We start from the raw sequence: 51,183 nt of genomic DNA, 5'->3' as shown, positions 1-51,183 counted from the left end.
GACAGCACCTAACAACAACAACAGTAGAAGAAAATGGCCTTTCTTGAATTTCCTTTGTTTATAGCTGAGGCTAATTTCCAATAACCACTAAAACTTACATAGAAACTTGAAAGCTTATGGACTTGAAAATCCAGAGGTTAGAGTTGGGAGCAAATATAGCAAAGGAAATCAAGAGAAAAATACTAGAAAGAAAGATATTTAAGCTTTTCACAGAGTAAAGACATCTTAAAATATTTGTTAAAACAAAATATCTGGCTACCTCTAAAACTGCACCATATGTATGCAGAGTTGAACAGAACTGCCTAATATTAAAAACTAACACTCCAAAGAAACAACGAAATTGAACCTCTCTATAGTCTGGACTGCCAAAAGAACAAACAGATGATATATATGGCAAAAAATTTCAGCCAGAGTGCTCCTTGGAGGCAAAGATAGCAAAACTTTATCTCTTCTACTTTGGGCATGTTCCATATTCCTTGGAAAGGGCTATCATGCTTGGAAAGGTGGAGGGACAGCAAAAGACCCTCACCAGATGGACTGACACAGTCACTGCAACAATGGGCTTGAGTGTTTCAGAAATTGTGAAAATGGCACTGGATAGGTCAGGGTTCAAAGCTTATTGTTTATAGGGTCACTCTGAGCTGTGCTCAATTTGACAGCACCTACCAACAATAGCATGGGCTACTGAAAGAACAAGCAAATCTGTCTTGAATGAAGTACAGCCAGAGTGCTCACCCCAGGCAAGGATGGTGAAATTTTATTTCTCATACTTTGGGTATGTTGTCAGGAGGGACCAGTCTTTGGAAAAAGATATCATACTGGACAAGGTGGAAGGTCAAGGAAAGGCTTCAATAAGGTGGACTGATACAGTGATTCTAAAATGGTCTTGAGCATGTCAGAGATTGTGAAGAAAGGACAAGGTTCAGGTCTGTTGTTCATAAGGTTGCTTTGAGTCATAGCTGATCCAATGACATATAACAACACGGCACATCATTATATTCATGATAGAACCTAAAATTACTAAGTATATATAGAAAATATGACTCGAAAGTCAGTCAGTGGAGCCCATTAGCCTCAAAATGATCTAGATAGTGGAATTAGAGACTAAGATTTTAAAGCAGCTGTCAAAAGTATATTCACAGACTTGAAATATAATTCATGAAAACAGGAAGTCTCAGAAGTAAAAAAATATAAAAAGAGCTGAAAAGTACAGTATCTAAGATATGACTAGCTAGGTTTAGAGTGGAAAAAGCAGAAGCAAGTGGGTGAACTTGAATGAATAAAAAATTAATTCAATATAAAGATGCAAGAGCAAAAATAGTAAACAGAACCTATATGACCTATATGACAATACCAAAAAACCTTAACATATACAATCCACTGCTCTGAATTGATTTTTACTCTTACATATACTAAAGGACTGGGTAGAACTGTCTCATTGAGTTTGCAGAGCTGTGAATCTTTCTCCTGTGGATTCGCCAACGGTTCCATTATCTGCCAGACACTTTAACCACTGTGCTATCAGGGCTCCTTTGAAGATTCTAGATTCTTAGAGACTCAGTTATACCCAATTAGGAGGTATGTGTATTAGTATATATAATGAAAATCACATTTAGATGTAGAACAGAGTCAAATTGCTGAAAATCAAAGAGCAAAATCTTAAAAGTAGCCAAGGGATATTATATGAGCAATACTACTGACCTAATCAGAACCAAGAAAATGGTAGCTTAAGTGCTGAAAGATTTTTTTTTAAAAAAAATTTAAGTCGCTCAGAATTCTCTACATGAAAATATCCTTCAAGATGAAATAAAGTATCTTTTAAGAATAAAGGTAATGTAAAGATAGTCACTGAAAAAAATCATAAGGTAAATTCTCAACAGCTGAGCAATACTATAAAAAATAATTTCTTTAGGCAGAAAGAAAATAATAGAAAATGGAAAGTTACGGTTTTTTTAGGAAGGAATAAACACTAGAAAGATAAATAAGTGGGTAAATAGAAAAAGCTTCCCTCACCTTTTTGTTTCTTTTTCATTGCGTGACTGCAGAAGCAAAATCTTTTTAAAGTGCTATTTATAACATGTAGGGGTAGAACATATGACAACTCTATGGCATATGTGACTAGGTAGAGATGCAAAGGTTTTGCATCTTATGTAAAGTTACACAAATAATTCCTTTTTTATATAAAACAGAAATTATTTTATTTATTCATTTTTTAACATGAAGTAAGTTTTATTCTACAAGTATTTCCTTCCAAATGAAAAATAACATACAGGCTTAGAAAATGTTTGATTTTCTTAGGTGCTCTGTGAGTCAGCTCTAATTTGTGGCAAATATATGTACAACACAATAAAACTCTGTCCTGTTTAAATCATTTCTTTTACAATGATTAGTCAAAGGTTAGTTCTTGTACAGGTAAGCTCTGATGGCCTAATGGGTAAAGAGTTTTGCTGCCACCTCAAAGACAGGTGGTTCCAATCCACCAACTTCTCCAAAGGACAAAGACTATCTCCCATGCGATTTATAGTCTATGAAAATCTGCTGGAGGGGGAGGGTCAACTATGGCTTGGTTCTGACTTCATTGCACATAGCCAAAACAACAGATCTTATAAGGCAAAGAAGGTCAACAATGTTCTAAATGTTTAAACCACAAGCACCACATCATCTCTGGCATCAGTTATTCCTCTTTCAGTCTTCCCACTCCCATCTATGTCTTTCAGTTCTATAATTCATTGGAAGATTTTACAGAAGCTCAAAAAAGCCATTAGTGAAAAGGCTCACATGATTGTGTATAATGTAGGTCAATGTATGTGATTGCAGAGTTTGCTTGGCTTCCACAATCAACATGCTCAGAAATCAGCAGCCAGGAATCAAAGACGAATTGGGAAAATCTGCTGGGAGGAACCTTTCCAGAGTACTGAAGAGCAACTATGTCAGTCTGGAAACCAAGGTATGCCAAATCCAGGCCATGATTTTCATAATTATGTGCTATGCCTCAGAAAGCTGGACAATGACTAGGTATGATAGAAGGAGAATGGATGCTTTTGAGCTGTGGTGCTGGAGAAGAGTATTGAATATACCACAGACTGTGAATAGAACAAACAGGTTCATCCTGGAGAAGGTGAAGCAAGGCTGCTCCTTGGAGGCAAGGATTCTGAAGCTCTGTCCAACATATTTTGGACATGTTACAAGGAGGGAACAGTCCATACAGAGAGATGTTATGCTTGGGATGGTGGAGGGACAGCACAAGAGAGGAAGACCCTGGACGTGGTAGATTGGGGTAAAAGGGCTAAGTGTGTCAGAGACAAGAAGGTTGGCTCAGGGTAGAGCAGGTTTAAGAGCTGTTGTACATAGGGTCGCTATAAGTCAAAGGCAACTTGATAGCACATAACAGTGACAACAAACCAAACCAGTTACCTTGTAGTCCATTTCAAGTCATAGTGGCTTCATGTGCCTAACAAATAAGATCGCAGCTTATCCTCCTCAAAAAAGAAAAGGGGAAACAAACAATAGAACAACACAATTTCACATCTACCCTATTCACTCCATATTTTGCACCATTAACCCAGCAAAGTAAAAGAGGTGAACATCTTAATCACTGTATTAAAATTCCTTCTTTAGAATGAGACATTCCTTCCAATTTTCTAATGGGCAGATTATCAGTGCTATAATTGAATAGGTGATCCATAAGGAGAGATTGGAGGACAGGAAGTAATTCTGTATAGAGATGTTAACACCATCATCTACCATCTTTCTCTCATCCCTCCAACACCACGATCCATCACACACTAGCACTTATCCATGATCAAATTATCAATGACTTATCTATGTATTATACATTGAGAATGGACTCACCTGAACACTATGCTTTTAAGTTCTGCAGTGCAGAGTTGAAGAAGTCAAATGAAAATTCTCTCATGGGATTTTATTTTCTTCAGTTTCAACTTTAATTTTCCTGTGGTGATTTGTTCTACTGTCAGCCCCTAAGCTTGTTTTGATGGACGACATTCTGCTTCTCCATCATCTCTTTCCACAGACGTAGTAAATTTGATTCCAGTTTATTCAATCAAGCAAGTTTCTTATGTGTAGTTAGTGCACATTTATGCTCTTGAAAAAAGAAGGTATTTGCAATGATTAGGTTATTGGTCAAGTGGTGTCTTAGTGGTAAGGAGTTGTGCAGCCAACACAAAGTTCAAATTCACCAGTAACTTTACTGAAGAAAGATGGACAATCTTCTCCCGTATGATTTATAACCTCTTAAAACCTTCTGGAGTTTCAGCTCAGCTATGAGTCAGTTCTGATTGGAACGTACGAAGCAATAAGTTACTGGTCTTACAATATTCTGTCAAGCAACTCCTCTATTATTTCTGTCCCCAAGGCCATATTTTCCAACTACAGATCCTGCTTTGTTTCTAAATTTTGCATTCAAATCTCCAGTAATTATTAGTGCATCTAAATTACATATTTGATAAATTTGGGACTGCAGATGTTGGCAAAAATATTCAACTTCATCTTTGGTTTTAGTGGTTGGTATGTAATTTGAATTGCAGTCCTATTTGCTTGTCAATAGCATTATACTACATGGAAGATTTTAAATGTTCCTTTTGACAATGAGGATGGTGCCATTCATTTTGTCATTCCCAGCATACTTATTGTTGTTATATAACTTTGAGTTGAAACTGGTCCACAGTTGGTGGTCTAGCAGGTTTTCAGAGGCAGTAAATAACACAGGAGGAGATTACCCGTATTTCTCCCATGGAGCATCTGGTGAATTCAAACAGCATGCCTTCAAGTTGGCAGTACAGCTCCTTACCACTAGGACATCAGCACAATCTATTTCTGCTTGCTAATGCAGTCAGGAGATCAAAAGACAAGTTGCTTTTGAGAAAGTCTGCTGTCAGGAACCTCTCCAGAATGCTAAGGAGCAATGATGTCAGTCTAGAGACTAAAGTGTGACCGACCCAAGCCATGATCTTTGCAATTCCTTACTATGCATCTGCGTACTGGACAGTGAGTAAGAATGACAGAAGAAGAATAGATGCCTTTGAGCTGTGGTGCTGGAGAAGAGTATTGAACATATCGTGAATTGTCAAGAGAACAAACAATTCAGTCCTGGAGAGGGTGAATCCAGGTTTCTCCTTGCAGGCAAAGATTGTGAAGCCCCATCTCACATACTTTGGGCATGTTGGAGGGACCAGTCCTTGGAGAAGGACATTATACTTGGAAGACTGAGGAATAGCACAGGAGAGGAAAACCCTGAATGAGGTGGATTGATACCGTGACTGTAGCAATTTTTTCATTTATGTTGGAGATAGTGAGGAAGGCACAGAATAGGACAGGATTCGGATCTATTGTTCATAGGGTTGCTATGAGTTGTACTCCATGGTAACTAACACCAACAATATGTAGAATATTGAACACTTGGTGCTCCATTGTCTACTTCCTGACCAACTTCTCTTGCCTTAGTCTACATGACCAACTATCAGAGTGATTCCTTCCAGCCACCTAACCAGTACCCCTCTGTCTGGAATGATAAGATATGTTTTCATCATAGTGTTTTTCAGTTTTACATAATTGGCTGGCACTGAGAATATCCAGTCTGAATCATGCCACTTTGCCTGTAACCTCTCTGATTCAAAGCAAACATACGTAGTTCTTTTTAGGAGGCACCTTCTGGTAATTTGGAACACAGCGTAACTACTTAGCTGTCTGTTCTTTCCAAACACAGCTGACATGATATTTCTTCTAGACTTCCCAGCATCTTGACACAAAATTCTTATTAGAAGTGATCAAAGATCATAGCTCAAAACTCAGTGTGCCAGATGTGGGCGAATACTGCAGTTACTTTATCTGTTGTCCATGGTTCTCCTATCATTCTTTGAGTTAATGGTCGGAAAAACCAGCAGCGTAAGACAGAGAAGCCAGAGGGTGTTCATGCTTTTATTTTTTAATGATTTTTAAATGTTTGTTGTTGTGTACCCTCAAGTGTGCACCAACCCATAGCTGACCTCCAGTGGGTTTTCAGTCAGTAAAGGAGGAGATTGCCCATCTTTTCCCACAAAGCACCTGGGAGTCAATCTTATCTTTGTGTTGGTAGTGCAGTTCTTTACTACGAAGCCACCAGAACTCTCTGCACCAGAGCCCCTGAACCCACTGTCCATGTTTTTTCTGTCATTCTTTGGGCTGATGATTGAAAAAAAAAATTAAACAGCAGTTTAAGAAACAGAAGCCAGATGGCATTCATGCTTTTTTTTTCCTCTGTGAATTATTCTGAATATATTTTTAAGTTCTAACTAAATCTGTATTGAGTTGCACTGCTAACTCAAAAGCTGCCAGACTGTATGTCTCTGAATCCACTTGTGGCTTGGGAGGAAGATGGGCAGTGTGCCCCATTGTGATTTACAGCCTCAGAAGCCCAATGAAAGGTTGCTGATTTGGAACTGACTCAACTGTAGTGAGTTTGAGGGGTTTTTAGTTTAAATCCATAGGAGAAGTAATAACTACATATATAAAAGTAATACCTGCTTTTTATTCCACATATCTTATGGTTCTTGTTTGTTTTGTTATGTGCCATCAACCCATAGCGACCCTGTGTACAGCAGCTCTGAAGCCTGCCCTATCCTGAGCCAGTCTCAATGACCCCGACACACCTACCCCCATTGCCCACCAAACTCACCGTCTCTGGTACACTTGGGCCCCTGGCTGTAGTCACTGTGTAAACCCATCTTGATGGGGGTCTTCCTCTCTTTTATTAACCCTTCACCCTTCCAAGCATTTTGACCTCTTTCTCTTGGTTGATGAACAATGGAAATGAAAAGATTGTATAAAACACAATGTACATGAATGAAACAAAACATAAAGTTATTATATGAAAACCAATACAGTTATTCTAAACAAATGTACATAAATCCTTGTCTGGCTAGCTCTGCGATGTGCATCAAGAGCAGTAGATTACAAGACTCGACATCCTGTGGAAGAGAACTTTAGGCATCAGGTCTACCTCAAAAATGTCCAGGCCTTGGCCAGCTAGCTACATTGCTAGCCACCAACACTTTAAAATTATCTTCTCAGAAACCTTTCAGTGTCATTTTTCCTTGTGACTATACAATGTCTTCATGTAAACACTGGACATTCTGCTTTATATGCATATCCTTAGCTATTATGGTTATATTAATTTGGTTTCATAGAAAATATTTCTTCCTTCAGATCCTTTACAAACTTGAAGGACTTCTCCAGTAACTTGTGGTGACTGAGATCAATGGCACTGGATGGCCTGCTTTTTGAATCATTTTCCCAAAAATGCCAACCTGTTTCTATCTGGATTTCATATTTAGGAAGACCCTCAACCAGGTGGATTGACACAGTGACTTCAACAATGGCTCTAGTGTGGCAGAGATGATAAGGGTGGCACAGGATAGGACAAGGTTCAGATCTGCTCTTCATAGGGTCACTATGAATTATACTTGATGACACCTAGTAACAACAATATCATCATCATCATCATCATCATCCTCTTTTTCCCCTCTCAGAAGTCCTCTGCATTCAAGAAAATGAAAAATTACTTTGAGGCTCTTTACTCCGAAAATTCCTAGTATATGAGCAAAAGTTTCAAGGGTCTGGTTGATTTTTGCTTTGGCCCTTCTATTCCTGGTCCTGTTGTTGTTATGAGCCATGGAGTCAACCATGACTCATAGCGACCCTATGAACAAAGGCTCTGAACCTTGCCCTAGCCTGAGCCAACCTCACTACCTCTGACTCAACCCCATTTCTACAGTCACTGTATCAATTCATCTTGTCTAGGGACTTCCTCTCTTGTACTGACCCTCCACTTTTCCAAGCATAATGTCTTTATCCAAGGACTGGCCTCTCCTGATAACATGCCCAGTGTATATGAGACAGAGTTTCACATTCTGGCCTCCAAGGCAGTGCCTTATTTTCATTTCTCCAGAACAGACCTGTTCTTGTCTTCCTGGCTTTAGCTACTGCAAAAGAACATTGTTGTTGTTGTTGTTATGTGCCGTCGAGTCGCCTGCGACTCATAGCAACCCTATGCACAACAGCCCTAAACTCTGCTTTGTCCTGTGCCAATCGCACTGTCTCCGACACTCCCATCCCAATTATCCCAGTCACTGAATCAATCCACCTCATAGAGGACCTTCCTCTCCTGTGCCGTCCCTCCACCCTCCCAAGCATGATGTCCCTCTCTAAGGCCCGGTCTCTCCTCACAACATGTCCAAAGTATGTTATACGGAGCCTCAGAATCCTTGCCTCCAAGGAGCCACCCGGTTTAACTCTTTCCAGGACAAATCTGTTTGTTTTCCTAGCAGTCCATGGTATTCTCAATACTCTTCTCCAGCACTACATCTCAAAGGCATCAATTCTCCTTCTCTCCTCCCTGGCCATTGTCCAACTCTCTGATGCATAACAAGTGATTGTGAATACCATGGCCTGTATCAGACGCACCTTAGTCTCCAGAGAGACACCATTGCTCCTCAGTACTTTGGAGAGGTCCCTAACAGCAGACTTTCCCATGGCAATGCGCCTTTTAATTTCCTGGCTGCTCTGGTGGCCTAGTGGCAAGAAGCTGCACTGCAATCCCAGAGGTGCGTGGTTCTAATCCACCAGATGCTCTGCTGGAAAAGGAGGAACAACCTCCTCCTGTACCAGTCAGATCAGATTTGATAGTACACACACACACACACAAAAAATAAAATAAAATAAAAGATGAAGCTTCGCCATCCCTGCCTCCAAGGAACTGTAGCAAAAGAACATAGTAAGTGTAATATTGAGAACTCGTTGTTTCAACTCACATAATCTTCATAGTGTAGGAGCTCTAGTGGCCTAGTGTCAAGAAGCTGCACTGTAATCCTGAGGGCATGTGGTTCAAGGCCACCATTCTTCTGCAGGAGAAGAATGGGCAGTCTCCTGTGTACTTAACTGCCTCTGAAAACCCACAAGAGGGTCAGCTACAGGGAGTTTCCACTCTGTGGTGCACAGCGACAACAGTCTTTGCATTCCTTTGTAATTTCCGGCTATTATAACTAGATTCTCTAATTTCTCTGGCATCCAAAGATTGAACTGACTCCTGGTCAGAAACTATTTAAGGGCCAGGGTCTTGATCATCTTCTTGATACAAGTTTTTACCTCTGATGAGGAAATTCAGTGTCAGTTGAGCCTTCTCTCACAATGACATTCACTTCTTTAGTCAAGTCTACCTCATACAGATCTTGGATCCTGAGGCTTCTTAGATCTGGTGACAAGTCTTTTGGAAGCAGTATTTCGCTAAGTAGAATTTTCACTGGAAGAAACAGACATGACTCAACAGGAAAGATGCACAACTTGTGACAGTTGGCACTCAGGGACTGTTTATTACTTTTTGGTCTGAATTAAATCTTGTCTACTAATCAGATCTCAACCCCTGCTTTCTTTTTGTGGACAGTTCATTTTTGGTCATCATTTTAATGGTACTTGATATGTGCAAAGTGCTGCTATGAGCACTCTGCTCATATTACACCTCATTTAATTATTTTTTAAATTTTTATTAACAGGCTTTTGTTTTTCCTATTATTTTCACACTTTTCCCGTTCCCACCCCCCACAAACCTTGGACACTTTCAACCTAGAGATTAATTTTCCCCATATATAACTTATGAGAGAGCTCTGGTGGCCTAGTGGTAAGGAATTGCATTGACAACCCAAAGGCAGGCTGTTCAAATCTATCAGCTGTTCCATGGGAGGGGACAGTTTTTTCCTGTGCAATTTACAGCCTCCACAAACCCACTGCAGAGTCAGCTATGAGCTGAAAGCAACCTGAAGGGACACAACAACAGCGCATAATTTGTTAGGGAACTCCAGTGGTGCAGTCTATAGGGAGTTAGTCTGCTGACCCGAAGACTTTGCCTCTTGGGTGATTCTAATCTCAAGTGAATTACTGCCTAGACAGCTCAGGGTGTGGTCAGCTATGAATTGGTTCAATTCCACAGCAGTGAGTTTAAGAGTAGAATTTATAAAGGGTTTGTGGGGATTAACATTTCCTGAGGTTTTGGATTTTTAAAATGGTCTATTTTAAGTTGTTTTTAATCATGTGCCTACATGAAATTCTTGATCTACATTTTCTTCATAGTATCTTCCAATGTTGCATGTTGATGTGAAGAGGTCTGAGATTACCTTTAGGGTTTTTTCACCCTTTTTTCTTTCCAAATGGCTTGATAATTTTGCCTGGATGTGGACAGAAAGTTTAATTGGCTTTTAATCTTTAAGTCCAATACCTTTACCAAGATATCTCTCTCCATTTATTAGTTATATTTTTATTACTTTAATTTTGTAAATAGACATAGAGGTTTTATGGTGGCTTAGTGGGCTAGGAAACGAACAGGTTCATCCAGGAGAGGGTTAAACCGGGCTGCTCCTTGGAGGCAAGGATTTTAAAGCTTCGTCTGACATACTTTGGACATGTTGCAAGGAGGGACGGGTCCTTGGAGAGGAGTGTCATGCTTGGGAGGGTGGAGGGACAGCACAGGAGAGGAAGACCCTCTATGAGGTGGACTGATTCAGTGACTGGGGTAGTGGGGGTAGGTGTGTCAGAGACAGTGAGATTGACACAGGACAGAGCAGGGTTTATGGCTGTTATACATAGGATCATGTGAGCCACAGGCAACTCGACGGCACATAACAACAACAGCAGTGGATTAGAAGTTGTGCTGCTAACCCAAAGTTACACAGTTTGAATACACCAACTACTTCTCACCTGAAAGATGAGCAGTCTTCTCCTATGTGATTTACAGCCTCTACAAACTCACTGGAGGATCAGATATACATACAGACAGAGATACAGTAATGTTACTGTTATTGTTAGATGCTATTGGACTGACAATTCATAGTGACCCTATGAAAAACAGATCTGTGTCTTACCCTACCCACCCCAACCATTCTCACCATCTCTGACACTGTTACAGTCACTGTGTCAATCCCATTTTGAGAGTCTACCTACATATAGACAAATATTTAGTATTATAGGTCAGTTTTCCTTGGAATGCTGTATGCCTTTTAATATATTGACTCAAGTTGGGGTTTTTTTCTTATTGTGGTGAAAAACACACACCAAAATATTCACCAATTTAAAAACTTCCACATCTACAATTCAATTTAACTGATTACATTTTTAATGTTGTGCCATCATAGGGGTTTTGGGACCACCATTGTCACTATAAATTCCCAAAATATTGTTCCACCATTAACATAAACTCAATGTCCCCAAACAAAAACTCCTTCTTTAAATCTTTCTCTCAGTCCTGGCAGCAACCATTAATATTTTTGTCTATCTATCTATCTATCTATCTATCTATCTATCTATCTATCTTGTTGTTGTTAGATGCTATCAGAAGATCTGAACCCTGTTCTGTCCTGTGCCATCCTCACACTTCCTGACAAACAAGAGCTCATTGCATCAGTCACCATGTCATTTCACCTGGTCTAGGGTCCTCCTCTCCTTCTCCAACCCTCCACCATTCCCAGCATCATGTCCGTCTCCAAATAATAGCTCCTCCTAGCAACATGTGAAAGTGGGAAACAGTGAGGAAAGAATAGTAGTTGGAAAATATGGGCTTGGTGTTAGAAATGAGGCTGGAAATAGAATGACTGAATCTTGTATTTATAATAGTTTATTCATTGCAAATACCTTTTTTAAAGACACAAATGACAACTTTACACATAGATTTCATCTGATGGACTACATGGGAATCAGATTGACTACATTTGTGGAAGAAATTGTTGGAGAAGCTTAATATCAGCAGTCAAAATTAGTATTATCTATATATATGATTATTTCTTGTATGGGAGCATCTACAATATTTGTCAACTTCTTTTTTAGTTCTTTGGCTGAGTACAGTGCACTTTATTGATGGTACATGACAAGATGGGCTCGCCAAGCCCCTCCCCTTTCTCAGGGGGATTTGATGGAAACTTGTGTCAAGAAGGTGAGATTCTCAGTGTGTGGGAAGATCGAGTTGGGGCAAGGACTCCCCAGAAGCTGAGGGTCCCTCTCTCTCTCTTCTAATGCTATTGCTGGGGCTGGTGGTCCAGCGGGCTCTTATTCTTTGGAGGCCATGTGAACTATCAGGTTGACCACCCGGTTGCTGTAGCCAAATTCATTGTCATACCAGGAAATGAGTTTGACAAAGTGGTCGTTCAGGGCAATGCCAGCCTCAGCATCAAAGGTGGAAGAGTGAGTGTCACTATTAAAGTCACAGGAGACAACCTGGTCTTCAGTGTATCCCAGGATGCCCTGGAGGGGCCCTTCTGGTGCCTGCTTTACTACTTTCTTGATGTCATCATGTTTGGCAGCTTTCTCTAGATGGCAGGTTAAGTCCACAACTGACATAATGGGGGTGGGGACACAGAAAGCCATGGTGATAAGTTTCCCATTCAGTTCAGGGATGACCTTGCCCACAACCTTGGCAGCGCCAGTAGATGCAGGGGTGATGTTCTGGGCAGCTCCACGGCCATCATGCCACAGTTTTCCAGAGGGGCCATGCACAGTCTTATGGGCGGCAGTGATGGCATGGAGAGTGGTCATGAGTCCCTCTACAATGCCGAAGTTGTCATGGATGACCTTGGCCAGGGGAGCCAAGCAGTTGGTGGTGCAGGAGGCATTGCTGACAGTCTTGAGAGAGTTGTCATACTTTTCATGGTTCATGTCCATCACAAACATGGGGGCATTAGCAAAAGGAGCAGACCTGATTACCCATTTGGCACCACCCTTCAAGTGAGCCCCATCCTTCTCCAAGGTTGTGAAGACACCAGTGGACTCTACAACATACTCAGCACCGGCATCACCCCACTTGATGTTGGCGGGATCTTGCTCCTGAAAGATAGTAATGGCTTTTCCATTGATGACCAGCTTCCCATTCTCAGCCTTGACAGCTGTTGAACTTGCCATGGGTGGAATCGTATTGGAACATAGACCATGTAGTTGAGGTCAATGAAGGGATCATTGATGGTGACAACATCCACTTTGCCAGAGCTAAAAGCAGCCCTGGTGACCAGGTGCCCAATGTTGCCAAATCTGTTTACTCCATCCTTCACCATCATGTCTCAGGGATGCATCAGAGGCTGCATAAGAAGAGAGGGCAATCTGGATCGACGAGGAGCAGAGAGCCAGTATTTGTCAACTTTTTTGACAGGCAGGAGAGGAAGGCCCTCTATGACGTGGATTGATTCAGTGACTGGGATAATTGGGATGGGAATGTCTGAGACAGTGCGATTGGCACAGGACAGAGCGGAGTTTAGGGCTGTTGTACATAGGGTCTCTATGAGTCACAGGCGACTCGACGGCACATAACAACAACGTATCACTTAGCACAATGTTTTCAAGGTTTGTGCATGGTTTGGTACAGCAGAACTTCATTTCTCTTAACAACTGCATACTATTACACATTTTGTTACCTATACATGTATTGATGGACACCTTGGGTGTTTTCAGAATTTTTGAGTTTTGTACACATATGTAGAAATCTGTTTCACTGTTGGAAGAAGTGCAACAGTGAACATTGGTGTGGAAGTTTCTGTTTACAATCCTGCCTTCACTTCTTCTGGGTTGGGGTTGCTGGGTCAAATGGTAGTTCTCTTTGCAAGATCACCAAACCATTTTCTACACTGGCATCATTTTATGTTATCACCAGTGATAGATGTTCTGCTACTGACCAAAGAGTTACTTCTCTGATTTAAATCCATCAACTGCTCCACAGGAAATCTCATGGGCTTGCTGGCCATTTGAAAGTCTTCTTTGATGACCCATCTATTTAGGTCTCCTACTAATTTTTTAAAAAACTTGAGTTGTCTTTTTGTTATTAAATTCTAGAAATTTTATATATTTTGGACATCGGGACTTTAGGATTCACCATCATTTTCTACCTATATGTATATTGCGTTTTCACTTAATTTGTAAAGTCCTTTGATGAACAAAATTATTTCACTTTTATGAAATCCCACATATCTGTCTTTTGCTGCTAGCACTTTTATTGTCATATCTGAAAATCTAATGCCTAATGCTAGGTCTCACACAGCCCTACCTCTATAGTTCTTCTAATAATTTTATAGTTTAAATTTTCACATTTAGGTCCTTGACCCATGTTTAGTTGGTTTTGTTTTGATGGGTATTTTTATATTTTACATTTTATTTTCAAAAAATGACATTTTGTTTTCACAAAGAGATATTCCATCCTCTCAAACATAGAAGCTATCTTTAGCTTTCAGGGGTAGCTGTAGGAGTACATCCAACCTGTCCAAAGGGAGCTGCTTCTGAGGTCCCACAACAATAACTAAAGCAGCAAAAATAGAAAATTATAAAACAAAACTAGTACAACCCATACAACATGTACTGAAGGAGTCTATTAAGTACCTTTAAGCAGTTAGCTCTGTGAGTATTGATGGTGCTTCGGGCACAGGGGCAGCGTGGCTGGCCAACATCAACGGCTCATGAAGACAGAGAACATGCTAACTCAGATTGTTTCACGTGATTTCTCCAGAGGATATTCAGAACAGCTCAAATCATGTCCAAAGAGACTCCTCCAGACCAATCCCAAGCCCCTGTTGCCTGACCGCCTTTCAAATGCCCTAAAGCTTGGTCTTCAGGACAGTCACTTTGCTTTTTGTTCCTTAGCAAGGATAATTCCTCCATCTCTCACTTCTGAGCTCAGGTTATTTACCATTTAACTAATGCAGTTGTCCAGAATAAGAGAGTGAGTTTTGGATGTGATGTCTTTCTGACAAATAAGACACTCCTTTTTCTACTTCAGCCATTCACTGATCCAGAAAGAGCAGAAGCTTGGCTCAAGGTGACAGCGTCAGTGAAGTATTCTGAGCAAATAGTATACTGGAGCCCCTTCTCTAGCACGTCATTCATGTGGTTAAGAGCTAACAGAAAAAAAGAAAAAAAAAAAAGAAAGAACTAATAGCAAAAGTTAACAGAACAGTAAACAACAAATGCTTTCAAGATTGCAGAGAAAGTGGAAGATGCGAATCAAAACAACTATGAGGTATCATCTCACCCCAGTTAAAATAGCAAAATTCAACAGAACCGCAAACAACAAATGCTGGCAAGGTTGCAGAGAAACTGGAACTCTTATTCACTTGTTGGTGGGAATGTAAAATGATGCAACCACTGTGGAAGGCAGTATGGCACTTTCTCAAAAAGTTGGAAATAGGAATACCATTTGACCCAGCAATTCCACTACTGGGAATATACCCTAAAGAGACTACAACTGCCACCCATGGCAGATATATGCACTCTCATGTTTATTGTTGCTTTGTTCACAATAGCAAAGAGTTGGAAACAACCCAAGTGCCCATCAACAAACGAATGGATAGAGAAGTTGTGGTATAGTAACACAATGGAATATTATGCAGCGCTGAGAAACAAAGAACTCATGAAATAATACAAAATGGGTGACCCTGGAGGACATTATGCTGAGTGAAATATCTCAGTCACACAAGGACAAATACTGCATAGTGCCACTGTTGTAAAGCGGGATTGACATTGGGGTTGAGGTGAAACTGCGAAGGAGGGGATAAATAACGTATACTGCATTGAAACAGATGAGGGAGAGAACTGTTTAGGAGGAATATATGGTTAGGTATTATTGTCATGACAGGAGTACAGAATTAAAGCTGCATAGTGGAGTGGACTGGCAGGGGCAGGGGGGCGTTGTATAACAATGAAAGTTGTTTTTTTTTTAACTTTTGAAAGAGAAAAGCTCACTGGGGGGAGGGGTGGACAGGGAGGAAAATATGCAACTATGAATGAATGGAAATCCAAAGTCTCTGTAACTTTCATTAAAATAAATTTTAAAAAGTACTTCGTCTTTGTATGCTTGTACCTTCTGCTTCTCTTCCTTGATCTGCTCCAGTTCTTTATTCTTGGCTTGAAGGATTGCTTCAGTGTTCTTGTTGCCATTTAGCTCTTCTGTTAGAGTGTGATGATCCTGTAGAGCCTGGACCAGCTCTTGCTTCAGGTCCTCTTTTCCTTGATCTTTCTCCAAACCCTGCAGAAACTCTTCCTCTTCCTGGAATGTCATCTGTGGTTGCTCCACTCCTGCTTGCTGCTGGGCCTACTCTACACATAGCTGGGATTGTAAATCCTGCAACTCCTGCTCCATTTTCACAAGTTTTGTTTGTTTGGTTGGCTTTTTGTTTTTAGTTTTCATTTTGGTTCTGCTTTTTTCACATTCAGAACAGCTACCGGCTTATCTTAAACCGCTGTTTTCAGCTTTAGAATCCTAGACATGGTTACCTGAACAGCTCTAAGCTGCTCTGAGATGCAGAAATATTTGTGCCTGTCTTCTTCTAATGAGGAGTTGGGGTTTAGGTATGATGTAAAGGGCTGTTGTTGTTAAGTGCCATTTGGTTGAGTACAATTCATTTGATCCTTTCACAACAAATCTGAACCTTGTCTCATCCTGTACCATCATCATCATCATCTCTGATAGACTTGAGCCCATTGCTGGAGTCACCTTGTCAGTCCATCTTAGTGAAAATTTTCCTCTCTTTTGCTGACCCTCCACCTTTCCAACCATGATGTCTTTTTCCAAGGAATAGCCTCTCCTAACATATCCAAAATATGAGTAAGTTCCAACTCAACAGTAAAAAACAACATAGATGTGTAAAGGAGCTCTGGTGATGTAGTTTGTTATAGTGCCAACCAAAAGATAAGGGGTTTGAATATACCAACTGCTCTGTGAGAGAAAGGCCATCTTTTCCCATAATGATTTAAAGTCATTTAAAGCTTTCAAGTCCATACTGACTAGATTCTCGTTTGTATGTCTATTATTATATCAGGACCTGTTGTGTTATTAGGTACCATCGAGTCAAATACAAGTCATAGTGACCCTAGAAACAGCAGCTCTGAACCCAGTCCTATCTTGTACCATCTTCATAATTTCTGACATATTTGAGGCCATTGATGCAATCACTGTGTCAGTCCATCTGGTTGAGGGCCTTCCTCTTTTTCCCCAACACTCCACCTTTACAATCATGATGCCCCTTTCAAGGAGTCCCCTCGCTTAACAATATGCCCTAAATATGTTAGACAAAGCCATCATCTTTGCCTTCAAGAGCATTCTGGATGCACTTTCCGCACAACATATCTATTTGTTCTTTTGGCAGTCCATGGGATATTCCGCACTCTTATCCAATACAACAGTTCAAAGGCATCAGTTATTCTTCTATCATTCTTATTCATTGTCCAACTCTCAGATGCGTAACAGATGATTGGAAAGATTATTGCTTAAAACAGACACACCTTAATCTTCAAACTGACATAATTACTCCCCAATAATTTGGGAGTTGTATTGATTTAAATTTATGGGATATATGTATAATTCTTGTTGATTTAAGTTTATAGGGTATTGATATTTCTTCTATGTAGTAATGTTAAGATACATTATCAAACCAAATTCTGGGTAATGTAGATTTACTAAGTGTGTAATTGTCACCTTCAGCTTACTATCTATTAATTATACCCAAAGGGGAAAATTGCCCTGTAAAATGATTGTTTGGTTTTGGGGTTTTTAAAATTATTTTTCATGAAATTGTACAGAGGCTTAGGGTTTCCAGTCATTGATTGTTGCATTTTTCTCCCTGTCCATCCCCTCGCCCCAATTCACTCTTCTCCTTGAAAAGTCCCCCCAAGTCCACTCCACTGTGCAGCCTTCATTTTGGGTTCCTATCATGACAATAATACCCAATCATATATCCCTTTGAAACAGTTCTCTTCCTCATCTGCTTCAGTGCAGTATACATCATTTCTCCCTTCCTTGTCTGTCTTCCCTCAACCCCAATGTCAGTCTCATTTTATATCAGTGGCCTCATGCAATATTTGTCCTTTTGTGGCTGAGATATTTCACTCAGCATAATGTCCTCCAGGGTCACCCATTTTGCAAAATATTTCATGCGTTCCCTATTTTTCAGTGCTACATATAAAATGATTGTTTAAGTTAGTAGAATTTGGTAGAGGGCCAGGACTTAGCCTGGGAGAGGATTAAGTTCTATACAATTCTCTTAAGAGAGTTGCATTTGAATGGATTTATAGACTCTCCTTGGACTTTTGATTGAAGAGATGTATATTTGAAAGTAAAAGAGAGAAAGAGACTTGGACTTTTTAAACTGCAACACACAATTTGGCTTCTGAGACAGGGTAGAGTTGGTACTCATCAGAGCCCCTTTCTATGACTTGAAGTTAGAGGGGACTGTTGAGTATGCTCACTTGTGACCACCTAGATCCACTGGAGTGGGATTAGGAGGCGTGGAACAATGAAGAGACCATCTGAACTTGGACATGTTCCATTAGCACTGTTGATCTAGCATGCATAGATGTAAAGATAAGCACAGAAGAGTTGCTGGCTTGTGGAGCAGGGAGTCCTGAGGACCCCCATCTTGTTGGGTTGGCTCAATGTAGGGCCTAAAGCTGAGTGAAGGGACCTGTTATTCTGGAATGCAGGAAGAAGTATGGACTCCTGAGTTTGCAGCTGATGCCCAGTCTGGAACACAGGAAGAAGTGTGGATTCCTGAGTTTGTAACTGATGCCCATTTGGATATAACCTCAAAAGGCTGGAGATAAGTTGACCAGAACCCAAGCAGATGAAGATATTATGTTCCACTCTGTGAATTAGTGTTTACTAGTGCAACCTGATGGTTTGCTCTAGACTGTACTTTGCTATGGATGCAGATGCTCAAAGTTTCCAAATGAAACAGAAGATCCTTCAGAGAAAGAAATATACTAGTTTCCTCAGAGAACTGGTTTGACAGGGATGGGAAAATTAGAAATTGAGACTGCTACTCCATGAGGAACTAGAATGAAGAGCCCTTGCCAAATTTTGTTGAAGGACTGAGGAGTATGAAGAACCATAATTGGCAGGACTGAGAGCATTATAACACTGGCCTATAGCCACAAGGTTCAAGGCTGAGGTGCCTATAAGCATGAAATTCTCCTGACTATATCTTGCTGTCAACCTGAATTATAGCCTTCCGGCTTCCCTAATACTGTATGAGGAGGGATGTTGCATCAGGATTGGAGAAAGACTCATCAATAACCTAAATTATACCGATGATACAATCTTGCTTGTTGAAACTGAAAAATACCTGAAGCACTTGCTGCAGAACATCAAGGACTGTAGTCTTCAATATGGATTGAAGCTCAATGTCAAATAAAGATTCTCATCACTGGGCTGATTGGCAGAATCATGATAGATGGTGAAGGGATTAAGATTGTTGACAGCTTCAGTTTGCTTGGCTCTACAGTCAACACTCTTGGTACCAGCAGTCAGGAAATGAAAAGACAAATTGCATTGGGTAAGTCTGCTGTCAAGGACCTCTCCAGAGTATTGAAAAGCAATGATGCCAGTCTAGAGATTAAAGTGTACCTAATCCAGGCCATGGTCTTCCCAATTACTTGCTATGCATTAGAAAGCTGGACAATGACTAAGAATGACAGAAGAAGAATTGATGCCTTTAAGTTGTGGTGCTGGAGAAGACTCTTGAACATACACCATGGACTGCCAAGAGAAAAAAGACTGTCTTGGAGAGGGTGAAATCAGCTTTCTCTTTGGAGGCTAGGATTTTGAAAATCTATCTCACACAATTTGGCACATGGTCAGGATAGACCAGTTCTTGGAGAACTGCTTGGAATGGTAGAGGGACAGCTCAGGAGAGATAGACCCCAGATGAGATGGATTGATACAGTAACTGGGGCAATGGCAGTCAGTGTGTCAGAATTAGTGAGATTGGTTCAGGACAGGGCAGGGGTTAGAGTTTCTGTACGTAGGGTGGCAGGCGACTCAAAGACACATAACAAGTAGTTGTGGGATTAATTTTTCTAGAAATGCTTGGCAGAATTCTCCAGTGATGTCATCTGGTCCAGAACTTTGTTGTTAGGATTATTTTAGTTACTAATTAAACCTTTTACTTTTTATGGGTCTGTTGAGATCCACTATTTCTTCTGGAGTTAATGGACATTTATGCATTTAAGGAAATGTTAACTATTTCTTCTATGTTATCTAATTTGTTGGTGTAAAACTGTTTATTGTTAATCCAGCTGTGACTCATGACAAACTCATGAACTAACTGATCAGAACTTTGCCATGCACACAGAACTGTGCCATCCTCACAGGCTCCGAGCTGGTCAAGCCCACTAGGTCGGTCCATTTAATTGAAGGTCTTCCTCTCTTTTACTGAGCCTCTACTTTTCTAAGCATAATGTATTTGCCAGAGACTGGCACCTTCTGACAACATGCCTAAAGTGTGTGAGACCAAGTGTCATTACCTCTAGGGGGCACTCTGGTTGTACTTTTCCCAAGACAAATTTGTTTGCTCTTTTGGCAGTCTGTAGTACATTCAATCCTCTTCACCAACGCCACAATTCTAAGGCATCAGTTCTTCTTTGGTATTCTTTATTCATTGTCCAATGTTCAGAGGTGTGGGGAGGAATAAAAAAATACTATAGTTTGAGTGAGGTGCACCTTGGTCTTTAAACCAACATCTTTGTTCTTTAGCATTTTTTTCCTCATTGAGATGTTAATGAAAGTTTATAGAGAACTTGTATTTCATTCATTCATTGCTGCACATTTTCCTCCCTGCCCACCCCAAGCCCAGTTTGCTTTTCTCTTTGAAAAAAGAAAATTCTTTCACTCTCTTTAGCACTTTAAAGAGGCCATTGACAGTGGACTTGCTCACTCTAATACCTCCATGGGTATTGATTGTGGATCCAAGTAAATGAAGTTATTGACAACTTCAATCTTTTTTTTTTCCTATTTATAATGATGTTGCTTATGGACTAGTTGTAAAAATTTTGTGTAATCTTTACCAAAACTATAATCTCTGATGATTGAATTCCAGTGTGGGCTCTACCTCTACTATTATAACTATCCTTGTTCCTCTATTGCTCTTAGGGTTTTCAGAGGCCTGATATTTAAGAAGTGGATAGTCAATCCTCTTCCTGTTGTTATTGTTGTTTTATGTGCCATTGAGTCATTTGTGACATATAATGACCCTATGCACAATAGCTCTGAAACTTCCTTATATTGAGCCAGTCTCACTGCCTCTGGCATACCAATCTCCATTACTCTAGTTACTGTGTCGATCTATCTCATTCAGGGTCTTCCTGTGCTGTCCCTCCACCCTTCCAAGAATGATGTCCTTCTCCAAGGTTTGGTTACTCCTAGCAACATGCCCAAAGTATATGAGATGGAGCCTCAAAATCCTTGCCTCCAAGGAGCAACTTGGTTTCACCTTGTCCAGAACAGACTTGTTTGTAGTCTATATTAATCTGGGAACTCTACTACAACCTTTATACCATTGGTGACTCCACTGGCATTTGACACACTAATGGCACAGCTTTCACAGTATACACAAGTTACCTCAATATTGCAAACTGATACACAAATGCTGTACTAATTACTAATAAGCAATGAAGGATACAGATACTCAAGTTATAATTAGCAATATTCAGGTCCTTCCCCCAGTACAACAAACTGCCAGATAAACAAGTCAGAATATAAATACCCAATCTAGAAAGTAATTAACAATATGCAAATACTATGCAAATAAGGAAAACTGGCTGGAAGAGATCAATATTTGTTCCCAATTCCAAGCATTGTGATCCAATAGAATGTGGATATTATTGAACATTATTATTACTATAACATGCAAACAAACTACTGCTCAAGAGTGTTAAAAAATGGCTACAACAGTAAGTACATAGATATTTCCAAAAGTTCAAGTTGGGTTTAGATGGGGCCATGGCACCAGCAGTATCTTTGCTGATATCAGATAAATCCTGGCTGAAAACAAAGAACACTAGAAAAATGTCTGTCTATGCTTTATTGACTATGCAAAGGCGTTTGACTGTGTGGATCATAACAAATTATGGCTAATATTGAGAAGAATAGGAATCTCGGAATAATTAATTGTGCTCATTTGAATTATATACCTAGACAAAGAAGCTGTTGCCCAAACAGAGCAAGAGAACACAATATGGTTTAAAATCAGTAAATGTGTGTATCAGGGTTGTATTCTTTCTTTATGCCTGTTCAATCTGTACACTTAGCAAATCATTTGACAGGCGAGATTTTTGTGAAGAGAAATCTGGCATTAAGATCAGAAGCAACAACCTGAGTTATGGAGATGGCACAACCTTGATTGTTGAAAGCAAGAAGGACTTAAAATACTTGATGCAGAGGATCAAAGAATACAGCCTTCAATATGGTTTAAATCTCAGCATCAAGAATACAAAAATTCTCTCCACTGGACCAATGGGCAACATCATGATAGATGTAGAAAAGATTGAAACTGTCAATTTTATCTTACTTGAAAACACAATCAATACACTAAATACCAGCAGTTAGGAGATGTATTGCTTTGGGAAAATCTGCAGTCAGGGGTCTCCTAATTTTTGAGGAGCAATAATGTTAGTTTGAGGACTGAGGTGCACCTGATTTAGGCTAGGGACTTTTCAGTCACTTGCTATGCTTCCAAAAACTGAACAATGAATAAGGATGACAAAAGAATTGATACCTTTGACTTGTGGTACTGGAGAAGAGTATGAAATATTCCTTGGACAACCAAAAGAACAAACAGGTATGTCTTGAGAAGGCGCAGTCAGAGTGCTTCTTGGAGACAAAAAGATAAATCTTTGTCTCACATACTTTGGGCATGTTGTTAGGAGAGGCTATTCCTTGGAGAGACACATCATGCTTAGGTAGGTAGAGGGATGGTGAAAGAGAGGAAGCCCTTCAACCAAATGTATTGACACGGTAACTAGAAGCAATGAGCTTAGTGTGTCAGAGATTGTGAAGATGGCACATGATAAGACAGAGTTCCTGCCTATTGTTTACAGGGTTACCAAATCGCACTCAACAGCACCAAACAACATAATCTCTGTACATCATAAGTACTTGAAGTTCTCTTCACTTTCCATGATCATGGTAGTGTCATCTGCATAATGTCATTTGCTGATGAGTCCTCCTTCAATCCTGAGAATCATAGGCAACTACATTGACTGCCTTAACAATCACACAGCTTCTTCCACGAGATTTCATAGCATTGATAGGTACATTGTTCCAGTCGATTAAAACAGAGTTTTTTGGTTTAGGTTTTGTTTTTTCAATTTTGCCTCATGGCATACACTTCACTTTAATAACTGCCTTTCCTGGCTTTTTTGGATGCTAGTAGTGATGATTTTTCTCCATATCTTTCTGTTCTATTCTCAGCCCTGATTGATCTGTCCTGCTTTTCATATTCTTTCATGGTCTTGCATTGTAGCTGTTTCTTAGTCACACATCCTGCTCCACTGGATCTACAAACATGGATGACTTATTTTTTGTTTCTCATTTTTCTTGATGCAATTTGGATAATTTCCTAGTAGCATTATATTCTAATCTCATACTCTAAATGCCAAACATCAGAAATTAGTATATAATAAAATTTTATACATAATATACAATTAATATTTGTTTCCAGTGTATACACATCTATGTAAGTGCCAACTCCTGTGCAATTTACTGCCTCTGAAAACCTGCTGAAAGGTCAGCTGTTGGTCAGTACCGATGCCACAACACACAATAACAACTTGGGATGAAGGACAGACAACTAGAAAGATTCTCAACAACATAACCAAACAATTTGACCTTAGATCACAAGTAAACTGACAGTATCCTGCTTAAAAAAAAACTATAGGGAACTGAAGAACTAAAATATAAAGAAATTCCTAGAAGCAAATAAGGATAAATATTAAACACACCAAAAGCAGTACTCTGGGGCCAATTTGCAACAATAAACTTATATACAAAAGAGAACAAAAAATTTCAACATCTTCACATAATTCTGGTAAATAGAAAAAAAGCCTAGTTTTCAGGATTAACAGAAATAATAAATATTGTTGTTGTTATGTGCCATCAAGTCGCCTGCGACTCATAGCGACCCTATGTACAACAGCCCAAAACCCTGCTTTACCCTGAGCCAACCTTATTGTCTCTGACACACCTACCCCTGTTACTCCAGTTACTGAGTTAATCCCTCTCATCAAGGGTCTTCTTTTGCGCTGTCCCTCCACCCTCCCAAGCATGATGTCCCTCTCCAAGGACTGGACCCACCTTGCAACATGCCCAAAGTATGTCAGACAAAGCCTTAGAATCCTTGCCTCCAAAGAGCTGTCTGACTTCACCCTCTCCAGGACAAACCTATTTGTTCTCCTAGCAGTCCATGTTATATTCAACACTCTTCTCCAGCGCCACAGCTCGAATTCATCAATTCTCCTTCTATCATTCCTAGTCATTGTCCATCTTTCTGGCGCATAAAAAGTAATTGTGAAGATCATGGCCTGGACCAGGCACACCTTCGTCTCCAGACTGGCATTGTTTCTCTTCTGTATTCTGGAGAGGTGCCTGACAGCTGAAATAAATTAAATAGCAAAATAATATAAAGAATTAAAAAGCCTAGAAGTTGGTTCTTTAAAAAGATTAACAAAATTGAAAAACTACTGGCAAAGTGAACAAAGGAAAAGAAAAAGAAGATGCAGAAAAAGAATTTAATCATGCAACATCACAACAAAATCACCCAAAAGAAAAAGAATAATTCTAGAATACCATGAGGAACTGAATACTATGAAGAACTTCACCCCATGAAATTCAGAAACCTAGAAGAAATTAATAAATTTCCAGAAACACATGATCTACCTAAACCAACACTGACTGAGGTAAAAAACAAACAACCAACCCATTAATAGAATGATAAACTGAACATCCACTCATTGCTATCCAGTCAGAACAACACAACACAAATCATCAAAACACCATGAACAATCAAAAATTCCCAAGAGGGAAAAAAAGTCTTGGCCCAAATAATTTCACTGGGATTTACAGAACTGAAATAAGTTCTATTCAAACTGTTCCAGAGCATAGAAAAGGCTGGACTTCTAAATTTCTTCTATAAAGTGAGTATAACCTTGATACCAATGCCTGACAACCAAAACCCAAACCAAATCACAGCCATATGAGTATATTCTGACTCTTAGTGACTCTAAGTTTAGTGACTGTTAGTTTCTGAGGTTGTCAGTCTCCTTTGGAATAACTGGTGGATTCAAACTACCAACCTTTCCATAAGCAGACAGATATGTTAGACACTATGTCACCTTAATGTTAAACCATTAAAAAGAATTTTGGACCAAGACTCCTCATGAACATTGATGAAAAAATTCAACAATAAAATTCTAGCCAACAGATTCCAATACCATTTAAAAAATCATAAGGAATGACCAAATGGAATTAATATGGGAAAGCAAAAACTCTTAGAGGCAAAGATAGTGAAACTTCATCTCACTTTCTTTGGCCATGTTGTCAGGGGGACCATTTCTTGGAAATAGACATCATGCTAGGAAAGATAGAGGGTCAAAGAGAGGAAGACTCTCAACAAAACAGATTGACAGAGTGACTATAAAAATGTGTTTGACATATCAGAGATTGTGAGGATGACTGATTCAGGATAGGGCAAGGTTCAGATCTGCAGGTCAAAGAATCACTGTAAGTCATAGTTGACTTGATAGCACTTAACAACAACATGCAAAAATCAGGAAAAGTGTCATCAGAGTTGTGTCCTTTCTGTTAAATCTATGTGCTGGGCAAATCATTCAAGAAGTTGAATATATGAAGAATGTAGCATCAAGATTGGAGGAAGATTCACCAACAACCCGTGTTAGGCAGATGACACAACTTTACTTGCAGAAAGTGAAGAAGCCTTGAAGCAATTAACTAAAGAAGATTAAGGGACTGCAGCTTTCAATCATCAGTAAAGCAAAACTCCTCACCACTGGACCAATAGGCAGCATAATTATAGTTGGGGAAAAGACTTAAATTGTCAATATTTTCATTTAACTGGGATACATAATCTACACCCATGATAGCAGCAGTCAAGAAAACAAAAGCTGCACTGATTAAACCTGTTGTTAAAGATTTCTCCAAGGTGCTAAAGAGCAAAAATGTCATCTTAAAGATTAAAGTGTGTTTGATCCAAGGCACAGTATTTTTTTTAATTTATTTTAAAATTCTTTTTTTTTTAATTGGGAAAAACATATTGGGGGTACAAGGAGGTGAGGGTTGGGGGCAGAAGGGTGAGGATGGGCCTGGATGCAGTTGCAGAGCTGCACAGTTTGGTCGGTGGGGGGAGCAGGTGAAGGAGATGATGAGGGTCCAGTGGGGACCAGATGCTACAGAGGAATGACAAGCATTTTCCAATGGTAATTAAACCAACTGTCTTATTGATTTGGGAATTGGATGCCAACTCTCTGGCTTCTTCATGCTGAACAGGGGCGTAGATGTAAAGGGGGGGAAGGGAGGACGCTTTATCACCTTACTGGTGGTCTTGGGTTACAGCTGCTTGCCTTCTTGGTCTGCTGGAAGAAATTTTCCTGTCATTTGCTCCCCTCTGGACTGCAAAGTGTTTTCCCAGATGGATCCAGTGGGGATGGCTGGTTGAACCCAGAGGCTCCATCCTCCTTTGCTTCCTTAGCTGTCAGTTGTATTTCCTTTTTGTCACTGGCACTGGGTTCAGGGTCAATTCTGGAGTAAAACTCAGAGTTAAGGTTACCTATAGGAAAGGGAGCAAACCTAGAGAGAACAAACTTGTGAGTTACAAATAGAAGGGCTTTGAGGGTGTTGCTTTCAGGTTTACTGGGGGAGAGGGTGGCAGAAGGTGGCCTAGGTAACACTGGATACCCTAGGCATTCTTTTTTTTTTCCTCCTTCCCCACCCAGGAGTCAGATGGCACAATCTGGGGACTGAGGAGCTCACCCTGAGGGCCGCGATGGCTCGCCCCGAGCTGGGGGCCAAGGGCACCTCCCAGGAGCTGGCTGGTATACTCCCCCTCCAATTGCCCCTACCCCAGTCTGGTCCCCTCGCTTGACTGAGGACTCTGTGGTCAGGGATAGTGTTTCCAATTCCAGCACTGCCACTTTTACCCCCCCCCCCCATAAGTGGTCATACTATATTTTGAAGTAGGTGTCACTGCCCTCCCCCTTTATATATGATAAAGGGAACCTGGGAATTGTGAACAGACTCCCCCCAGGTCTAACCATCTTTTGGCAGAAGCATTCAACAGAACAAAATATGTGGTGCATTTAGGATGTGGGTCCTCTTGTGCATGCTGCCACTGTTAAGGTCATCAGACTCACAGTGACTTTCAGCAATCCATTGCATAGGTAATCGTCTTCTCTGGCCTGTCCAATGCATAGGTAATCATCTTCTTTGGCCTGTCCAAGGAAACCCAAACCTGCAGATGGCGGGCATGCATCCCATCCCCCACCTCCTATGCAGGTGGCCAGTGGGGCACGTCCCCCCAGCATGGGAGGCCTGCGGGAGGCACGCAGCCCCCCCAGCGTCGGCAGCCATTGGGGGTGCACCCCCCCACCCCGCCGCACAGGTGCTCGGCAGGTGCGTGGCCCCTCTTGTGCGGGCAGCCGGAGGGTGCCCGCTTCCCCCACAGCTGCCATCCTGGCTCCAACAATTCTCTCTAGACCAAGTCCACCTTGCGGCAGTGTGGTGGCTTCACTGTACCAGTCTTGAGGAGGGCCTGTGCCCAGCATCCACCCTGGGTGAGGGAGTCCATTTATTCCAGCGTTGGAAACCTCATGGAGCTGCAGCGGCTGTGCAGCACGGTGTGGGTTCTGTGGGGGGGTGGGGGGAGCCACGAGACTCACCCATTTCTCCTTGGGAATCCTTGAATTCCTGTTGTTGAGCCTTGAACTTCACTCAGGGCCAGTCATCAACTGTTTAAGTGTTCAATTATCAATAAGCTGAAGTCTGTGGAAGGCCATAATGGCCCTGCTTTAAGTGGTTCGCTGCTCCCGCAGCTCACCACACTGTCTCTGCCTCCGCCGTCATCTTGGTTCTCTGGCACAGTATTTTTAATTACTTCCCATGCATCTGAAATTTGGACAGTGAATAAGGATAAGAATTGATGACTTTAAATTTTTGGTATTGATGGGGGAAAAAATAAAACCCTAACAAATCTGTCTCCAGAGGAAGTGCAATGAGGCTGCTCCCCAGATCAGGGAAAATTGGTGTAACTTCCTTTCACAAAATTGAGACATGTCAAAAGGGGTCAGTCCTTGGAGAAAGACAGTACACTGGAAAAGGTACAGGGTCAGTAAAACAGAGTGAACTATAAGGAGATGGATTGATGGTGATTGTAACAATGGGCTAGCTGTTACTAGGTGCCAGAGTTAAAACTTGCTACAGATCGAAGACTACAGCTTTCATTATGGACTATATCTCAACATCAGGAAAACAAAAATCCTCATCACTGGGCCAATAGACAATCTTATGATGGATAGATAAAAGACTGAAGTCAGGATTTTATCTTACTTGGATCCACAAACACCAACTTTGTTACCCTTCTTGTTGTTGTTGTAGTTACATGCCGTCGAGTCACCTGCAACTCATTGCAACCCTATCTACAACAGCCCAAAACCCTGCTCTATTCCTTGCCAATCCCACTGTTTCTGACGTGCCTATCCCCATTGCTCCAGTTACTGAATCAGTCCATCTCATCAAGGGTCTTCCTCTTCTGCTGCGCTGTCCCTTCACCCTCCCAAGCATGACATCACTCTGCAAGGACTGATGCCGCCTTGCAACATGTCCAAAGTATGTCAGACGGAGCTTCAGAATCTTTGTCTCCAAGGTGCAGCCTGGCTTCACCCTCTCCAGGAAAAACTTGTTTGTTCTCCTAGTAGTCCATAGTTTATTCAGTACTCTTCTCCAGCACCACCAGCAACTCTCCTTCTATCATCCCTAGTCATTGTCCAGCTTTCTGATGCCTTGCAAGTGATTGCAAAGACCATGGCCTATATCAGGCACACCTTATCCTCCAGACTGACATAGTTCTCTTCAGTACTTTTGAGTCTCTGACAGCAGACTTTCCCAGTGCAATTCGTTCTTTAATTTCCTGGCTGCTGGTACCAAGAGTGTTGATTGTAGAGCCAAGCAAACCGACACAGTCAACAATCTCAATCTCTTCACCATCTATCATGATGCTGCCAATCGGCCCAGTGGTGAGAATCTTTGTTTTCTTGATGTTGAGCTTCAATCCATATTGAAAGCTGTAGTCCTTGACCTTCCGCAGCATGTGCTTCAGGTCCTCCTCAGTTTCAGCAAGCAGGGTTGCATCATGTGCATAACACAGATTGTTGATGAGTCTATCTCTAATCCTGATGCCACACATCTCCTCATAGAGCCCAGCATCCCAGATAATCTGTTCTGCATATAGATTGAAAAGATAAGGAGATAGGACACATCCTTGACACAACCCCTTCCCAATTTTGAACCATGCAGTGTTTCCTTGCTCTGACGACTGCCTCCTGGTCTAAATATAAGTTTTGCATAAGCACAATCGAGTGTTCTAAGATTGTTGTTGTTGTTGTTATTGTTAAGTGCCGTGGAGTCCTTGGTGACTCATAGCAACCCTATGAACGAAAGTCCTCAACACCTGCATGACTTTCGTCCTTTCTCCAGGTTCATAGGTTTTCCGGAGGCAAGCTGTTTACAGAAGTGGATGCCACGCCTGCTTCCAAATTTGTTTCAACCGGGGAGTGCCACCAAACACTATCCACCATGTGGAACCATTATCGCATTTGACACATCTGTGTCACAGTGTTCGGCTTCACAGCGACTACAAGTTTTCAGAAGAATGTTTCACCAAAACCAATTAAAGACAGGCCTTAGGGCCATGAATTAGTCACCCACCTTTGGCTTGGTAGCATCACTTTCGGTCCACTAGGCCAACTGGTCTCTAGTTGTTAAGTGCCGTCGAGTCTTCTAGGTCGTATAGCCCTGGTGTGTTCACTCGCCGTACAGGGGTAACTTCTAAGATTAGTCAAGGGGGGAAAAATATGTGCTGCATTGGGATATGTTGTCAAGGAATTCTCCAAAGTGTGAAAGAGCAAGGATGTCAGTTTAAGTACTAAGGTGCATCTTATCAAAGCCATGCTCTTTTCAATTACTTGTTATGCATCTGAAAGTTGGAATTGATGCCTTTGTGGTGTCAGAGTACTGAATATCCCTTTGACTGCCAAAGTAATATTCATTTCTGTTGTAAAGGAAGAATAACCAGGATGCTTCCTAGAGGCCAGGATGGTGAAACTATCTCACACACTTTGAGCACGTTGTTAGGAGAGGGTAGTCTTTGGTTAAGGACATCATGCTGCGAAAAGTGGAGGGTCAGTGAAAGAGAGGAGGACCCTCAACCAGATGGATTGACACAGTGACCATAACAGTGGGCTCAAGTATAACAGATGTTGACGATGGCCCAGGATAGGATCATTATGAGTTCCTCGTGGACTCACTGGCACATAACAACATAGATGAAACAAAAAGTGGGGACAGGGGGACTCTACATTGTCTGTAGGAAAATGGCTATCCTAGCCAATAGCTTTCATTTCTGTCACATGGCTGGGTAGGAAAATGCAAACCAGGTATATACATATGATGGGATCAATCATCTCTGTCATTCCAACAAGTCTAAATTGATGTTTAGCAGCAGAGAATTAGTATCTTCCCACCAGCAAGAGGCAGAGAAAGATTTATACATCTGTGGGGGCCAGAGCTTCCTGTGCCAGATGAGAGCAGACCAAGACTGAGATACTGCAGCAGCAACAGAGGACCAGAGACAGATATAGTGTACAGCTTTCTCAAGGAGTCAGAGCCAGGGGCCTTTGCCCAAGTTTGCTGGAAATGTTAAAGATCCAAAGGTGTGTGAACAAGCCTGCAAACTATCCTGACTGACGAATTGTGCCGATTCCAAACTGAACTATAACCTGATATTTTCTCCAATAAACCAAATAACTCTTCAGTATGGTTCTGTGTGGCCATTGCAATGAATTAGCAGGCCCCATTGAGAACCCTGGGGCATGATGGGATTGACTGAAGTAGGTTTGAGTGTGATGTTTGAGCTTGTGGAAATATATCTTGTGCTGTGGACTCTGTTATTGGGGACTATGCTCCTTCATGAAATTAGTGGAAGTCAGTTGCCAGTGTTTCCATACTACTTGCATTCTTTTTACACACATAATATCAATTAATGCAGAAGGGGCATCTGGCAAAATCTAACATCCCTAACAAAAATTCAGAAATACAGGAGTAGAAGGGGAAATCCTTAACATAATTAAAGGCATAGACATAAAACCAACATTCTCAAGAAATTAAAAACATTCTTCTCCTTGTAATAGGAAATCAGAACTCCCACTATTACAACTATACAATAGGCAAGAAAGAGAAATAGAAGTCTCCCACATTAGGAGGAAATAAAACTATTTGCCAGTGATATACTATCCATAAAATCCCAGATCATCAGGTGGGTCTGAAATCCCAACCTTTATGTTAGCAGCCAAATGCTTAATCAGTATTACCAGGGTCCATCAATAACTTGAAACTTCTTTAACTGACCCTTTTATCTAACTCTTCATTTAGTCATTACTTGATTTTTTCTTTCAAAATTTCATTTGGGAGCTTGGCCATTATAATTTTTTAATGGATAAATAGCAAGACAGAACTTTAAAGATTCATATTAATTTTTAATTATTTCAAGTGTTGTATTTTCTTTTTTTAAAGGTGGTAAGAAGAGGGAGCTCTGGTGGCCTAGTGACAAGAAGCTGCGCTGCAATGCCGAAGACATGTAGTTCAAAACCACCAGCTGCTCTGCGGGAGGATGGGCAGTCTTCTCCCGTGGGATTAACTGCCTCAGAAAACCTGCTGGAGGGTCAGCCAAGGGTCGGTTTCCAACTCTACTGTACACAACAACAAACAGAAAAGTGGAGGGATATTAAAGCTGGCAGTTGTGTTGTTTGGTGCTATCTAGTACAAGTCATAGTGACTTGATGAACAGCTCTGAACCCTGTCTGTCCTAGCCTGTGCAATTCACAATTTGACACACTAAAGCCCATTGTTGTAGTTACCGTCAATCCATCTGGGGGTCTTCCACTCTTTCACTGACCTTCCCCTTTCCCAAGCATGATGTCACTCTCCAAGGAATGGCCTCTCTTAATGTGCCTAAAGTATGAGATGAAGCTTTGTCATCTTTGCCACCAAGTACTTTTTCTACCAGTTTATTTACAAATTCAAATTCTTTCAATTTCTCTCACCCCACCCACCCATCAAATTGTACAACCCAATGATCAATCCCAACCCTGCACATCCACATCCCTCTGCTTCCAGCCTCTCCCATCCCTCCTGGACCCTTATACTCTACAGTAACAGTCTTATACAATATTTTTCCTTGTGGGACTGAGTTAATTCACTCAGCATAATGCTCTCCAGTCCCTCCCAAGTTAGGTAATAATTTACAAAGTTATTACTCTTGTGTGCTGCATAGTATTCCATTGTACAAATGGACTCGACTGTACTTTCTCTTAGACATATTTTGTTCTCGTGGCAGTCCATGGGATATTCAGTACTGTTCCCAACTCAAAGTTGGTAGTAGGAAAGGGGGAAAGGCATGGTTCTATTTCATTAACTATATTAAGGGAAGATAAGGAAATGTGTGAGGGGAAACCACTTTAGCATTTTTTTTAATTATGGAAAGATAAATGGCTTGACATCCCATATACTTAGTTTTGCTCAAATGGTATAAAGTCACAAATAATTTTTATTCATTAACCACTTTTTTTTTTCAACAACTCATGTAACTGTCCAGAAAGTCAAGAAGTGTTAAGATTTAAGTTTTGAGAACCTGGGTCCTTTAATTCCCCTAAAACTATAATAACATCACAGTTCCTTGCAGGACTGGTTTTGTTTGCTTTGGCTACCTATTTTGTTGTGTGCCCTTGAGTAAGAATTAACTCTTAGCTGACTCTCCAATGGGTTTTCAGAGGCAGTAATTTGTGAGACCATCCATCCTTCGAGCAGGTGGCACATTTGAACTGTGTGCTTTGGGGACAGCAGTGCAACTTCTTACCACCAGGCCACCCAAAATTATTTAGAAACCCAAATAAGAAAAACTCTGTACCAAGGAAAAGTTGCATTTGACAGGAAACATGAGTTTTCTCACCCATTAATCATACTAGAGCAAGTTTTTGATAATTTGATAAAATATACATCAATGGCAAGAGTGATAAATTCCAAGAATCTGGATTAAAATAAATGGCAATACCATTTTTCTAAGCCAACTTTCTAACTTCACTATTAGAAAAAAATAATCCTGATTTTAAGATCAAGAAAAATCTGTTAATGCCTGGTCAAGCAACATACTATTAATAAACTATGGTAGAGCTGCAATATTCTAAGTATTTTAAATGTATTATCTAATCTTCCTAGGTACATTTAAGAGCTATTATTTTATAGAAAAGATAAAATGTTGTAACATAAATCACCTAAGAGTCTTTTCTATTGATGACCTCATTTTTTATTAAATTTGGTTATCTTATGGTGCCCCTCCACCCAAATATACTTCTACCTATATGATTTGCTAGCTCTGAGAATATTTTAGACATGCAAGTATTAAGAAGTATGAACAAATTAAGTTCCTGAAGTCACTCATTTCAAGGATACTGAGGTTTCTGAAAGTTAAGAGCTCGCGTGATAAAAATGGCAGAAAAATCACTTTAAGTATTGTCAGAAATTCTAACATGTAGAAAATGAGAAAAATAAGCAAGTACAGTGTGGTTAAAAGCTTGGACTCTAGAGGATTTAATTCTTCTTTGAGCAAATTGTGTTTCAATTAACAAGCCAAATTCGAAGAGCTAGTCAAGTTATTTTGAGGGTTAATAAAACTCACATATAGTTAGTTACATTACAGGTTTGCAGGGCATCACAATAAAGCAAATACTTCAATAAAACAAGTCACACAAATTGATATATAGCCAATGTATGGCAGTTTTGTTAACACTGTAGTCTATTAAATGCTCAAAAAAAATTATGAAAACATGTAAAATATGAGAATTACCAGTGTGACAAGAGACATGAAGTGAGCATATACTGTTGGGAAATGGTGCTGATACACTTGCTCAATGCTGAGTTGCCACCGACAGCACCAAGCAACAACAAAAATCTTGGCACAAACCTTCAATTTATAAAAACAGTAACTGCAATATAAAATTAAGCAGCAGCATAACAAAGCATGCCTGTATATGCAATTAGTAAACTATGTTTATACTATGCTACTCACTTCAATTATCTAATCTTCACAGCTTTGTTAGGTTTTCTATTTTAAAAACCACTAAAATATTAAAGTCAAAGCTATGTGTCTATTAAGAAGTCTGGATTCTAGGTCAAGAGATTCCAATTTTTTTTTTCTGAACCATATTGTCAAGCATGTACTCCTCTTATGTCAAGAGATTTAAACATTCTTATTTTGACCATTTTGCAAAGTTTAAAAATTAAGATTCTAGCAAATGTTTAAAAATTGTTTTTATGCTAAGCAGATTCTAACAAAGCTACCATGTATTTTAAAAGGCTACTACTACTGTTTAGTACAGTTCCAATTTTTTTTTAATAGTATCAGTAACTTTTTACTTTAACTTCAAACTACCTAAGCAGGCAGATTACAGGAATTTGTCCTACAAAATACATATTCCAAGACTGAGGAAAAGTGTGCTTCTCCAATACATTCAACATCACTGCTGCCTATATTACAGAGGAAACCCATTTACAGAATATTGTTTTTTAACTTTGGTATCCAACTCAAACATTCTCTAAAATGAGTGATAGTTAAAGGCTATCTGGCTCTCCTTACTTCCCTGAGGTTTGTAAACATAATCTATTTTGAAAATGTTAATCCCTTATGCATAAAAATTTGTGCATCAACTGTGAAAAATTACTTGGTTATAACTTACAGTGATTGTTAGCAGGAATGACTATTTGTAGGAACTGGTCCTACCTTAAGAGGAAGTAAAAAAAACCCACACAAATTCTTGAAAAGGTAAAATAGCTTAAAGCATTTAATGTCTAAACAAATCAGTCTGTTAATAGTAGTCACAAAATATGCTTAATATAGAAACCCACATTTATGTCTTTAAGAAAAAGTGTAAATTTTATTTTACCTCAAAACATAAATTAACCTGCTTAAAGAATCTTTAGCGGTTAAAATCATGGTGAATTTTAAACAATTTTAGAATAAAATAATATTAAGTACATCGTTTATATCTTAAAAAATGCTTACAACATCTCATAAAAATAGTTCCAGGCAATTATTTCTTTTTTTCTTTAACAGACATGTTTAACATTATGGGCAACATTCAGAAAGTTTCACAGACATTCAAATACTGTGGTCCCCTTTTTTGAAGTGGAGATTTATTCAAGCTTTTTTTGGTAGAAAAAAGAAAACCAAACCAAAAAAATACATGGGAGACAACTTAATTTTCAGCAAATTGAAAGTAGTACAAAAGTTTTAAGACTCTACAGAACTACACACCGTACCTATTATTTCATTAAAAATAGAAGATAGGATTTTTTTTAGCAAATAAAAAGTATCATGGTATGCTGTTAATGCATACCTTTTAATGCATACGGTTGTTTGTAAATTATTTACAACTTCTACTCTGTGAAGAGAACTAGAATGCAAATTTTCTGCAAAACTGGAAAAAAGTAATACAAAATTTGTGAAAGCCTGTATCATATTGTACAAAAACTTAAGCCAGTTTTTCTCATCAAATACTAGACATTTTATGCAGTGAGTTTTTGGGACACTTTATGGTAATTCTTGAGGATATTTTAATGCTGGTAGTAAGTTTACTGGCCTTGGCTCTTCATCAAGGAGCACTAGATCTTCTATTTCACTGCCTCTGTATTTTCTTTTACATATTTTTACCACCACTTTTTTCTTGAGAAATACCTTCAGTGCTTCTCTTGATGCTACTGCTTTTGCATTTTCTTCACTTTTTCCACAGCCAGTGCCCAAATACACAGACTTGCACCTTAATTCACAAACAATATTTTCTTGAGAGCTCTTATTTTGAGGCAGATCTGCCAGTTCTTTTAGTGGGACAAAGAAGACATCTAGTGTTGCTTTAAGAGCCTCAATAGCTGCATTTAGAAGCTCTCCGTGATTCATATTGAGACTAAAGCCACCAACAGCTACCAACTTCCATGCTACAGTTTTATACAGTCTATTGAAAAAAGGTTGCTTCTGTTTCACATCTTCATTGGTTAACTTACAACAAGAGAATCTAACAGCACTCTCACTTGACTGTGAAGTACTTTTGGAAGGCAACTGTGCTGTGCTACTCTTGGAAGCCAGCTGGGACACACTTGCTAAAGAAGTGCTTTTAGAAACCAGAGAGCCACTGGTCTGGAAGCTGCTCTTGGAAGCCAACAATGATGCAGCTACCTGAGAAGTGCTTTTGGAAGTCAGCAGCGATATATTTGTTGATGGGCTACTCTTGGGAGGTTGCAAGGATGTGGCTGATGATGAACTGTTTTTAGAAACTGATGATGAAACACTTGATTCTGAACTAGGTTTAGACACTAATCCACTTGACGCTGTCTCTGAACTAAGTTTAGAAGATAAAAGTGGTAACTCTATTTCTGAGCTTCCTGAGGAGCCCAACAAGGGCACTTGAATCTCTGAGCTGCTTTGAGAATCTGAGACTGTGGAGCCTTCCAACATACTCTTTTTAGGTGAGCCACTTTGTTGTCGTGAATCGCTGGATTGGGTCACGTGACTATTCATATTTGATTTCAACAAAGAGGAAACAAATGGTGCAGAACCATGCTTTTCTGAAGCTTCAGATTCAGTAGTTTTCCCAGCACCTGTCATTGGTACTTGAGAGGAAATGCTGCTGTTGCTTTGGCTGGAACTAGGCTGATCGCCATCACTTGTTGTGTTCTTCTCATTCAAAGGGCTGCCAGAGCTCCTACCTGAGTTCTCACCACTTTCAGATTTGGATAACCCTGCACATGCTGAACTGTTTTCCTGCTGAGCAGTTGTGTGGTCTGTTTTTGCAGAAATTTTTGCTTGGTCTTGCTCAATAGCAAAATTATTTTTTCCTTCTATGCTCCGTTTTTTTGATGGTTCTTCTATCCCTTCTAAAAAGAAGAAAAACAGATAAGGTCACTTCATCTACCTAACAGACACCAACTAAAAATTTATATGAAAATAAATTTCAGAGATTAAGGTATTTCAGAACTAGTGATTTCTTTAAAAAGCATGGAAACAATTTCTAAAACTGTTGAATAGCATCATTAATTTCTAAAATTAAAAAAAATTAACGAGAGACAATTATTTGGCATTTCAAAATCTAATGTATACAAGCCATCAAAATCAGAGCTTTCAAAAACATTTTAGATTTAACATTCCAATATGATTAATAACACATTAATTCTGACATGTTAAGCATTAGTAATAACAATAAAGCCAAATTATATAGCATTTAAGTTCTAAACTCCTATGTATGTTCACATCTATGATCTGCTAACCATTGCTACTCGATATCCCTCTTTTCTTCACCTTGGCAACCAGTTCATCTCTTGTTGTATGGATTGGAGCATCTGTCACTTTGATGCCTTCAGCCATACTAAGTATTTTATCCATAACTTTTTGAGGGTACCTGAAAACAAAAAGGGGGAAAGTTCAATTAATGTTTAAAAGACGTGGGCCTGCCCCCAGTTAAAGACTTCTGTGCAAAACAGGCCACACAAACTATTTCCTGGTCTTACTCAAGATAGCGTACTAACTGCCAGGAACTTTGTTACTTCCCACAACTCAAATGACCTACGGGTCTGAGAGGCAGCGTCTGGTCTATTGTTGTTATTATGTACCATCGAGTCCAGCGAGTCAATGCGACTCCGTGTACACAACAGCTCTGCAGCCTGGTCTATCCTGAGCCAACCTTACTGTCACTGACACACCTGCCCCCATGACCCCTGTCACTGAGTCAATCGAGGGTCTGCCTCTCTTGCGCTGTCCCTCTCCAAGGACTGGTCACTCCTCGGAACATACCCAAAGTACGTGAGCCGGGGCTTCAAGATCCTTGCCTCCAAAGAGCAGCCAGGTTTCACCCTCTCCAGGGCGAACCTGGGTCTACCTTTACCAGCCTTTAAATCTACAAGAGGGTTTGTCAACTCGAGGCCAACAACTTCGGCATTCCCACACACACACACACACGCAGGGAGCCCACGGTGTCGTTAATCCTGCCGGCTAAGCCTGTCGCGGAGACGCCCTTCTCGCCCTTAGAGGGCAGCCGGACCCGTGAACTCCCGCCTTTCCCAGACCCTGCACTCCCCACTGAGACCTGGTTTTCGCACCGAATGGCGGAAGACAAAATGGGGGAGCGCTGGCTCGAGTCGCTTTCTCACTCACCGGCACCCGAGGAAGATGTGGTTTGCCCAGGCCATGGAGAAGGAGACGAGCTGCTGCAGCTGCCGACTGCGAGTCCCGCTCTCGGCGTCAGCAGCTCCCTCCGTGTTAGCGGAGCCAACGCCGCCAGCGGGGGCGAGGTCCCCGGCGTTGCGGAGCAGAAACTCCCGGCGGTGGCGCCACTGTTTGTCCGTCTCGCCTTCGGAGCGCAATGTCTCCACCCAAGAAGCCACCCGCGGGTTCTGGCTCAGGTACTCCGACACGTCGTGCGCCATGTTGGGCCTGCAGGTCGCGGAGGCCGCGAGCAGACGCTAAGCCGGGAAAGAGGCAGGGGACACCCGGGTGTGAGGTTGTGTCACCGCAGCGAGCCCAGGGGCCCGGTGAGTACGCCCCGCGGGAGGTCCAAACAACAGAGCTCCGAGCCGCGAACCGCCCACTTCCGCCCGCCGCCAGCTTCTCCCCTTTTATAACCTCGCCGCTAAGCGCCCGTGGATTCTTCCGGCGCGAGCCGCTTTTCCCAGGACGCTTTGCGGCGTCCCAGCCGCCGTGAGGCTGCGTCTGTGATAGCCACGGGAGGGGGACAAGAGGGGGCGGGACCGCCGCGCTGCGGGAAGGGGAGGGATGGAGGGGGACGGCCGGCGGGAGGGAGAGGCGGGGGCCCGGCTGGGGCTCGGCGCCGCCCGCCGCGCGACGGAGGGCCTCAAGCGGGGATACCGGGGGGAGCCCTGGCGCTCAGCGGAAACCCCAGCGTTCCAGCGTCGCTTTGTGACGCCGAACACGCCCGGCCAGCTTCCTCTTCTGTCCGGATCCTCCGCGGCGAGAAAGTCTGAGCCGAGGCGGCGAGGGGAGCTGGGTCTCCCAGGGCAGGAGGCGGGCAGCTGGCTTCTGTTTTGCTGTAGGCTCGCTTCCGTTCTGATAGACTTCGAGGCGCTCTATTGTTTGTTTTGTTTGGTCAGGAATTTTTAAAAAGACACACACACCCCCTAAACCAACTAATACTTTTTAGCGTTGTTTTGATGTAAACCAGTAAAGCAGATGTTCTTAGAAAAGATCTAGCGATGCGGATGGGGCATATTAACGAAATAATAAATGTAAGCACTTAACCCAGTTCAATGTTGCCTGGTGGAGTCTGATCTTTGAAGATAGTCTTTGACGCCTCAGGGCTTGGTTTTGATTAGCGCACTCTCTTAGGTCAATCCCAGCAATTTCTGGTCCCCCGGCTGTCTTATTTAATTAGTAACAGTTCTGCACCTACCAAGCTTTGTCTCCATAGGTTCCCTGAACAAACGAACTTCCACCTAGACAAACAGCTTGGAGGTGGTGTGAAAACGTGACCTATTTCTTCCACTGTGTAGAAATAGAATCCCTCTTTAGAGCTATTTTTTTTTTTTTACTCTAAAATTATCCAGATTTTCAGGTTATATTTTTATTGTCAGTTTCCAGTTTTAGGTATGCATTATACGCTATATTAAATGATCATATAATGGTCAATTACAAAATTACATGGTCTTTTCAAGAAATCATTTGGGACTGACATAAATTGCTTGAATCAGAGGAATTGCTGCTGTTATGTGCCACTGTACAGGAGTCAGCGACCCTGTAAACAACAGATAGGAACCTTGGCCTGTCCTGTGCCATCCTCATGATCGCTGAAGTAGTTGAGCCCATGCTTTGTAAATCCATCTTAAGGATCTTTTACTGACCTACCTTTCCATGTATGCCATCTCTCTCCAAGGAATAGCCTTGCCCAACAACGTGCCCAAAGTATATGAGATGGAACTTTGTCATCCTTTCCTCCAAAGAGCACACCTGCTGCACCTTCTCCTAGACATGGCCGTGCTTTTGGCAGTCCATGGGATATTCAACACTGTTCTACAACTCCACAACTCAAAAGGCATCGATTCATCTTTTGTCGTTCTTTTTCATTGTCCAGCTCTCAGGTGCATGGCAAGTGATTGAAAATTCCACGGCCCAAATCAAGCACACCTTAGTCATCAAACTGATATCATTGCTCTTGAGTAATCTGGACAGGTTTCTGACTCCAGACTTTTTAAATGAAATACATTTCCTAATCTGACTGTTGGTACCAAAAGTGTTAACTGTGGATCCAAGTAAGATGAAATTGTTGACAGTTGTTTTTTTGACAGTTTTGATTTTTTCTCCATCTTAATGTTGTCTATGGGTCCAGTGGTGATTTTTTTTTCCCTCTTGAAGTTGAGATGTAATCCATATTCAAACCTGTAGTCTTTGATCTTCTGCTGTAAGCATTTCAAGCCTTCCTTACTTTGAGCAATTAAGGCTGTGTCATCTGCTTAACACATGTTGATCACACTCTTCATCACCAAGTCCAGCTTCTCTAATGATTTACTTAGCATATAGATTGAATAGGTATGGAGAAAGAATATAGCCCTAACACATACTTTTCTTAATTTTAAACTATGCAGTTTCCCCTTGCTCTATTCAGAGAACAGATTGTCTAGTTTTAGGTTTTGTACGAGCATAAAAGTGTTCTGGAATTCCCTGTATTTGCAATGTTAGCCATAATGTGTTGTGATCTACACAGAATAACTAAGCACAAAAAGGCAGAGATGGGCTTGTGTGTACAAAGATAAGGAGGATGGCACAGGGTAGGTCAGAGTTTGGATTTATTGTTAATATAAGAATTAGTACTTTTAGTGGAAAAAAAAAGCTGCTATGAGTCCTACTTGACGCCATGGCACATTCGATGGTACATAACAAGGTCACCACTTAAAAGGAGAAACTCTGACCTCAGTGAGCATCCTGATTCCAGTCTTCCGCTGAACTTAAAATCTGTTACACAGGACATGACAAATTGAAGAAGGATGGTTGTTGAATTCATAGTATAAAAGAATATTTTGCAATATATCCCCAAGTAAAATGCTGTGAGTGATGCAACACAAGGAAGGATACCCCCCATACAGGGAACACCTGTTATAGTTGTAACCTGCTTACTATAATTTGCTAAAGCTAGTTACAACTCTTCAAATACACACCAACCACTAACACCAAAGCTAAAGAAATTAAGCATTTTTACCAATATTTGTCGTCTAGAATTGATTAAACATTCAACCAAGATACATTGATAATGATTGGTGTCTGGAATGCAAGAGGTGGAAACAAAGAAGCAGCTCTGGTCGTTGGAAAATAGGGACTTGGTAAAAGAAGTGAGATTGGAGATTGAATAATAGAATTTTGTACAATGAGTGATTTATTCATCACAAAGACTTTTATTTTAAAAGAACACCATGACTATTACATGGACTTCACTTGATGGACTGTACAGGAATAAAATTGACTACCTCCGTCAAAAAAAAAAAAAGACGGAGAAACTCAATATTAGCCGTCAAAATCACCAATACCTCATATTCAAGTTGAAATTAAACTGAAGAAAATGAAAAGTTCATGAGAATCAAGACATGACCTTGATTTTATTCCACTTGAATTTAACAACCATCTCAAGAATAGATTTGATATATCGAAAATTAATGATCAAAGACCACGAGTTGTGGGATGACATCAAGGATATCATCCATGGGAAAAAAGCAATAAAGTCATTGTAAAAAAATAATAAAAGTCATTATAAAGACAGATGGGAAAGAATAGACTAAAATGAGTGTCAGTAGAGATTCTGAAAAATACACAGAATGTAGAGAGGCCAAAACAAAAGGGATAAATGCTGAAATAGAAGGGGTGACTAGAAGATTTCAAAGGGCAGCTCAAGAAATCAAATAAAAATAAAACAAAATGTACAAAGAGCTATAGTTAGAAATGCAAAGGCAAAAAACACATCATTTTTCAAGCTGAAGGAATTACTTAGATGTCAATAAATGTTCTTCATATGTACCAAAATCCTGTGACACCTCAATCTCTTCTTTAAACAGAAATGATAGCAATGACAATCTTGCATTTTTTTTCTGGTAGAAAATTGTTCTTAGACAATTCTGTTGATGTGCTGATTAGGATAATAATAAATTAATTTACCGAGTTTCTGGAGGAGGTTTTGCATCTCCATGATGTTGAATCTTACTACTCAGAAATAAAATGGGTCTTTCTGTTCAGATTTTTCTTTTCATACTAGGATTCTAATTTGATTTTATCTAAGGGGTCAAGCCACGTGTGGCAATACTTAAAGATAGTTTGGGTAGAATGTTAAATGATCCAGGAAGTATCAAAAGAAGATGGAAGGAATACACAGAGTCACTGTATCAGAAGGAATTGGCTGACACAGAGAAATTTCATGAAATAACATATGAGCAAGAGCCTATGGTGATGGAGGAGGAAGTTCAAATTGCTCTGAAGGAAATGGCAAAAAACAGGCCCACGAGTTGACAGCATACCAATTGATTTATTTCAACAAAAAGACACTGCTCTAGATGTGCTCACTAAGTTGTGCCAGGAAATCTGGAGGACAACCAGCTGACCAACTCACTGGAAGAGATAGATATTTGTTCCCATTCCAAAGAAAGGTGACCCAACAGAGTGTGGAAATTATCAAACAATATCATTAATATCACATGCAAGCAAGTTCTGCTGAAAATGATCCAAAACTTTTGGAACAATATGTTAACAGAGAACTGCCTGATGTGTAGGCTGGTTTTAGAAGAGGTCGTGGTACTAGGGATATTATAGCTAATGTTAGATGGATCTTGGCAGAAAGCAGAGAATACCAGAAGAATGTCTATCTGTGCTTCATTGACTATGCAAAGGCATTTCACAACAAGCTATGGCTGACTCTGAGAAGAATGGGAATCCCAGAATATTTGACTGTGCTGATGCGAAACCTATACTTGGACCAAGAGGCCGTCATCAGAACAGAGCAAGGATACATTGGATGGTTCAAAATCAAGAAAGGTGTCGGTCAGGGATGTATTTTGTCTCCATGCCTTTTCAATCTGTATGCAGGACAGATCATACAAGATGCTGGGCTGCACAAGGAGGAATGTGGAATCACGATTGGTGGAAGAATCATCAACAACCTGTGTTATGCAGATGACACAACCCTGCTTGCTGAAACTGAGGAGGACCTGAAGCTGCAGAAGGTCAAGGACTGCAGTCTTCAATATGGATTGAAGCTCAATATCAAGAAAACAAAGATTCTCACCACTGGGCCAACTGACAGCATCAGTATGGTTGGTGAAGAGATTGAGATAGTTAACAGTTTTAGTTTACTTGGTTCCCCAGTCAACAAACACTCTTGGTAACAGCAGCCAGGAAATCAAGAGATGAATTGCATTGGGGAAAGTCAGCTGTGAGGGACCTCTCAAGAGTACTGAAGAGCAATGACATCAGGCTGGAGACTAAAGTGTGCCTGATCCAGGCTATAGTCTTTGCAATTATGTGCTATGCATCGTAGAGTTGGACAGTGAATAGGAATGATAGAAAGAGAATTGATGCCTTTGAGCTGTGGTGCTGGAGAACAGTGTTGAATATACCATGGACTGCTAGGAGAACAAACAGGTTTGTCCTGGAGTGGGTGAAGCCAGAATGCTCCTTGGAGCCAAGGATTCTGAAGCTTCATCTGACATACTTTGGGCATGTTTCAAGGAGGGACTGGTCCTTGGAGAGGGACATCATGTTTGGGAGAGTGGAGGGGCAGTGCAGGAGAGGAAGACCTTCGATGAGATGGATCGATTCTGTGAGTGGAGTGGTGGAAATGAGTGTGTTTGAGACGGTGGGGTTGGCACAGGATAGAACGATGTTTAGGGCTCTTGTACATAGGGTCGCTATGAGTCACAAGCGACTCGATGGCACATAACGACAACAACAACAAGGGTTCATACTGCAAACATTTAAGTCAAGCATAAGCTTTAATCTTTTGGGCCCACATTCACATTTAGAAAGAGGAAAGCAAATTTGGATCCATGAACATGGATAACAACTATTAATCACATTGTAGTTTTTAAAGTTCTGCAACTTGAGACTTAAAAGTCAGAGGTCTTTGAGGTCTTTCTGCATGTCCTCCAGAGTATCTACACTCTTCTTGAGCTGAGCAACTTCATCATCCTTCAGTTTCTGGTTAATGATACTGTTTAACCCTCAAGCATTCAGAGTACATGGAAGGCTCAGGAAGACTTCATTCTCAATGCCATGCATCCCCTTCACCATTGTTGAAACTGGATGAATCCAAGGAAGACTTTTCAACATGAATTCAATCGAATCAGCCACACTTAATCCAATAACCCAGCTGGTGTATACTTTGAGCTTGATGATTTCATAGGCACTTTCAACCACCATTTATTGTACTTCTTCCAGTTTTCACTATCATCCTGGAGAGAAACTCCTGCCATGTTCATACCACTCCACACTGCTGCATTTGAGTTGCCATGTTCTCCCAAAATCCATGGCAGCTGCTGCAATGAATGCCAAAATTTTCAGCCATAAGATAGTGAAATAAAGCGGAATTCAGGTTACATCCACACACGATTACATGGTGCTTGGATAATCCACTTAGATTCCAGGTAATGTATGTAAGAATATCCACTTGTTGGAAACCACAAGTATAATGCAGTCAGGACAGTATTTGATGATCTGAAGAATAATGAATTTTAGATATTGCTATCCTCTGCACCAGGTTGAGTTGACTCTGCTTCTTGTTCACGTACACCTGCAGCTACCATCACAATTTTGGAATTAGCTGTCACAGAGTAATCTTTATCTGCTATGATTTTTGGTGTCTGAAGGAATAAGCTCCCATGTTGCAGATCCATCATTTCTCCTTTGAGTTTGTCTTCTAAAACATCCACAAGAGCAAGTTCATCAACTAGAGACTTTCCCAGAATGCTGGTAGTACATGCCATACCAACTTGTCCAACACCCACTACAGTGATCTTATTGTTTATAACTGCTGCCTCCTTTTCCACAACTGGTGCAATTAGTTTTCCCTTAAGAGTTGCCATTATCCTTTCTTCAAAAAGCTGAACAAAGAAACTCCATGTGACCCAGCTATTCCACTGCTTGGAATATACCCCGAGAGAATGAGAACAAAGGCACAAATGGAAGCATGTACACCAATGTTCATAGCAGCATTATTCACCATCCCAAGAACGTGGAAACAGCTCAAATGTCCAACCACAATGGAATGGATTGAGAAATTATAGTACAGTCACACAATAGAATTTTAAGCAGCACATAGGAGCAATGATTTTATAAATCACTACCTAACTTGGGAGGGACTGGAGAGCATTATGCTAAGTGAACTAAATCACTCTCAGAAAGGCAAATACTGTTTAAGACCATTGTTGTAGAATGAGTACAAAGATCCAAGGAAGGAAGGGAGGAACAGAGGGGTGAGAATGGGGGGGGGTGTTGCTTAATTATGGGATCGCACAATTTGATGGTAGAGGGAAGGGTAGGTAAAGTAAAGAGGAAAGATCAAAGTGATAATCAATGCATACAAACTTTATAAGTAAAGCAGTATATATATTAAAAAAAAAGAATTGCCATTGTGCCAAGGATAGAGATGACTAGCCAGAAGGTAGCAACAACAGTGTGAGGATCCTAACAATGTGGGGTCCAGATATTTTTCTCTGGCTTCTGTAGTTTCTTGGAATTCTTGATCAAACTCACTTTTTTTTTTTTTGTCAGGGAAGTTACTAACAACATTTTTGTCCATTTTGACAATTCCAAGTGTTAAAGAGTTAGATTTGCTCCATGGATCATTGAATGGCTGACTTTTCAGAATAACCAAAACTTTCTTCCAAGGTACCTCTTGGTAGAATCAAACCATCAACATCTCAGCAGACTACTTTACACTTAGCACTACTTGTAACACTGGAGACTTTTCTGTATCTGTAGTATTTCCTTAATATAAACAATTTTTTAAAAAGTCTGTGTCATATACATTCTTTATTAAGAATTTACTTAGTTCTTTTTGTTTGCATACATAAAATCTTCCTTGATGATTTTTTTCTTATAATAATGTTTTCATTCCTTTAGGCTTTCCACACATACATTACTTATATTATCTGAACATTTTACCAACTCTTTTTCCGTTTTCATATCTCTCATTTCTTTCTTTTTTTTTTTTTTTAAATCTGGTTCCTTGGTTTTATCTCCAGAAAAGGTTGGATGATACTAACAATAAGAAAATAACTTTATTTTGTTCTTATTTTTATGAAAATGCTTTTGGATGATGATGTCTGGTTTGTTTTTAATCAGTGGTTATCTTATTTTTTTATCTAGAATCTATTAAAAATATACATTAAAATTCACAAAATGCATAGTATCGTACATAGGATTATCCTTTCTCTTTCCAATATTAATACGCTGTTTTTGTTATGTACCATTGAGTTGGAACTGACTCATAGCTGACCCTTCAGTGGGTTTTCAGAGGCAGTAAATGACATGGGAGATTGTCCTTTCTTCCGCAGAACATCTAGTGGATTCTAATCACATACCTTTGGGTTATTTCAGGAAGTAGTGTATAATCAAGAGCGAATGGTGAAGAGAGAAGAAGTCTAAGCTGCATTGAAGGCACTGGCAAAAGGTAAGGCCCCAGGAATCAGTGGGATACAACTGATATATTTCAACTAACAGATGCAGCACTGGATGTGTGCACCGGTCTGTGCCAAGAAAATTGGAAGACAGATAGCAGGTCAACAGAATGGAAGAGATCCGTATTTGTTTCCATTCCTAAGAAAGATGATCCAGCAGAATGTAGGAAGTATAGAACAATATTATTAACATCACATGCAAGCAAAATCTTGCTGAAGCTCCTTAAAAAAACACCTGGAACAGTACATTTACAGAGAACTGCCAGAAGTTTAAGCTAGGTTTAGAAGAAGCTGTAGCATCAGGGATATCATTGCTAATGTCAGATGGATCCTAACTGAAAGCAGAGACTACTAGAAGCATGTCAATTGTGTTCTATTGGCTGTAAAAGCATTTGTGTGAATCATAACAAACTATGGCTAAAGTTGAGGGAAATGGGAATTCCAGAACATTTAGTTGTACTCTTACAAAACCTATACCTATACCAACAAGCTGATATTTTAACGGAGCAGGTGAACATTGCATGCTTTAATAGCAAGAAAGATGTGCATGATCGCTGTATCCTCTCTCCATACCTGTTCCATCTGTATGCTGAACAAATCACTTGAGAAGATGGGCTTTATGAAGAAGGATGTGGTATCAAGGTCAGAGGAAGACTCATCAACAACCTGCATTATGATGAGAGGATACAACTTTGCCTGCTAAAATGAGGAGGACTTGTTGCAGAAGATCAAGGACTATAGCTTTCTATGTGGATTGCATCTCAACATACAGAAAACAAAAAACCTCACTACTGAATTGATAGGCAACATGATAGATGAAGAAAGGATTGAAACTGTCAATTATTTCATCTTGCTTGGACCTACAGTCAGTACCAGCAGTCAGGAGATCAAGAGACATGTAGCACTGGGAAAGTCTGCTGTCAGGAGACTCTCCAAAGTACTGAAGAACAGTGATATCAGCCTTAAGAGTAAGGTGTGCCTGATTTAATCCATGGTTGGGTGGTTTTTGTTTTTTTTTAATCAACTGGTAAACATCAGAGAGCTCAACAATGAATAAGGATGACAGGAGAAAAGACAGATGACTTTGAGTTATGGTGTTGGAGAAGAGTGCTACATGTCCCTTGAACTGCCAAAAGACAAGCACATATGTCTTGGAGGAAGCATAGCCAAAGTTTTCTTTGGAGGGAAGGATGGTGAAGTTTTGTTTCAAATAATTTTGAGTATGTTGTGGGATAGTCTATTGCTTGGAAAAGGGACGTCATGATTGGAAAGGTGGAGGGACAGACAGCTCAAGGGAGGAAGACTCAACCAAGTGGATTGACACAGTGACTGCAGCAGTGGGCTTGAGTGTATCAGAGACTGGGAAGATAAGACAGGGTTCAGATATGTTGTTCATAGGGTTGCTATGAGTGGTACTCGATTCGACGGCACCTAACCACAACAACAACAGCAACAACATATGTATATACAATTAAGTTCTGGCACCAGTAGAGAAGATGCCTAGGATCTAATGTGAGAGGATTACCAAGATGCCTTTAGAGAAGATTGCCACAGAGAGACACTCTCAAAAGTGAATAGTAAAGGGAGCTCTTGTGGCCTAGTGGCAAGAAGCCACACTGCAATCCCAAAGGTGCATGATGCAAATCCACCAGCTACTCTGCTAGAGAAAGAGGGCCAATCTCACGTGCCAGTTGGTTTTGACTTGATGGTACACAACTAGGAAAAGAAAAAGCTAAGAGGTAGTCATCAGAACAGAGCAGGGAGACACTGCATGGTTCAAAATTGGGAAGGGGGTCCGCAGTTCTGAACCCTTCCCTGTCCTGAGCCAGTCTCACTATTTCTGACACACCAACCCCCATTGCCCCAGTTACTGTATCAATCCATTTCATCCGGGGTCTTCCTCTCCTGCACTGTCCATTCACCCTTTCAAGCATGATGTCCTTCTCCAAGGACCTATCTCTCCTGGCCACGTACCCAAAGTAAGTGAGGCAGAGCTTCAAATCCTAGCCCTTCAAGGAGAGACTTGGCTTCACCTTCTCCAAGAGAGACTGATTTGTTTTCTTGGCAGTCCATGGTCAGCACCACAACTCAAAGGCATCTATTCTTCTTCTGTGATCCATAGTCATTGTCCAAACAAGTAATTGAGAAGACCATCGCCTGAATTAGGTGCACCTTTGTATCTAGATTGACATCGTTGCTCTTCAGCACTCTGGAGAGGCCCATGACAGCAGATTTTACCAATCCAATTCTTGACTGCTGGTGTTAAGAATGTTGATTGTGGGTTCAAGTAAGCTGTAATTACTAACAACCTCAATCCCTTCTCCATCTATTATGGTGCTTCCAGTTGGCCCAGTGGTGAGAATCTTTGTCTTCTTGATGTTCAGCTTCAATCCATATAGAATAAATCATTGGAGAAGTTCGATATTGGAAGTTAAAACTAGGTGAAATGCAAACTGTGGATCAGACCATCAATTACTCATATGCAAGTTCAAGTTGAGGCTGAAAAATTAAAGTAAGTCCATAAGAAGCAAGATATAATCTTGATTCTATTCCATCTGAATTTCAAGATCATCTTAAGAATGGGTTTGAGATATTAAACACAAATCAAAAGACCAAAATAAAATAAAAATAAAATCAAAGACCAAATCAACTGTGGGATGATATCAAATATCACCCATGAAAAAAGGAAAAGGTCATTACAAAAACAGAGGAGAAAGAAAAAAAAAAAAACACAAAACCAGAATGGATGTCAGGAGAGACTCTAAAAATTGCACTAGAATATTAAGAAGGGAAAACATGCCAAAGTAGAAGAGCTGAAGAAAATTTCAAAGGGCTGTTTGAGAGGAGAAAGTGTTATAATGGAATGTGCAGAAAGCTGGAATTGGAGAATTAAAAGGGAGGATCTCGCTCAGCATTTCTTAAGCTGAGAGAACTGAAAAATAAATGTAAGCTTCGAACTGCAGTATTGAAAGAAGCTACAATTACTTGCTATGCATCAAAGTGCAGGACAGTGACTAAAAATGATTGAAGAAGAGTCAATGCTTTTGAGTTGTGATGTTGGAGAAGAGTATTGAAAATACCATGGACTGCTAAGAAAAGGAACAGGCCGTCCTAGAGAGGATGAAACCAGGCTGCTCCTTGGAAGCAAGGATTTTGAAGCTCCTTGGAAGCAAGGATTTTGAAGCTCCATCTGATATTCTTTGGGCATGTTGCGAGGAGGCATCAGTTCTTAGAGAGGGACATCATGCCCAGAATGGTGGAGGTACAGGGCAACATCATGCCTGGAACAGTGGAGGGACAGGGCAAGACAGGAAGACCCTGGATGAGTTGGATTGATTTTGTGACTGGTGTAATGGGGGTAGATGTGACAGAAATTATGAAATTGGCTCATAATATAGAGGATTCAGAGCTGTTGTACATTGGGTCACTATAAGTTGGAGTTGATTTGACAGCACATGACAACAACAATATCATTAGTAATATATTGAATGACCCAGAAAGCATCAAAAGAAGATGGAGAGAATACATAAAATCACTGTGCCAAAAAGAACTTGCTGACATTGAAAATTTTCACTAAGAACCATATGAGCAGAAGCCAGTGGTAGTGAAGGAAGAAGTGGAAGCTGCTTTGAGGGCACTGGCAAAAAATAAGGCCCCAGGAATTAACACTAATTGACTTGTTTCAATTAACAGATGCAGCTTTGGATGTGCTTACCAGTCTATGCCTGGAAATTTAGAGAACAGCTGTCTGGCCAACAGATTGGAAGAGGTCCATATTTGTTCCCATATCCAAGTAAGGTGATCCAACAGAATGTAGAAACTATCAAGCAATATTATTAATATCACATGCAAGCAAAATACTGCTGACAAGCATTCAAAACTGGCTAGAACAGCACATAGAGAATTGCCAGAAGTTCAGTAGGATTTAGAAGAGACAATTGTGTCAGGAATATCACTGCTGATGTCCGATGGATCCTGGCTGAAAGTAAGGAATACCAGAAGAATGTCTATTTGTGCTTTATTGACTATGCAAAGACATTTGACTGTGTGGATCATAACAAGTTGTGGCTGACATTGAGAAGAATGGGAGTCCCAGAGCATTTAATTGTGCTCATGTGAAACTTAAACCTGGACCAAGAGGCTGTTGTGTGAACAGAGCAGGGGTATACTGCATGGTTTAAAATTAAAAAGGGAGATCCAAGATGGCGGCAGAGGCAGAAACAGCGTGGTGAGCTGCGGGAGCAGCGATCCACTTAAAATAGGGCCATTATGGCCTTCCACAGACTTCGGCTTATTGATAATTGAACACTTAAACAGTTGATGACTGGCCCTCAGTGAAGATCGAGGCTCAA

General features: G+C 40.5%; 1 protein-coding gene and 2 pseudogenes across 1 annotated transcript; all 3 read right to left on the bottom strand.

Moving 5' to 3' along the window:
- Window positions 1-14,632: 14,632 nt before the first annotated feature.
- On the bottom strand, window positions 14,633-27,525 carry LOC102859099 (annotated as a pseudogene).
- An 8,186-nt stretch (window positions 27,526-35,711) lies between these two features.
- Window positions 35,712-38,593, bottom strand: CDKN2AIP (CDKN2A interacting protein). Its single transcript, XM_006882276.1, has 3 exons — window positions 38,322-38,593; window positions 37,439-37,569; window positions 35,712-37,048 (listed from the first exon to the last, which is right to left on the bottom strand). The coding sequence occupies exons 1-3, from the start codon at window positions 38,591-38,593 to the stop codon at window positions 35,712-35,714; spliced, it is 1,740 nt and encodes a 579-aa protein (XP_006882338.1).
- Window positions 38,594-44,267: 5,674 nt separating this feature from the next.
- LOC102856530 lies at window positions 44,268-45,235 on the bottom strand (annotated as a pseudogene).
- Between the last annotated feature and the right edge of the window lie 5,948 nt (window positions 45,236-51,183).

Source organism: Elephantulus edwardii, unplaced genomic scaffold, assembly GCF_000299155.1.
Source record: "Elephantulus edwardii isolate Elephantulus edwardi_28Jun2011 unplaced genomic scaffold, EleEdw1.0 scaffold00018, whole genome shotgun sequence".
Lineage (NCBI taxonomy): Eukaryota > Metazoa > Chordata > Mammalia > Macroscelidea > Macroscelididae > Elephantulus > Elephantulus edwardii.
The sequence above is the reverse complement of the archived record's forward strand: the minus strand, read 5'-3'. Positions and strand labels throughout refer to the sequence as shown.

Excerpts from the sequence above, each read along its gene's own strand:
- CDKN2AIP (XM_006882276.1), bottom strand. The coding sequence starts at position 38,593 with ATGGCGCACGACGTGTCGGAGTACCTGAGCCAGAACCCGCGGGTGGCT. Across the intron at positions 37,570-38,321 it reads CACATCTTCCTCGGGTGCCG|GTACCCTCAAAAAGTTATGG; the intron begins GTGAGTGAGAAA and ends TTTTGTTTTCAG. Across the intron at positions 37,049-37,438 it reads AGGGATATCGAGTAGCAATG|AAGGGATAGAAGAACCATCA; the intron begins GTTAGCAGATCA and ends TCTTCTTTTTAG.